The sequence below is a fragment of the Dioscorea cayenensis genome, chromosome 6 (genome assembly GCF_009730915.1).
Source record: "Dioscorea cayenensis subsp. rotundata cultivar TDr96_F1 chromosome 6, TDr96_F1_v2_PseudoChromosome.rev07_lg8_w22 25.fasta, whole genome shotgun sequence".
Lineage (NCBI taxonomy): Eukaryota > Viridiplantae > Streptophyta > Magnoliopsida > Dioscoreales > Dioscoreaceae > Dioscorea > Dioscorea cayenensis.
The window spans coordinates 3,901,081-3,953,426 of record NC_052476.1 but is presented as its reverse complement, the minus strand read 5'-3'; the positions used below and the strand labels follow the sequence as shown (position 1 = coordinate 3,953,426).

At 33.3% G+C, this 52,346-nt stretch overlaps 2 protein-coding genes across 2 annotated transcripts; one reads left to right on the top strand and one right to left on the bottom strand.

Annotated features, from left to right (window-relative positions):
- The first annotated feature begins 28,153 nt into the window (after positions 1-28,153).
- On the top strand, positions 28,154-40,428 carry LOC120263366 (probable importin subunit beta-4). The gene is made up of 20 exons (XM_039271232.1): positions 28,154-28,490; positions 29,745-29,877; positions 30,210-30,346; positions 30,467-30,512; positions 32,247-32,462; positions 32,549-33,052; positions 33,128-33,262; positions 33,372-33,587; positions 33,886-33,975; positions 34,082-34,323; positions 34,401-34,489; positions 36,739-36,779; positions 38,049-38,079; positions 38,156-38,278; positions 38,369-38,580; positions 38,730-38,825; positions 38,923-39,035; positions 39,274-39,514; positions 39,619-39,851; positions 40,140-40,428. The coding sequence occupies exons 1-19, from the start codon at positions 28,216-28,218 to the stop codon at positions 39,817-39,819; spliced, it is 3,141 nt and encodes a 1,046-aa protein (XP_039127166.1). The 5' UTR covers positions 28,154-28,215; the 3' UTR covers positions 39,820-39,851; positions 40,140-40,428.
- A 2,060-nt stretch (positions 40,429-42,488) lies between these two features.
- LOC120262894 (protein FAF-like, chloroplastic) lies at positions 42,489-44,192 on the bottom strand. The gene has a single exon (XM_039270805.1). The coding sequence runs from the start codon at positions 43,862-43,864 to the stop codon at positions 42,809-42,811; it is 1,056 nt and encodes a 351-aa protein (XP_039126739.1). The 5' UTR covers positions 43,865-44,192; the 3' UTR covers positions 42,489-42,808.
- Positions 44,193-52,346: the final 8,154 nt, after the last annotated feature.

Genomic DNA, 52,346 nt, shown 5'->3' with positions numbered 1-52,346 from the left:
GAAGTTACGTATTGCTTTCAAAACATAATAATTAACTCACATAACAAACTCACCTCAATTATCTTATTCTACCAAGATCACAGCTTTCATCTTGCAATACATCATTGCAAGTGATGACCAACACTAATCTATATATGTATATATCGGTAAATAATGAATATTTTAGATTTATATATATATATAAATAATGAATATATATATATATATATATATATATATTATGCTAAAAAGAAATTTTATAGAAGGAAAAACTATTATTAGAAGGATAATAAAAAGGATTTTCATGCTTAAGAAGGGAAATGTTTGAAATATATATAATTACGACATGAGAAACATATCTATTTTTACCTCTCAATTCAACCCCTTAAAGGCGAGAAGAAAGATAAGCATTACGTGGTTTGCGGATATTATTTTAGATTAAAATGAAGATGATTATGCTAATTCCATTCTTATATATATATATATATATAGATACTATGTTAGCTATTAACATATAATAATATTTTCTCCTAATTTATTTTAGTAGTTATTAATAGGTATGTAAATATTGTTTATACATGTGGAATGTATTCCTTTTGAATATTCACAAATATTCACACACTACTCGTCTATATGAATTTTTATGTATACAACTTGCGTGATAGTACCTTTACGCTATATGTATATATATATATATATATATATATATATATATATATATATATATATATATATATATATATATACATAATTTTCTTATTAAATAGCCGATTTGAATAGTAATCGTGTCTCTTTATGCCCGTGTCAAATGTGCATTAGTTATTTAGGAAGAACTTAAGGCCTGAGGGTAAAATTTTCTTAGTTTGATTAATGTCTCTTGATAGAATTGTTTTCTTTATTTAAAATCATTTAAATCATATCTATCTGTTTAGATGCGGACGAAAGCGGTTGAATATATGACTGAGATAATATTATTATAATGGAATATATATATATATATATATATATATATATATATATATATATATATATATATATATATATTATAGTTGTAGGCCAAGGCCTAGAATCCCTAGCTTGATTCGTATCTCTTGATAGGATTTGTTTTTTCTATTTTATATTATTTGAATCATATCTTTTGTTTAAATGCGACATTAATCTTTTAGGGAGAAAGTAGGGCTAGGTTTAGGTTCTCTTTGTTTGATTCATATCTCTTGACAGTGACACCAATAAATGAAGAGAGAGCTAGAAGTAGGATATTATTATAGTGAACTATATTTTTTTATGAGGTTGAAATCAAATGATGAAAGATAAAGTAGACATGGTTTGTATCAAGGTAAAAACAAAAGCAGAGTTGGTGTTTTTTTCTTAGATTTGCAAAAACTCATTTGATTATATTTAATTTTTTAACTGCCTTTTACAGTTGGGAATTTGGTTAAGTTCATTATTTTCTATACTTGACATAGTTGTATGTTACATTTAAGACTCTTTAATAGGGTTTGAAATATTGTCAAAATTGTTTTTGTATATTTTTATATTACTATCTTAAGAACATAAATATTTTTTTCTGGGACATTTTTTTGGTTTTTTGTTTTCAAATTATTATTATTATTATTATTATTATTATTATTATTATTATTATTATTATTATTATTATTATTATCATCATCATCATCATCATCATCATCATCATCATCATCATTATATATATATATATATATATATATATATATATATATATATATATATATTCATTTTCATAACATAATAAATATCTTTAAATTTCTGTATAAGTTTTATATTATTATTATTTATAAAAAACAATTTTGAACATTTTCATTTGTTAATTGTCTTTACATATACAAAATTTTGTTAATATCATTCTTTTATGTATTTAAAGTAGTTTTATGAGTGAAGGGCATAACATATTGGTAATATTGGTATATATTAATGATATTTAAATTATTTACTTTATATATATATATATATATATTATACTATATAATGAATAAGGTGGGAAGAACCACCTATGTTACATTTGAGACTCTTTAATAGAGAGAGATAGTGATGGAGCAATTTTTTATGGCAGCAATCAAAGAAGAAGGTCTAATACCAATTATGAAGGGAAGTATGGTGGTGATTGTAGGTAGAAGAGCCTGTTACATGAGTTATGTTGTTTAGAGATTGTTTGAAAGATTGAAAGCTTATCCAACAATGTATGAAGTTAGTGAAGTGTTTGTAGCGAGGATGACATTAATCTGTAACCTCGGAAGGATTCTTAGTAGAAATGATAAGACTTCAGTTGTAGGGTTGTTTCCAGTGGTATTCATTGGGGAAAATTGGTTAGGGGTTTGGATCGGCTCATAGCTATTTATGTCACTAGCGAGCTTATTCCAATGTTGAAAGCAGCTGGTGCTATTTGGCTCCAAGTGGTTTGGTATAATTATTTTCTTTTCATAAATCAAGTATATAATAAACATAATTTATATAATATATGGTTACATATTAGTGTAAGTTAATTAAATATATTATATTCTAGGCTATCATAATATCAATATATTATTATGCTTCATCTTTTATTGTTTTATATTTTTCCCCTTGATATATAAATTTATTTTATTTATTATTTGAAAAAGATTGGATTATTGTGGTCTTCATACTTCTCTTATATACATACACACACATATATATGTATATATATATGATATGCTTTGATTTGAAAAATGCATGTATATAAACCTAAATGATTATTTATTTCAAGAAATATTATGCATTTTTTTTTTTGATATGTTTTGTAAGGTTGGTATAATGCATAGAGACAGGATGTATAGTGATGGTAGATGAAGAGATGATGAAGATGAAGATGGAGAAAATGACAGAAGAGAGAGAGCATAGTTAATCAATAATGGTGAAAAAATCATTCCATGTTGTCTTAATTGTGCTCTCTGCTCTATATGTCATCATTATCATATCTATTTCCTTCTCTCTCTCTCTCTCTCTCTCTCTCTCTCTCTCTCTCTTTAACACTCTATCTTCTTCTTTTATTAAGGTTTCATTCTCTATATATTTCTATTAAAACTTTAGTATATAGTTCATACAAATATATTCAAAGATAAATTTGTTATACTTATGGTTCAAGTGCTAAGGTAACAATGATGTAATTCTTTTTGTATCTTTTCTCTCTTTTTTAAGGGTGTGTTTTTGTTTCGGAATTATTAACAAAATTATTCATATTTTTATTGCTTGGATTTGTGCAGATATGCACTTGAATTAATGCTTTTCAAATGTCTTTACCCAGAATCTTAGGCACTTCCTTCTTTTCATGGTGTTAGCTACCAAGAGGTAGATTTAGTCAATGCATTTTTGTCTTTATTTGTTTTCCTTTTGCTTTTGTGTAAATGTTTATATGAAGTGTATTGTCTTTTGTGATTGTAATCTCCTTTGTTTGGTATTTTTTTTTTGTTTTAATTTTTCTCTTTTGAGTGTTTTTATTAGCTTATGTTGTACTTTATTTATTAAATAAATTGGTGGTTTATCTACTTTTATAAATATATATCTATATATATGTATTTGTAGCTTTTATTTTTTATTTATTTAAGTACATTAGGTAATTTGGATTGTATTAAGGTGATCTTTTACGAATGGACATGAGAATGTATTTTTAGAAAGTAGTAAGAGTAGGAAGTTTGAATTTCTCCACCAATTATAATGAACAGTGTAAAATGATAACTTATCTATTTTATTAAAAAAATAATAATTAAAATCATTGACTTGTTTATATTTTTTAAGCAAAAATAATTACTTTTCAAAACATCAAAAATATGAGTTAAAGAGAAATTTATCAATAAATTCCATTTTCTAAATATTTAGTCCTCCAAAATTTCACAATTATTTTGGCAGATATTATCAGTATTTATATTTGTAGATTTAAAAAAAAATAATAATATTAATAAAAATAATAATATTTGCACATATATGTATATTGTGAAGGTGCATATGGTTATTATTATTTATTTTCTTTTTCTTTTCTTTTTTTCTAAGTTTGGGTTTTTATAATATTTGCAATATAAAAAATTCAAGATAAAAAATAGGGAAAAAAGATATTGGATTATTATTTGGATTAACGTTTAAGCCATGTAGAAAAGCATTAAATAAACATGAGAATCACTACTTATATAAAATAATAATAATAATAATAATAATAATAATAATAATAATAATAATAATAATAATAAATTATGTCCATTAATTGGGAGATTTGTGGCACAATCACATAAATATTAATTAAATATTTTGACAGTCATAACTCATAAGTTTTGCAAGCCAGATAATCAAACAACATTATTATTTCATGATTTATTTTAAAAAGTATATATATATATATATATATATATATATATATATATATATATATATCATTGCATATTTCAATGATTTTGAACCATGAAATCTAAATTATTGTGTAAAAAATCATGAGAAACTTAGATGTTTGATCTAGTGTAGTGATATTAACCAATAAATCTCTATAGAAAAACAATCAAATGATTAAATAACATATTTTTTATGTGCAATGAATGATATTTTTTTTATATTTTATTTCCTGTATACGTACATAAAATGTCAAAAAAATTCCACTGAATGTCAAAACTGTTTGAAGATTGGCAGGATCACATTTGCAACAAATTATATACATCATATCAACAATTATGGCGATTCAGCATATTCAACAATTATGGCCCATGTTTATCTAAAAGTGGGACCCTATCAAATGGATTCACATGGAAAATGAAATTAAAATCAATTTAATAAATCAAGAAGGACTGGATTTACAAAGATACTTGATTGTCAGTTAAAAATAAATCAAAAAGGATTTTTAAATATTCGGGTATTTTTAAAAGAAAAATATACTGAATATTTTTTTAATTGTTATTTCTATATATCTGGATTATCTAAAAATTAAATAAATTTATCTTAATAATTCCTATCAAAGAACATAATTAATTGATTTAATAAAATATCTTACAAATAAGAAAGTGGGGTTCTTGTGTCCATGACAAACCATAGAGAAGTCATTGTCAATAGGCAAAGAAACATTATTTGTGTTTTTTCTTTGACTTCAATGGATCCCTACACCGTTCGCATGCCTCACGTGTAGAGAGGAAATAGATGTTTTTTGTCTCAAAGTCAAACAAACCCACACATTAATTGATATAACATATATAAATATATATACTACTAATCATCCATGCTGCAATAGTGATTCTAATTATATACAAATAAACAACGAGGGATTTTATCAATGAGGGATAACCTCAATATGGCAAGCTTGAGATTTTGTATATGTGTTATAATGCAGTGATATACAATGCAATAACATCCTCTTATAAAGAATGAAAGATTATTTTTTTTTTTTCTCATGTAGCAATATGTCAAAAGTCAAAAGGGAAAAAATATCTTTGACAACAATACCTAAATTGTAACAATTATATACTATATCAGTTTATAATGTCAGCAATTGGGGCTCAATTATGTTAGTAAATTTGGTAACATCAAATCAATCAAATCCAAAGAGCAAATAGTTAAGAGACCTCTTCTGTCATAGCAAAAAACATTTGCCTCAAGTCTTCGGCCTTCACATCTTGCACCGAACTTTCTTTGTCTTTACACTGAAGCTATAAAGCTACTGCAGGCCTTTGAAAGTTAGATTAATTCAAAAATGGCCAATTTTTCCTTACTTTCGAAGCCTGTTTAAAATATTTTATCAAAAACAAAAATAAAACCTATATAAAATGCATGTTACTTCAAGATAACTATTCTCTAATTATCAACATTCATTTTGCAGCCAAGGCTTATAGAATAAACATAACACAAGTATATTTTCACATACTTCTTACTCACCCATACATATGACTTTGGGTTTAATAAAAAGGAATGAGATATGGAGAAAGATATAATTTCTAGACCCAGTTCTTCATGCCAGAAGGAACTTCATTTAGCTAGGTGCTGAGGCCAGAGAAATGGTGCAAGTAACCAGAGACTATCAATAAATTTTAGAGTATAATCAACGTTTACAACCCATGTTCTATAGAAGCAAAGCGTAAAGATAAAAAATCAATGAAAAATTCCATTATAATCATTTCATCAAAAAGCACTATTGATAAAATAAAGTAGAAGATTTATGACACAAAGGAATACTCCAAAGTGTTATAATCACTGAATGGATAAGTTGCCAATCCTAAAACAAACTCCTGGTTAATTAGATAAACAATATCACAGATCTTCCAATTTGCTACAAAACATGTTCCAATTCCACCGGTAATCACCCGAAAGCAACATATCAACATGTAAGATACTCAGTGTGTCAATGTCGTAATAGATCTGAAACCCGTTTCTGAATTGCTCTATTCTCAATGTTATGGCTTGAAAAGGATTCAAACCTCCACGCTCTTTAGCACCAGATTCTGAGCCTAGCATGTCCACTTGAAAGTTGATTATGATTCACTCTCACATTATTTCATAAATTAAAAAGCATTAATTGTACCAAACTTTGTTTTATCTTAGTTCAAAAATAAAAAATCTATAAGATGATTTCAAACTGAATATATAGAAATCAAACCTCAATAAGGGCACCCTACGTAATAAGATGATGAAAAACCTCAATATAGAAATCAAACTAAATCATGTCTGCATTGATGATGAAGACCTTGAACGTTTCCGTTGAGATCATTCAAGAGGAAAAATACTGATGATGATAATAATAATAATAATAATAATAATAATAATAATAATAATAATAATAATAATAATAATAATAATAATAATAATAATAATACAAAGACTTTACTTGATTGATGAAAGAGAAAGTCCAAATGAAGAACCGAAGGGAAGCACAGGGAGAGAGTGAGAGAGAAGTTTAGGGTTGAAGACGAACCAAACTAAATGAGGGCATTAGCGCCGGCGACGATCTCCAAGATCTCTTCGGTGATCTTGGCCTGCTGTTGATGATTGTAGACTATAGAAAGGGAGTGCCTGAGCTCCACAGTGTTGTCAGAGACATAGCGCATGTCACTCATCCAAGCGGCGAGTTGCTAGCTAGGGAATCTTATAGGGCACGGAAGATCTAGGAGTTGAGGTAGAGAAGGAGGAGAGCATCAAGGATCTGGACGGAGTCTTGCTCGAACTGGAGGATTGGGGAGAAGGCTAGGGTTGGGGTGCGGAGCGTCTTACGCTCCACTATGAACTTTCCTTCTTTGGTGGTGAGACAGAAGAGCTCATCCTCGGCTACATCCAAGCACACGCCATTGATGTCGCAGATCTTTCCCTTGGGGGACAGCGACAGCAACGCGTGGATAATGGGGTCGGATTTCACCAAAGAGCCAAACTTGGTGTAGAGAAGCTCCACCTGCGAGGAAAATCCATTCATCAATCAATTTGAAATGCTCTTGGATTTTATTAGGGATTAGATTGGGATTTATAGAAGAGATGGCAGCAATCAATCAACTTGTTGACTTCCACGCTAATGAACAGGGAGAAGAAGTCATCTGTGATGGGTTGGGCATCCTTGGTGGTGGAAATAGAACCGCCCTCAATGAATCGGTCGATGGGGGTATAAGGGCGGCAGAGGGAGCTAGCGAGGTGGGGGATTTATCAGTGAGGAGCCAATTGGGAGCATCGTCGATGATTCCTCTTCTCAATGGGAACAGAGATTTGGATCTCTTCCGGCTTCGTGGGTGACGGTGAGAGATGGATAGGGAGAAGGAATTAGGTCTTTCTCTGCCGCAAGGGTTCAGAGGAAGAAGGATCAATGAGAGCAAAGGGATGGAAATGAGGAGGGTTGGGATTGTTGAGATCTAGGGTTAGAATTTTGGACATTTAGATCTAGGGTTAGAATTTTAGACATTTAGATCTAGGGTTATAAGGGCAATAATCAACCGATTAAAACACAATTCTTATATACCAACCACAGCAGGCCAAATTTCCACTTAAGGCAAACTTGAATGAATAGTAAAATTGGGGGATAAAATTAATGCTATCCCCAAAAATCACTATTGCTCAAGAGTTTGGCTTTGTTGGACATTTGGCCTGCTATGATTGGAAGATAAAAGTTGTTTGCTAGATTGCTGGTACACATTAACATCTATTGGTGTTTTATGTTTATGCCCCTCTAACCCTAGCTTTTAATATGGAGCTGACACTGGTACATGTTAACATTCTTTGACCACAAGTGAGCAAACCCAACTGATTGATTGTTTTTTTGGTTGTTGCGTCTCTAACCCTAGATATATGTGTGGAGCCGCCGGACGAACTGGATCGGGAGAGATCTCAATAATCGCTGCATCGCCTCTTCGCTCTCTACCATAGTTCATCCTCTGTGATCTCCTCCTCTGCAAGCAAGATCTAGATCAGAACCATGGAATACTACTACTTCTCTACACACACAAAGAGAATAAAAGGAGTTGTTTGACTTGCCGCTCGACGCCAAGGTCCACAACGTCTTGGTCAAGCCCTTCCATTGATATCTCGGCCAAATACCGTTTCTCAGGCATGAATCTCTACCATCATGCACCCCTATCAGTCAGATGGTGTCAAGGCCTTTGCTGATCTCATGTGGCCTCCATCGATTCCCACCAGCACCATCTTCTGGTACTTTTTTTTAAACTTACTGTTCCTCAAGAATTTTCCTTTGATGGACATTTGGTTTGCTATGATTGAAAGATAAAAGTTGTTTGCTGAATTGCTGATACACATTAACATCTATTCATGTTTTTTATTTATGCCCCTCTAACCCCAGCTTTCAATGTGGAGCTGGTGCTGGTACATATTAACATTCTTTGCCCGCGAGTAAGCTTACCCGACTGATTGATTGAGTTGTTTGTTAAATTGCTAGTACACATTAACATCTATTGGTGTTTTTTGTTTATGCCCCTCTAACCCTAGCTTTCAATGTGGAGCCGATGATGGTACATGTTAACATTCTTTGCCCGCTAGTGAGCATACTAGACTGATTGATTGCTTTTTTGGTTGTTGCGCCTCTAACCCTGGATATCTATGTGGAGCAGCCGGACGAAATAGATCGGGAGAGATCTCAACGATCACTGCATCTGCCTCTCCCATCTCTGACGTAGTCCATCCTCCATGATCTCCTCCTCCACAAGCAAGATCTAAATCAAAACTATGGAAGATTTAGATCAGAACTGACAACGCCCTTTTGCATGTGAACCGCAAGTGCACAGGTTTATCGAAGTAATAATACCCTAGTGAGTGGGTAGTCATATCCACAAGGAATAGTGAATAGAAACACAAAGATTGCTATTTAACTAGAATAAAGATGAATGGGTAGTGGTATGAAAAAAATCAATGAAAATAGAAATAAGGAAAGAAGAAGAAGGTGCAAATAAAAGATAGGAGAGGCAATCAACAGAAATTGCGGCACCCGGACATTGTTCACCCTAGGACTATTGTTTAAAGTGCAAGACCAACCATTATGTTTCTCAACCGATACTTGATGAGTCATGAAAATCCTAAAACACACGATCACAAACCTATGGTCAACCGTGACTAACCCTACACTATGCCCCAGCAGAGAAATCACTCAGTCTTGACGCCTCACACTGTGTAAGGTTGCTTAAAGCTCTAGGGACTTCAAGTGATAAATCCTATTCCATAATATAGATCTAACCCTTTGGTGAAGGCGAAAGACCCCTAGTCACAATTAAGCCCAAGATACTAAGGATTACTTCAACGCTTCACTCTATTGCTTGCGCAATTAAGCCCTAGCGGAGTTCGTCTCTTAGCACTTTACTCTATTGTGACCGTAAAGAACTCTTAGAATATGGAGGTAGGATAAATCACACCGGAGGGGAAAGGGGACGTTCCGCTACCTCTCGACTCACCCTCTCAACCCTCACCAATCTAGCATAGTCTAACTCTCATGGTGTGTCACTCATCCACAAAGGTTACCAAGATGGATTCTCAACCCTAGTGTCACTCTAAGGTAGTGTTTGTTTTGAGGGTTTTTGAGTTACATGTAACTTGAGTTACTAGGTTTTCTAAAATCCAGTATTTGGTTCACAGGATTTCAAAAACCAATGTAACTCATATTACATCCAATGAGGGATTTGGTTTTACGGCCAAATTGGGCGTAAAACCAAATCCCTTATCTTTGGGCGTAAAACCAAATCCCTTATCTTTAAATTTCTTCAAATGCATAACTTGTGACCTATATGTGACCGATTAAAGAAAAACAAATATGATTAAATATTTATGAATATTTTTGTGGAGTGAAAAATTATAAAATTTAATAATAATTTTAATAATTACTTTGATAATTAATTTAATAATAAAATTAAGAGTTAAAATGATCAATGCGATAATTAAAATCATTAATAACATGCTAAAAATATATAAAAAGTTCAAAATACTTTTTTTATTGGGCTAAAAATTAAATTTAAAAAATATAAATATAATAAAATAAATAAATAAATATACTAATAAATTTAATAAATAATTTAATATTAAAATTAATAGTTAAATTAATTAATACAGTACTTAAAATCATTAAAATATTTATAATGTAAAAAAATTTCTAATTTCAAATTTATAAATATCTTTTATCAAATACAAAATCCTATAATACAGCATATACAGTATATCTAACCAAACACTAGATTTGACTGCACTGTATTATAAAATCCATGAATTTTCAGTTACATTGTAACTAGAAATCCACTGTATTTACAGTTACACTGAACCAAACGCCCCCTAAGTGAAAATCACTCAACAAACATTTAAGATTGGAACTCAATTAAAACATCAATTAAAGAAAACATAATAAAAGGTCAAATAAACAATATCATCCTAGGGTTTACAAGTCCGAGTAACCACTAGGGGTTTAGCTCTCCATAGAGCAAAATACAATCAATAATGGAATCGAGAGCAAAGATATGCAATCCATGAATAAAACCCCCTTGGTGTCCATATCGATGTCTTGTGGAGTAGCCGCGTCTTCTCCAAAAGTTCCCTCGTCAAGCTTAGGGCACACCTCGCCGAATCGATGCCGACAAAAGCTCCCCCAATGACTATCTTCTAGAGGAATGCGGAGTTGAAGGCCGTAGAACCACTCCAAAAATCTAGCCAAAGCTTCTCCAAACCCTAGCCGCGAGCACCTCCAAAGATGGTGGAGAGATGGGCAAAAGATGGGGAAAAGATTCTCCAAACAGGCTGAAGTCTCTGCTTTAAATAGGATGGAATTAGGCATCCACACGGGTGTGTGGAATTTCCACACGCCTGTATGAATCTCATGGAATTGATTTTTCAACGACCTGTGAACAGAAACTTCTACAGTAATTTGTTCAGTACCTGCTACAATACTCCGCCAAAATACTCCCGAATCCACACTTTCATCGAGGCCACATGAACATGCACACATCCATGTGGTAGATTGCGTTGCATATTCAATAAAATCACATTTGAAGATAATCTTGCTAGCATTGCACAAGTTGGAACACATAAGTGTGACTGTCTTTGTGCCCCTCCAATTTACATGTTCACTCGAGCACAACGGAGGTTGGCACACACTCATATGTCTTTGAGCACAACTTGTGTCTTCAAGTTTGTTCACTCCAAGATTTTATCAACAAAGTGCATTCACAATCTAGTTTGGCTTCTTTCTTCCACACTTGTCTCCACCATCCTACATGTACAAAAGAACACGAATACACATATATAAGTAATAAAATCTGATAAAAGTAATGCTCATTGTAAGAAAAGAATACTTCATATTACTAATACACAAGTACTTATCAAGAATCATGGAATACTACTGCTTCTCTGCACACAAAGAGAGAAGAAAAGGAGCTGTTTGACTTACCGCTCGAGGCCAAGCTCCGCAACGTCTTGGACAAGCCTTTCCATTGATATCTTGGTCAAATCCCATTTCTCAGGCACAAATCTCTAACCATCATGCACCCTTATCAGCCAGATGGCATCAAGGCCTTTGTTGATCTCATATAGCCTCAACTCCCACCACCACCATCTTCTGGTACTTTTTTTTAATCACTATTCCTCAAGAGTTTGCCTTTGTTGGGCAGTTGGCCTACTATGATTGGAAGATAAAATTTGTTTGTTGGATTGCTAGTACACGTTAGCATCTGTTTGTGTTTTTGGTTTATGCCCCTCTAATCCAGCTTTCAATGTCGAGCCGGCGCTGGTACATGTTAACATTCTTTGCCCGTGAGTGAGCATACCTGCCTGATTAATTGAGTTGTTTGTTAGATTGCTGGTACACGTTAACATCTGTTGGTGTTTTTTGTTTATGCCATTCTAACCCTAGCTTTCAATATGGAACCGGTGCTGGTACATGTTCACATTCTTTGGCTGCGAGTGAGCATACTAGACTGATTGATTGCTTTCTTGGTTGTTGTGCCTCTAACCCTAGATATCTATGTGGAGCCGCCGGACGAACTAGATCGGGAGATATCTCAACGATCGCCTCATCTGCCTCTCCACTCTCTGGTGCAATCTATCCTCTGTGATCTCCTCCTTTACAAGCAAGATCTTGATCAGAACCATGGAAGATCTAGATCAGAACCATGGAATACTACTGCTTTTCTGCACACACAGAGAGAGAGAAGAAAAGGAGCTGTTTGACTTGTCACTCGAGGCCAAGCTCAGCAACGTCTTGGACAAGCCTTTCCATTGATATCTCGGTCAAATCCCATTTCTTAGGCATGAATCTCTCACCATCATACACCCTTATTAGCCAGATGGCGTCAAGGCTTTTGCTGATCTTATGTGACCTCAACTGACTCCCACCACTACCATCTTCTGGTACCTTATTACTATTATTATTATTATTATTATTATTATTATTATTATTATTATTATTATTATTATTATTATTATTATTATTATTTGATTACATAAATCATGTTTTTTTCTCATGTTCTTCTTCATGACATTCCAATATATCAGTGAGCAATTGTGAAGGATAGTAGATTGCCCTTATTTACTGCATCTTCCCAATTTTGTCATCTTCTGCACATTTTAAATGGCAAAGATGCAGATGAATGTTTAGTAGGGTCTAAGAGTGAAGGTAGATCAAGACTGAGGTTTATTGATCATTATCTTAGACATTAACATGCACTATTGCAACTCGAAATGATACAACACAATGCTTGGAGACAGCAGAGAGGATTGCTGGAACGCTCTGCTTCGATTCTTCATGCTTGGCTTTTCGAACACTTCCTTCATCCATGAGTCTTACAACTAAAAAGTAATTATTTAATTAGAATTCAGTAGCAAACTCATCTAATGAATTTTTCATCCATGAGTCTTTGTGTTTTTTTTAACAGTTGAGCTTGAGAACGCAAGTGGAAGTCTGGTTTCATAACATTCTTTCCCCGCGAGTGAGCATACCCGACTAATTTATTGCTATTTTGGTTGTTGCGCCTCTAACCCTAGATCTCAGTGCGGAGCCGCCAGACAAACTAGATCAGGAGAGATCTCAATGATCGCCACATCTGCCTCTCCACTGTGAACTTTCCTTCTTCAGTGGTGAGGCAGAAGAGATCATCCTCGACTACTTCCACGGACACGCCATTAATGTTGAAGATCTTTCCCTTGGGGGACAGTGGCAGCTGCTTGCGGATAATGGGGTCGGATTTCACCAAAGAGACGAACTTCGTGTAGAGAAGCTCCACTTGTGAGGAGAATCCATTCATCAATCAATTTGAAATGCTCTTGGATTTTATTAGGGATTAGATTGGAATTTATAGAAGAGATGGCGGCAATCAATCACCATGTTGACCTCCTCGCTGACAAATAGGGAGAAGAAGTCATCTGCAATAGCCTAAGCATCCTTGGTGGTGGGAAAAGAACTGCCCTCAATGAATCGGTCGACGGTGGTGTAAGAGCAGTAGAGGGAGCCGGCGAGGTGGGAGGTTTGTCGGTGAGGAGACAATCGGGAGCATTGTCAATGATTCCTCTTCTCAATGGGGACAAAGATCAGGATCCCTTCCGGCTTCATGGGTGGGGGTGAAAGATGGATAGGGAGAAGGAACTAGGTTTTTCTTTGCCGCGAAAGGGAAGGGATCAGAGGAATTAGGATCAATGAGAGCAAAGGAATGGAGATGAGCAGGGTTGGGATTGTTGAGATCTAGGTTAGAATTTTGGACATTTAGATCTAGTGTTAGAAGGGCCACAATCAACCAATTAAAAACACAATTCTTATATACCAACCACAGCATGCTAGATGTCCACTTAAGGCAAACTTGAATGAATAGTGCAATTGGGGGATAAAATTAAGATGAAGTATATATTTCAGCCAAAATTCACTTTCAGTCTCTGAAAATAAATTTTTTTACAAAAAGGTTCCTAAAAAATCACCAATGGTCCCTGAATCATGAAATAGTATTTCTAAAAGCTCCCTGCAAACTTACCTTTCAGTCCTCGGTATCCGGAAACACTTCAAATCAAATCTTTTTAATATGTGAACCCAAAATCTTTTATAAACTCTCATACTTAGGTCCTTGTTCTTTTCACTTGGGTTTATCAATACAACTGCTCTGCAGGATAATTTTACTCAGTGTTTTCAGATTATTTTTTAAATTCTTATTTTATTTTATTTTATAATATACTAATGTTTGGGGGTTATAGTGTAAAATTATAAAACTAAGGAAGGGAGAGACCAATGGAATATTTTTATATTTCTTATAATGGATTTCTTAGTTATTTATTTCCTCAGCCAATATTTTTATGTTTTTCAGTTATTTTGTACTAGTTTATTTTTATATTAGTTGGTGTATTTTACATTTTTAATGTGGTGTATTTCAATATTTATTTATGTAAAATACTTGCTTAAATTTTTAAAAGTCATGTTTTTATTTTTTATTTTTTTATTTTTTAATATTTGATTTTTTAATTATATATAACTAAATTTTAGATTATTTTTAGTAAAAATTATTGACCCCGATTCAATCCCAATTCAACCCCGTTTAAACCCTTGACCCTTGACCTCTACCCTTCTCCGGGTCGATGCCCAGTTGGAGTCTGAGAACCTTCGTTTCCCTGCAACTGTGATAATACCCTGAATATAATTTCTTATAGGTATCCAAAAGTTCAGGATATTACATTTTACCTGCGACGAAAAGTCCTAAACCTAGTTTTATAATTTGGAGTAGTATTGTAGCTTCTCAAGAGCTATTATGTGAAGGTTTGGTTTGGTGAATCTAGAAGGCTCTCAAGTACATGTTTGGAGAGAACCATAGCTCTGTACAGCAGTTCATCCTTGGGTACGTACTCCACTGGTAATTGGTTTAGAGCATATTGTAGTTGAGAATCTGCTCTTATCTTCGAGGAGAGAGTATGATTTTGATCTTTTAAAGGAGCTAATTGAAGATGAAGATGTTCAAGCTATTATGTAGATCACTCTTTCTCTGCAACCCATACATGATCATATGGGATGGAAATTTAACACCACGGGTGTTTACTCTGTTAAGAGTGGATATCAGGTTGCCATAAGGAAATAGTATTAGTAACATGTGTTGCTGCATATGTGAAGAAAAAAATATAAAAAAAAACCCTCACCTAATCCTTACCTAATCCAAGGATTATGTGTGCTAAGCCTCATCATTTTCACCTATAAATAGAGGGAATGAGGATTGTCGTGCACCATTCAGAGAAGTGAGTGAGAGTGAGAGAAAAAGTGGGAAAATAGTGAGAAGAAAAATTAGAGAATTTGTATTGCTTCTATTACAGGAGAGAAGAAGTTGTTGGTCTTCTTGTTAATAAAAAGCTTGTAACTCCTATTTTTCCTATATTGAAATTCTTATACCTTGCTCATGGTTTTTAGCCTAATTTATTTTGGGATTTTCCACGTAAAATATATGTCCCTTTGTCATTATTTTTAAGTACTTTTGTTGCGGCCCTGCTCTACCCAGTTCCATAATTTCATAACAAATAGTGGCCTATGAGCCCTTCAATTTAGCCAGCTTGGCAATGTCTTTGCCACTTATCTAAACCTGCTAAAGTGTGTACCTTCCTTCAGAGTGCTTGTGGCAATATTCTGCCTACAAGGTCTAATCTTTGCTGAAGGCATATTAATTCAAAGGTCCAATGTCCTATCTGCTTTGAAGGTGAAGTATTGGTTATGCATGTATTGCGTAACTACTCATTTACAAGTAGGATTTGGCCTTCGACAGCTTTGGGCCGTCTCTTTGCTGATACTAATACTTTTGACTTATTAGACTGGTGGACTCATCTCATAAACCAATTATCACATGTGGAACATAACCAAGTCATAGTTATATTGTGGAATATTTGAGATCATCATAATAGTCTTCTTTGGAATAACAAACGCCTTCCACCCTCTCTTATTGCTCAACAAGGTTTGTTACTATTGGACCATTGGCTAGCCATACCTTCCAACTCTTCGGTGCAAAAACTAAAATAGAAGGCTGAAAGTATTATATATTCTCATAATCCAAAGTGATTACAACCATTGATATTTATACAAGCTAGTAATAAACAACAATGATGTGATAAAAAACAAATCCAAAAATAATATAAGCCTAACTATGCTTATCTTTAATGTGAATAGGTTTCTAAATTTATCTTTAATAATCGGATATGTTTAAAATCCCACCTCAAGTTGATAGAGTGTGAGGAACTAGGCGACGATTGGAGAACAGTTGTTGAAATAAACAAACCCCCAAAGGCTTGGTAGAAATATCATCAATTTGATCCTTAGTAGAGAGAAAACCCACCGAGACATTATCCAAATTAACCTGCTCACAGAAAAAATGATAGTCAAGCTCGATATGCTTAGTTCTAGCATGGAACACTGGATTGAATGTCATGTAAATCACCCCAATGTCGTCACACCATAAGATAAGCTTAGTAACAAATGAGATTCCCAACTCCTTCAGTAGAGACTGAATCCATAATAACTTAACCGTTGTGTTGGTGAGCGCTTTATACTCACTTTCGGGGGAGGAGCAAGCAATAGTGGATTGCTTCTTAGCACCCCAGGATATCAAAGAATTTCCAAGATAGATTTGCAAAACCACTAGTGGACCAACGATCATCATGGCAACTGCCCTAATCAATGTCTGAAAGATATTGGAGATATATGTTGCTTGTAGAAAAGAAGAACAATTGATAATAAGCCGTGTCCTTCAAATAACATAAGAGGCATTTAACTATAGCCCAATGGACATTTGTAGGTTTGTGCATATATTTACACAATCGATTGACTGTAAAAGTAATATCAAGCCGGGTAAAAGTAGCATATTGAAGTACGCTAACAATTTGGCGATAAAGAAGAGGATCTGAAAGTGGTTGACCACTATCCTTTGTCAAAGGTGGGGTAGTGGCCATGGGAGTGAGACATCATTTGGCTTCAGATAAACTAGTTTTGGATAACAAATCCAGAATATATTTGTGTTATTTGAGAGTAATGCTAGTAGATTGATGATGTACTTGGATACCAAGAAAGTACTGGAAAGGGCCAATATCTTTAACAGGAAACTCAGATTTCAAGTTGCAGAGAAATTGAGCAATCAACATCGAAGAGGAGCCAGTAATAAGAATATCATCAACGTAAAGCAACATAAGAATAATATCTTGACCTTGCTTGAAAAAAAAGGGAGGAATTGGCTTTAGAGATAGTGAATCCAAGGTGAAACAGGAATGAACTAAGACATCGAAACCAGGCACGAGGTGTCTGCTTCAAGCCAAATGGCAGTGAATCCCTGTGACTGCTCCATAAAAACAGTTTCATCCAAATGGCAGTGAAGAAATGCATTAAAAATATCAATCTATTGAAAATGCCAATTAAAGACAGCATCAAGAGCAAGAATAATGTGAATAGTAGTTGCCTTCACAACCAAACTAAATGTGTCCCCACAATCAATCCTATATTGTTGATTGAAGCCCTTGGCAACAAGACGAGCTTTGTAGTGAGAAATCAAACTATCAAGATTCCATTTAATTCGATAAACCCACTTATTACCAATTACATTGTAATCAGAAGGCCGGGGAACCAAAGACCAAGTATTCTTGGCAAGTAAAGCATCATATTCAGACTTCATCGCATCTTGCCAAATAGGATGTCTAGAAGCTTGGGAATAGGAAGGAGGCTCGGTCTCAAGAGTGTTAGACGGAGGAGACTACTTAAACCCCAAGACAAAAGCTCACAAGATTACCCTAAACTTCTAGGGCTTCCTAAGCATACATCTAAGCATGAACTCAAGGTCAAACTCCATGAAATTCACCTTACCACCAAGAAAAGATGAAGGAGAGGTGAAGAACTCGATGGCTTGAAGAAGAAGGAGTACTTGGAGGGATGAAGCATGGCGCCACAAGGAAGAAGATGAAGAACCGGCCAAAACAAAGAACCAAGCCAAAGCTTAACACTCACTAATCAAGGACTATCTTATCATAACTATAGTAAATAGTTTCAATGAATTGAAATCTCAATTCACATCCACAAGAACGGCTGAATTTTTAGGCGGTCAACACTCTAACAAAACCAGTCAAACCCTCCAACTCGGTCAAAGCTCAGGTTTTGACATGGTCAAACTGGTCAAATTTGTGTTTAACTGGTCAAACATAGTCAAAACTGGTCAAACTTGTCAAACGACATGTTGAATCAATGAAATAAATACCAAACTCATTTTCAAGGAAGATGGAACATTTCCATGCCCAAAAGTTAAAAATTTTCAATTTAGACTGATGTGACAACATGTAAATAGGCCACTAATGCCAAAGGACCATTCTACCACTAATGCATGCATGAATGAGTAACCGGGAGCACATGAGGCAACCTGCCCCAGTGGTCTGACATTGTAGGCCGATTCTAGATCGACCAAAGGGGTAACCCAGACCCAATAGACCTGATTAACCAACCCGTACCCACCTCTAGGTGGAGGTAGGTGGCCATGTTTCGTTGGGGGTGGGGAGGGGTGAGGGGTTGTTTGGGTTGTAATGGATGTTTGGTTGGGGAAGTGAAGGGGGAATGAAAGGGGGTGAGGATGGGGTGCCTTACCTCTCCTCACCCCTCATAATCCACACCCCCAAATTGGGGTATTTTGGGGGAGTGGGTGTTTGTATTTTTTTTTATTAAATGATATAAAATACCAATACTGCCCTTTATTTATTTCAATAATTCCCATTATATCCTTTACTTATTAAACACTGCCCTCTACAAACTGTGATTTTAATTCAAGGTTGTATGTTAGCTATGATTTGGTTATTTGGCATGTGAGTGGATACTTGTGATCATGTGCCCAAGCTATCATCACACTAAGTTAATTGAGATTGTTTGAAGAATTATTGGATGTTCACATTTTAACTAATGTTCATCAATTATAACAAAGATGTTATGACTCCTCATAATTTTTCAAATAAATATTTTCCTTGATTATTATATTATATATGTATATTATTACCTATTTTATTGTAAAAGGGCAAACTAGTCAAATACACATTACACTCCCCCACCCCCTCTCCCCCAACCCTTTGAACCAAACATGGGGTTAGTTCTTCCTCTCTTTTTTTCAGTCCATGTCCCTCAATGTTCCTTTGTTCTTTAGCATAAATGTACTAGAAAATTGGAGGAAAATTGAAATTATCTCAATATAATGGGGAAATTATATCAATTTGACAACCGCTAGATAGCCTAGTGGAAGTCAACATGAGTGGTGAGTGTGTGGTGCAATGTCGAATCCCTTGTGTTACAATACTATGTAATACTGTGTAAAGATATTGTAGATATACTGTAGAAATATTATATTGGTAGTGTTCACCCAATGTTCAATATGTTCCCTTGTGGAAGGAGCCATATTCTCCACCCCTCAAGGGTTACAAGACAGGAAAGATTTACCATTATGGAGTTGTGATAATTGATATATCATTTTGGGCGCAAGTAGTCGGCCCTAATTGCCCGTTTGTTAGCCTGCCCCATATGATAGATCGCTAGGGGGTCGTTAAGCTATCGTAACTAGTGTACCACCATACTTGTCTGTCCCTTTGACACCTCTTGGGTTGGCGGCGCTTGTCACCATTCATTAAATATATATGTAGGGTAAAAATCCTATGAGATCACCAAACTATTGCCAAATATCAAAAGGGATACCCACCTTTAATTCATATCTTTTTTTAGTACCATAATTTGATTTCACTTCAACGAAAGGGTATTCGCTTATTTCTGGTGATAATTTTCTGACGTGACCGCTGGAACGACCACGTGGACCAGCTTATGACAGCTCATTTGCTGATGTGGAAGCACCAGCGAGGATGTTATAATCCGCATCACCCTTTTTAATCCACCTCGCCCCATTTGTGGCCACATCAACATCTCGCCCACTCCTTTTCTTTTTTCCTTGTCTTCTTCGTCTCCTGCCCTCTCTTCTCATTCTCAATCTCTTGGTTTTGTCCTTCTCTTTCTTCTTTTCGCCCTTCTCCTTCTTCTTCTTCGCTTATCAAACCTAAACACAGAATCGCAGTGAAGGAGACACTGTGGCGGTTAGAGGCAAATCCTAGTGCATGCAAGGTCTATACTACAAAACATGGAGGCTGATTGGGCAATTAGGCCTGTAGACCTAGAATAACCTGAATACCATAAGTCTTCTTCCTCCTATGCTTTAAAAAGCTATCTAACAAGTATGGTTATATGTGGATGGGGATATATTGAAGGAATGTAAATTTAGTTTGAAATTTGGATGAAAGATTATTCCCAACGTATTTAGGGCTGACAATTGGCCTTGTGTAAGTGAATATCTTGGAAATATAGCTGATTTAATAGGTTTTGTGCTTGTTTTGCTTTGATTTAAGCCATCCACAATTAGGGTTTTCTAGGGTTTCTATTAATGAAATTAGCATCTCTGTAATGAAGTTTTCTACAAAAAAAGATTTAGCATCTATGTCCTATGTGAGGTTTTCCAAGTTTTCCAGATTCTCAACAAAAAGAATTTAGCACCTATATAATGATGTTTTCCAGATTTAATGAATAGTTTATCATATTTGAAGTTAACATATTTGTTGTGATAATATGTTCTGGTATGCATCCTTATAATATGCATATCTTTCTTATGAGTTTGCCAATTATGATTTGGTATAATACCCTAATTGGTCCCTTTACTTTTCAGGGCGTATTTTTAAAAGTAGAGAGACTAGTTAGGAGCATTTCTGACTAAGTGGGTACATTTTCAAAAGTAGAGGGACTAGTTAGGAGTATTTCTGAGTAGAGGGACCAAAAGGGAAGAGAGAGAAAAGTATAGGGACTATTTTGGTGATTATACCTTATGATTTTAGTCAATTTGAGGTCATCATCTTTGTTGTGATAATCTGGTACCCATTTGAGGTCAGCATCTTTGTTCCACTACCCATTTTGATATGTTAGTTTGTAATAGTATCTGATATATCTATGAGCATGATGAATCTGAGTTACTGCCATTATTCTGCATGATAAATCTGAGTTATGCAATGGTGTTTGGCTCAATTCAGGTATACTTTAGCTATCTCTAATGTAGACATTTAATATGATATATCCTTGAGCATATCTGTTGGCAGAAGATAACATACTCTATTGTCAATTTCAGTTGATTTGGTAGGTGTTTTGCAGTAGTATATGTGTATACTTGGAATTATTTCCCCAGTTTTGTTTCCATCAATTTTGTATGCAGTAGTTTAGGTATAATCATTCACTATGTTGCTAAACATTTTAAAATTTTCTGTTTCAAAACAAAATTCAGATTACTTGACAATTTGTATGTATTACACGTATGGCGATCTACATAGTTAGGCTGACTATAAAATAGTAGGGTATATTGATTATGTCTGTGCTGAAAAAATCTCTTATCTGAAAATTATTAACATGGTGAAGGAGTTGAATCTATAAGTGGATGGTATTACGTTTTCGTGGATGGAGGTGACTGAATTCAAAAAGGCACTAGTAGAAATTAAAAAAGATAAGGATGCTCTTGTAAAGGCAATGATGGTTGATCGTATGAGGCACATGAATTTGTATGCCAAGTTAAGTGATGGAGGATGTACCAATAATTTTGGCCAAGATACAGTTGAAGCTGTTAGGAATTAAGGAATTGCAAGTGATGGATTAGAATTATTGGAAAAGGATGGTGCACCAGAATTAGACACTGTAGTTGGTTGAAAGGACACCGGAAAGGAAATAGATGAAGAAAGTGACTTACAGGTAAGTGACATGCATGATTCAGATTACAGCTTCCACAGTGAAGAGCTTGAAGACCCTCAAGAGGAAGACCCTAAAGATGAAGATCCTGAAGAAGAAGAACCTAATGAGGAAAAAAAATTTAGAAACTACTGATGATGGTGCACCAGAAACAACTAGAAAAGAGGATGGTGCATCACAAGCAGTTGGAAATTAAAGAGGCTGAGATTAATTTTGATGTTTCTGGAATTGATGACTCTGAAGATCTAGGATCATGCTCTAGCACTGATGAGGAATAATTGGATCTTGCAAGGCCCAAGTGTTCCTAAGTTTAGTAAAGAATCTGATATGAAAGATCCAAAATTCTGAATTGGTATGAAATTCAGAAGCTTTAAACAATTCAAAGAAGCTATGAGAAACTATTGGATAAAAATAGGTTTGTCATGAATTTTAGGCCAAACAACAGCTACAAGTGCAAAACTTTTTGCAAGCGAGGATACCCTTGGTATTTGTGGGCTTCTCCCATGTATAAGGACAAAAATACCATTCAGATTAAGTTTGGCAACCTGAAACATGAGTGCACAAAAGATCATAATATCATACATGTAAGTGCACAATGGATAGCTAACACTTATTTGGAATAGTTTAGAGCTGATCCATCTTGGAAGGTTGCGGGAATAATCCAAGCTATTAGGCTTAACCAACAAGCTGAAATAACCAAGCTTAAAGCATGGAGGGCCAAATGCATTGCTCTTAGGTGAGTGAGTGTTTGTAATTTTTTTATTTCTACCGTTATGTTTTTTTTTCAGTCTGTTTATCTATGTTTATATTTGCTTAACTGTGCCATATATTTTTCCTGATGTAAGGATGGTGGATGGTGATGAACAATCACAGATAGCAAGGATTTATGACTATAGTTTGGAATTGTTGAGAACTCATGCCATGTCAATGGTGAAGGTTAAATGTAATGAAGGGGTTTTCTTAGGCATGTCTCTAATTAATTGCAATTTATTAGTATAACATGGAATTGCACTAGAATTTATAAGGGCATTATGACTAATTGCAATTCTTATGAGTTGAACTTGCATTTATGCATTCACTTTGCAGGCATGTATGTTTGTTTAAGTCCACTTAAGACTGGATTCTTGGAGGGTTGCAGGAGCATAATTTCTTTAGATGGGTGCTTCTTGAAGGGCTTATATGGTGGCCAACTACTCTCAGCTGTAGGATAGATGGGAATGACAACATATATCCCTTTGCACGGGCTGTTGTGGCAAAGGAGATTTATGAAAATTGGCAATGGTTCTTAGAATTGCTGGCTACAGACATAGGAATAAATAACAGCCAAGAATGGGCATTTATGACTGATAGACAAAAAGTAAATGCATTTTAACCTAGTATATTAATTTATAAAGTTGCTTATTTTCCTGTACTCATTGATTGTAGCTATGTATCAATCTTTTATGTTTTATTAGTTATAGTTATGAAATGGGGACATATAACTGTTAATTATATTTATAGACCAGGTGTTTTATTAGTTACAGGGTCTATGATTTATATTTGCTTTTGTGTCTATCTTGTTAGGAACTTCTATGTTTGGTGAGTGTCATGTCCTGTTCTACTATGATTTATTAGCTAATCATATTTCTAAACATGGCATGACTGCTAATGTCATTTTATTTTTTATTTGTTTTGGTGAATGCCCTGTCCTGTGTTACTATGATTTATTAGCTAATCTTATTTTATTTTTCTCATTTCATTGATTGAAACCATGTATGATTATTTAAATATGGCTGCTAATTATATTTCTAAACATGGCATAACTGCTAATGTCATTTTATTATTATTATTATTTTTTTTTTTTGGTGAATGCCCTGTCTTGTTCTACTATGATTTTATTGGCTATGGTGTATGAAATGGCGAAATTATATAAGGTCTCATACCTGCCATTCAAACTTATTCCCTGATAGTGAACATAGATTTTGCATAAGGCATATCCACACAAACTTTAAAAAGAACTTTAAAGGTAAGGGCCTTAAGGATCAATTATGGGCATGCGCAAAGTCTAGCTACATTCCAGCTTTTGAGAAGGAAATGGAGAATTTAAAAGCTATGTCTGCAGGTGCATACCAATATATGAAAAAACATAGACCCTAAACATTGGAGTAAGTCTCATTTCCAAACTCAATTCAAATGCGACATGCTTTTGAACAATGTATGTGAGTGTTTAATAGTCAAATATTGGAAGCTAGAACAAAGGGCATAATTCCAATGAATGAAATGATTTGGACAAAACTAATGGTGAAGATCCATAAAAATAGAGATGCAATGCAGAAATACAAAACCATACATTGCCCTAGGATTCTCAAAAAGTTAGAGAAAATGAAGGAAATGAGTAACATGTACTACTCTACATGGTTTTTGGGCCCCTCCCCCCCTTCCCTTACTTTGACCTGAGCCAATAAATAAGAAGAGGGGCAGGAAGCCTATGCTTAGAAGGAGAGATCCAAACGAGCAAAATGTGGGTTCCAACAATGGTAGAGTATGCAAGAAAGGGATTGTAATGAGATGCAATATTTGTAGAAAGCCTGGCCATAACAAGAGATTCCTTGGTGTGTAGTTATGTTCATTTTAAAAAATTTGCAGGCTTCATCTTTGGTTTTTTTTATGATCTAAACATATTTGGCATGGTTCCAGGGGAGAAAGGGGCAAGTAGACAACCAAGCGGACATTAAGTCGGAACAAGCAATGATGATAATGTGGGTCATTTTTATGTTTAATAAATTTAGTTCTTTTGCAATTCTGGATTTTATTTAATTAGAATATTCTAATGCTTTATTAGGTTGAAGGCAATAATCATATGGCAACCATTGATCCCCAAGTTCTTCAGGATCATTTTGTTCAGATTTCTCATTAAGTTTCTTTTGAAATTTTTTTTGTGCCATCCAATTGTATGGCATGAAAGTAATTATCTTTCTCTAAACAATGTAAGGTGGATCTCTTTAGTAGAAACACAGAAATTGGGGAACTCACACAACAGATTGTAGTGGAACCTGTCTCACAGGTTAGTTTAAATTTTACAGTTTAATTTGCATACTTCAACATTGTTGCTATTTTCATTGGGATTTGATATATTAACAAAATTAAATTTGGCCATCATAGGTTATTGACACATCTGAGCAGGCTCCTACTGGGGAAACAATTACAGTTTATACAAGGCCAAATTGGAATAAATTGCATACAAGGGAAGGCAAAAGGGGTGTCGATGCTGAATTGCTGGCAAGGGAATCAAATCAATCTCAAATGAAGAAAACTACATCAACCTCAAGAATTCATGTGCCAAGGCCTCCTGTAAATGATAAAGATGGGGATGCTGCAAAGAAAAGGAAAATATGGGTGCCACCTAGTGCTAGAGGGTCTAGTGTTTCCGGTGGTACCCAATGAGATAAATAAAGACTGGACAAGTTTTATGCTAGCAATTTTTGTGAATGTCATAAACTATCCTAGTGCCATAACTTTTGTAGTGTTTGAAATCACTTTCTCTGGTTTCTTCCTTTTTTTTTTAATGCAAATTTTGTAATTGAACAAAATTAAGGTATTATGTATAAAGCTTATGCAGTTTATAAACATTTATCTGCAAGGCAGAAAGCCTTGCAAATTTTGGAGCATGTCTTCCTTGTTTTAAACAGAACATGTAATTTTTGACAAGATTGACTTCATTATGAATATATTAGACTTTTTTCAAACCAGTTGTGCTGCAAATTATTTATTCTAAATTAGCATGTGTTGCCATATTCATATTGATGTATGTTGTGGACTCTAAATTTATGTCCTATTGTATACAATTGATTTAGTAAATATTGATCTAATGTTCAAAAATTATATTACCAGATGTATGTTGTATGTTGTGGCCTCTAAAATTCATATTAAGAGGTATATGTTGTATGTTGTGGGCTCTAAATTTCTGCCCTTATTACAACATCGAAAACCCTCTACAATTGCAAGCATGACAATTACAAAATGAAACCCTATTTTGAAAGGAAGCTTCATTATATTGATATTCAACAATTATTACAACATTCAACCATCTGTCAAAAATCTTGTTTCAGATTGAGCAAAGGAGATGCCCTTTAGAAGATGTCCTCGCTTCAATTATGTGTTCAAATTTGAGAAGTGAATAAGAAGAAGAAGGAGGAGAAGGACAAAACTAGGAGATTAATAATGAGAAGAGAGGGCAAGAGACGAAGAAGACAATGGAGAAGAAAAGGAGTAGGCGGATATTGATGTGGCCACAAACGGGGTGAGATGGATTAAAAAGGGTGATGAGGATTATAGCATCCTCCCTGGTGCTTCCACATCAGCAAATGAACTGTCATAAGCTAGTCCACGTGGTAGTTCCGCGCGGCTATGTAAGAAAATTATCACTGGAAATAAGCGGGTATCCTCCCGTTGAAGCGAAATCAAATTATGATACTCAAAAAGATACGAATTAAAGGTGGGTATCCCTTTTGATATTTGGCAATAGATTGGTGACCTCACAGAATTTTTACCCTATATATATATATATATATATATATATATATATATATATATATATATATATGTTAGTGACATCATAATTTTTAGTTTTCAATCTCATTGGTTATTGTTATTTTTGGATGCATATTTGGGCATTATTGCTTATTTTCACATGTAGGATTTGCATTACAATCATTTTCTTCTCTACTCTTGTTGTTTGGATGCGAGTAAAAATTTTAGGAGGCCACTGTGTATGACCGTTTTCAACTTTACTCATTGAATTTTACTGTTTCTTTCATCATCTCTCACTGATTCTATTTCATCGGAGGTTACTCATAGCTTCCGATCATACTGGTCGACACTCGGAATTACACGTCATACATTAAACTAAAGTTATTTAATCCACGCTGCATTCTCATGAAATGCTGATGTGTATTTCTAACACACATTGCTGACGTGTCCAAGCTAGCGTGGATTAAATAACTTTAGTTTAATGCATGATGTGTAATTCCGATGGCCAACTCAATAAAAATTGATCAGAATCTTATAGGTGATTTTCTGGTGAAACAGAATCAATGTTGGGTGATTGAAAAAAATAATAATAAATTAAAATTCAATAAGTAAAATGGAAAACAATCATAGAACAATGACCTCCCAAAATATTTACCTGTTTGGATGCATATTATACAACATTTTTGTACTGTAGTATTTTTGGTAGTGAGTGTGCTTGATGTATATATATATAGCTTTGTAAATTATATGACAATACGTAGTGAATGTTTTTTACCACCTCGCAATTAAGAGAAGGGATGTAAAAGATGAGTGAACTTTTGGTAATGAATGTTTTCCATTTTCAATTAAGAGATTGGATTTTTCGGGTGCTAATTTTGATGTATGTATAGTTTTGGAGAAGGAAGAAAGAAAAAGTAAAGTGAAAGAAGAAATGCTGCGAGCTGACATGACATGGCAAGCAACATGTGATGTGATTTGTCATGTTAGTATGCTATTAATGTCGTTAGTAGTGGTGATTTCATTAGAAGATAATTAAAAGGTAAGGTACGAACATAGTGACCCAAAAAGAAATAATCAAATAGTTCAGTAACTATTTGTGTAAGTTACTGTTAAACACTTAAACTAATGACCAAAAAAAATTGCAAGCGAAGAAAATTTATATTAAATACATTTAAAATTAAAATTTATATAGTAAAACCTAATTTACTTTGAAGTACTGAGCTGCCAGCCCTCAGGCCAGAACCAGACCAACAAACTTTACCAGCATATTTACGGTTATACCCTTATAAAAATTCATAATTATTTACATAATAACCTTAAGGCATTTGCGGATATACCCTTCTTAAAATGCATAATTATGTTCACACCCCTGAGATCTTAACCCCTCCCACGTTTTAACGACCCTCCTTGTCATCAAAGCCTAAACCCTACTCCCTCTAACTATGTCTATATATACTCCCAAAGCACAAACAATGGGGGATTAGGGTTAGGGTTTTTCTTAAAGCTCGAGAGCGGCGACGATGGCGCAATCCCTGGAGCTACTACTGATCCAGTTCCTTATGCCTGACAATGACGCCCGTCGCCAGGCCGAGGATCAGATACGGCGCTTGGCCAAAGACCCACAGGTCGTTCCGGCTCTCGTCCACCATCTCCGCACTGCTAAGACCCCCAATGTCCGCCAGCTCGCCGCCGTCCTCCTCCGTAAGAAGATCACAGGCCACTGGGCTAAGCTCCCCACTCATGTCAAGAATTCCGTGAAAGCCGCGCTGATTGAGAGCATCACCATCGAGCATAGGTCTTCCCTGAATTCTTGTCTCTGTTTTATGCTTTTCTGATGTGGAACTTGTCTTTGGTCGTATGAATTGGAAATCATGCTTGTGAATTGGAAATTTAGGAAATCTGATTTTGTAGAAATAGTTTGGTTCAATTGCATTGATTGGAGTAGGTATGCAACTCCTTTCTTTGTGTTTAAGGGTTCTTCATTGGACTTCATTGGTTAGAAATTGAGCTGTTTTTATTTAGAGAATTTTGGAAGTGGAAGATTGACATCAACTTAGTAAGAAAGAAGCCTAGTGAAGCTTTAAGGGGATGTTGATACATTTACTTGCATGCAATTGATGCATCAATATGACCCTGTACCTTGATCTATATGAAATTTTGACGTGATTATTGTATTTCTCTGTACCATGCTTGATTTTGTGCACTAAGAACATTGTGCATGTACTGTATCATTAGACCCAGTTTTGAATCACTTACAGTTACCAAATTAGTTATGAATGCTTGAGTATATATATATATATATTTTTATGCTTTTACTTTAAGCATGATTAGTATTGCCACTGCATCTGTGCTTTAAACACCTAGGCCGTTCGATTTTTTGCTCATTACTGCTTTTTTCCTTCTTATTTTACTCAGTCCCTGTAGATATTGCCAAGAGCTAAATTATCAACTTACTCCTGCCCCTGTCTTGTTTTATGTAAATTCACTAGAATCAGCTGTACTTGAAGGTGATCCCATTGATTTTATCTGATGGCATGATTTTTTCAATTTTTTTTTATGTCTAAAAAGGCTTGCTTCTTTGATTTTGCTCTTGAAACCTTATCTTAAAGTGTGTTGGCAGTATGGCTTTGCTTTATTATAAACACTGAAAATAAACTTCTATCCTTTGGTTTTAATGTACCATGAATACATAAAATTTGGTGTCTCTGCACATTTAACTAATTTGACTAAAGTTTTGAGTGCATATACTAGCATTTGGTTTTTGGATACCATTTTGGACTATTAGATTAGTTGGCTGTGTTCTTGAGTCTATAGCTTTTGCAGATGTCTTTTCTTTCTAGCTATACTTATTACCAGAGCCTGTTGACTTGGTTTGTTGACTTTGCCATTCCATTTAATTTCCTTAAGTTTAGTGCTAATGAACTCTTCTCGACATTGGCTTTACACTTTATTTATATTGTTTGACTTTTTTCCATACGTTGTCTTGTTGACCATAGATGAGTTCTACCGTTAACTTTGCTATTCTTAAACTATATATGTTGGTTTTCAGTCCTCCAGTGCGCCGTGCCAGTGCAAATGTTGTCAGCATCATTGCAAAATATGCTGTTCCTGCTGGAGAGTGGCCCGATTTATTGCCTTTTCTTTTCCAATGTGGTCAAAGTTCACAAGAGGATCATAGAGAGGTATTGTTTGATCATTCACTTTGTAGAAATCTTTGTTTAATATTTGTGCAAAATTTTCGTAAAGATGTTTTCATGATTGAGTTCAAAATTCTGGATGGAATAGGATCTAGAGAATGACTAGTGAAGTTAGATGTGCACTTTGTTTTGATTATTTTGCAGTAGAAATAGCACTGTAGGAAGGTGAATGGTGCATTAACTGTATTCATTTTATATCTTTTGTTAAAGATATGTATATTTATGCTCTCATTTCTTCTTCATTTTCATGTGTTTATCCTTTTCTTTGCACTGAGAGGATTTTGACTTATTCTGCTTTTCTTTCTCTTTTCTTTTAGGTGGCTTTGATTCTTTTCAGTTCTCTGACAGAAACAATTGGGTCCGTGTTCCAGTCCCATTTGACAAATCTACAACCTTTACTTTTGAAATGTTTGCGAGATGAGAGCAGCACACGTGTTAGAGTTGCTGCTCTGAAGTATGTAGTTTCTGCATTCTTTTCTATACATATTATTTGCTTTGATGCTGCATTTAGGCATTTTCTCATTTTATATTTTGTACTTCTTTTGTTTGTTCACTAAAAAAAACTCCATTACAGGGCTGTTGGATCTTTTATAGAGTTCATCAATGAAGGCAATGATGTGGTGAGTATCTTCTCTTGCTGTTTTATATACATTCTTTTCGTTTTTTCTTTGATCCTTCGCCTCAAAAGCTAGTATTTTGAAACAATCTTGGTGATGGATGTTTGCGGTATTCTATCTTTACAATTCGGTATGGAGGCCATATCATTCTTTGATAAATTAAAATATGTGGTATGTGAAGAGTAATTTCTGTCACAGTAGTTCTCTGATTGATTGCTTTACACATGACAGATTTTCAATGAAATTCTTGGTTCTGATAGAGAAGTTCTATGATGCTTGCTTTGCACTAGACAAATTTTACATGATGTCCTGATCCTAGAACTATCACCTAAGAAAAGAAAGTAGTATGGCCTCTGGAGCTGGGGGCTGATGGCTGTCATAATTGATGGGTTGCCTTCATGGCTGTGGATGACGATGACTTGTCAATTCCCAATCTGATCACTTGACAGAAAGTGATACACCCAATCAATCTTTTGCCATTAGATGAACGATTATATCCAATACTATGAATTGTTAAGGAGCTGATCAGACTGTTCTTTTCTTCCTACTCGCATTTTTCCCATTGCCTCAATTGTTTCTTTTCCCTCATTCGCCTCAATACAAATTAAAGGTTGAATATTTATAACACATATTGTTAAAATGTCAATCTAAATAAGAAATATCTTGAGTAAAGGTTTTAAGCAAGCTTGTTGAAGTGGTGATGAAAATAGGGAACGTTTTCTGTATGTGACCATACCAAAATATTTCTTTATCAAAGAGTTAAAAATTTAAGGTAAACTCTGTAGATAATCTGTTATGACTTATGACTGAAAACATCTTGAGAATAAAATGATCAGCCTGGTAGAGAATGCTGGATTGCATGCTTGTTGTTGTCCAACAAATTTATAGTAACAATGAGTACATATGTTATGCTTATAAAATCTTTCCATTTTTGTGGAAGATGAACATTGTGTTAAGTTGTCACCTTGAGGAAAGTTTTTGTGGATTTTGCTTTTAGCTGGGGCAGTTTGATGGAAGGATCACATGTATTAGATTTTTTTTGGATTCTGGGAATCAAACAGTGGAATCATCCCTTTTCACTAAAAGGAATGGGTTGATCGTTTCATCGTATTTATTGCTCGTAGGCCACATGATTCTATATTTTCACTTTAGGATTCCCTTGAGGCAGAAGCTTCCCATCATGTTTCTTTTTAGGTTGTATCTTGAAACATGAACATTTTGAACACATAACATGATGTTTGTATTTAGAGCCTTCAGTGGTGCTTTGCAAACCTTAATAATTTTTTGATTTAGCAGCTAAACCACTTTGCATAGATAAGCAAACTTGAATTTGGTTTACCTTTTGTATCTCTGATGAGAGTACTTGGCATTTGATTTTTCATGTAATCCTAGTTCCAATGGAGATCTATTAAATCCATCCAACCAGTTTTAATTACCATCATGCCTGTTGCTTTGTTTTAGTTGATTGGTTGATGTATGGTTGTGCACGAATTTTGTTATTATTGTGTTTTTTTCATGTAAATATCTGTATCTGCTAATATAATTGAATAATATAGATTCAATCAACCCAATCATTTTGAAGAATAATCTCTTTTATTGGGTTGTTTTAGTTGATTTGGTGATGTATGGTTGTTCCTTTTTTTTCTGCTTATTATATTTTTTGTCCTGCAAACACATTTGTATCTACCAAATCACCAAAGGGCTTGTCTTTGACATTCCTTTTGCATCATTTGATAGGTGAAGTTATTTCGAGATTTTATACCTAGCATTTTAAGTGTATCACGGCAATGCCTTGCTAATGGTGAGGAGGATGTTGCATCTATTGCTTTTGAGATATTTGATGAACTCATTGAGTCACCGGCCCCTCTTCTTGGAGATTCTGTAAAATCCATTGTGCAATTTTCCCTTGAAGTTTGCTCGAGTCAGAGTTTGGAATTGAACATAAGACACCAGGTTTTCCAAAGCACATAAACTTTGCATCTCTCTGTTCTAGTATTGATACCATAAAAGGGTTGCTAATTTTTATTTTTCTATTTCAGGCCATTCAGATAATTTCATGGCTTGCAAACTATAAGGCTATGTTTTTGAAAAAGCACAAATTAGTCACTCCTATTTTGCAAGTTATGTGCCCTTTACTTACTGAAACTGCTAGTGGAGATGAAGATACTGATCTTGCTGTTGATCGGGCTGCCGCAGAAGTTATTGATATGATGGCCATTAAACTGCCTAAGCATGTTTTTCCACAAGTGTTTGAGTTTGCTTCTTTAAGTTTTAATCAAATTAATCCAAAATATAGAGAAGCTTCAGTCACAGCTTTAGGAGTTATTTCTGAGGGTTGTTCTGAGTTACTAAAAGATAGACTTGAGCATGCTTTACATATTGTCTTGGGAGCTTTGAAGGATCAAGAGCATATGGTTAGAGGAGCTGCCTCATTTGCACTGGGTCAATTTGCAGAGCATCTGCAGCCTGAGATAATATCCCATTATCAAAGCATTCTCCCTTGCATTCTCAATGCACTTGAGGATTCATCTGATGATGTGAAGGTAAAGGTTGTGGGGATGCTTAGTTGAGTTTCTGTCATTTTGGTGTATACTTTATTATGATTTTCCTTTTACCAGGAAAAATCATACTATGCACTGGCTGCATTGTGCGAGGAAATGGGTGAAGAGATTCTTCCTTATCTTGATCCTCTAATGGGAAGATTAGTTGCTTCTCTCCAAAGCAGTCCTCGTAATCTGCAAGAAACATGCATGGTAATTAGATTTTCAAATTTCTCTCAAGGCGCTTGATAACTTTTTCTGGGATTGCCTCTTGTTGGTTGTTCTTTTTTCCATTTTCTAATGTTGCAGTATGTTTGTGCAGTCTGCGATTGGTTCAATAGCTGTTGCAGCGGAGGAAGCATTTATTCCATATGCTGAGAAGGTTCTGGAATTGATGAAAAGTTTTATGGTTCTTACTAATGATGAGGATTTGAGATCACGAGCCAGGGCTACTGAATTAGTTGGTATAATTGCCATGGATGTGGGGCGAATGCGAATGGAACCAATATTACCTCCTTTTATTGAAGCAGCTCTTTCTGTGAGTTCCTGTTTCATATTTTGGAAAGTTAAAAAAATTGATGCTATGTTCAGTTGAGGAAAAATGAAGCAAAAGAAAATAAAAATAAAATAAAGAGAATGAAAATATTGGAAAGGAAAAGAAAAGAAAAAAAATTATTATGCATTTATTTCCATCATTTGCATGTGAACTTCATTTCTTCATTTAATGAACCACCTGCATTCATCTTTCTCTTTCCTTCTCGCTTTGTTCTGCCATTTTCTTCAATCCAAACACCTAAATGAATTTGCAGGTTAACTAATAGCCAATTTCTTGTTAGGGATTTGCATTGGAATTTACCGAGCTTCGAGAATACACACATGGGTTCTTCAGCAATATTGCTGAAATATTAGGCGATGGTTTCTCACAGGTACTATATTTTCCGTCAGATGCCTATATCTCTATTTATGCGTTCTGCATTTTAGTCTATATATTTCTCATGATAATACTGCTGATTGTTACACATGGCATGGCAGTACCTTCCCCATGTGGTACCTCTTGCTTTTTCCTCATGCAATCTTGATGATGGATCAGCAGTGGACATAGATGATTCTGACAGTATTGAAAATGGATTTGGTGGTGTATCCTCTGATGATGATACAAATGATGAACCTAGAGTCCGCAATATCAGCATAAGAACAGGTGTCTTGGATGAAAAGGCTGCTGCAACCCAAGCTATTGGCATGTTTGCACTTCATACAAAGGCTTCCTATGCACCGTATCCTTTTCTTCTGTCAAGTTGGGTGTGATTAATGTAAATTGATCAAGCTCTCATTTCCTTAATTCTTTTTCTAGCTATTTGGAGGAGTCGATTAAGATCTTAGTTAGGCATTCCGGATATTTTCATGAGGATGTTCGGCTTCAAGCTATTATATCTTTGAAACGTAAGTATCAAATTATAACAAATTAGTTGATAGTGAATTTTCCATAATACATTTCAGTGTGGAAGAATATGATGCCAACATTTGTCTATTTCACTACTTAAGATCTTAACTTCTTTTGGTTAATATGATATTTTGTGAACTAGGAGATACACATTGATTTGCTTTGCCTATGAGAAATAATATGCTATTCCACAATGTTTGGAAGATGCGGCCCATGCCCTCATAGCTGTGTGGCCCATGTGACCTGCACTAATCTCGTGCCCATGTTCATGTACTGCAAGTGTAGCTTGGATCAGTGTTGTCCTGTGCAGTTATGTATGATTCATCCCCTATGGAGCACAATGGCTTTTAGTGTCATGCCTAAAACAAATAGTGGTCTTATTTTCTCTAGTTCTGATGTTAGCTAGCACACTATTGAACAAGGTGTTTAGGCCGAAGAACCAGTTTCATGTATAACATTCTCTGACCTTTATATTTCTCGATTACTTTAGATTGATACATTCATGTCAAGAGAGCTATAACTAAATTATAGGTTTTATTGGAAACCATGAGCTTGTTGGAATTGATAATTAGATTTCATACAATCATTTAAAACTGCAATTTGTTGGTGAAGACAAACATTGGCTGGCCATATCTCAATTATGCATTCTAAGGCTCACAAGTGGGAGAAAGTGGGATGCTGTACTTTCTGAATTTATTGCAAGTTATTTGTTGTGCGAAGTCAGTAGCTACAGATTAATAACATGTAGGGCGATTGCTGATGGTCAGAGGAAATCTTTTCATGCTACAGTGTAAACTTGCTGACAAATCATCACTTTTCATCATTTAATAATTTTAATTGTTTTTCATATCAAAGTAAACCCATTTGATGATCATTAAACCCTCAATCATGTTCTTAAGTCCTAAGATCACACTTCCAGCTAAAATATGAGTGCTTAGATCAATCAGACTAGACCGCAATATGCCTCTTTACGCATTGATATTTTTTGTATAAGCGTCACGAGAAACAGTTTGATCTGATAAATTCTCTGGTTCATCATTGGTTCCTTCAAATCTAATGCTCTAAACAGTAAGTATTGGGATTTTGCAGAATTACTATGGGCATCAATCATACCTGATTTACTATTAGCATGTGAATCTCTGTTAAATTTCCCATTCTGTGTGCCGATTACTTGCACTTCATTTGCACAAAGGTGGTTGTTCTTTGCGTTGGTATAGTTTTTTCTTGCCTTGATTGTGTTCATAAATCTTAACATGGTGAAATATTATGATGATGATTATCTGGGTAGTACTTTACCTTGTTAGCATGTGATCAGACCAGAAATCTTCTCAAGTATCTTATCCATGCCCCAGACAATGCATTCTAGGTTTGATTTGTGGTTTTTTCTTCACTTGCACTTTATAGTTTTAGGGAGGATCTTCAGTTTTTGACATCTCTTTCCTTTAGTACTTAGGCAAGAATTACATTTACTTAGCCGTTTCTTTCAGGGATGTTGTATTTCATTAGGGCATATAATTTGTATGCACAATCTGGTTTATTGGCAGAAAATCATCTTTGTTTTAAGCTAATTGTTTATCTGGCTGCTGCTTTGGTCAAGCCTATTGTGCCTCATTGCCTGACTTGAGATTTTAATCTTTTACCAGTTATCGCCAAATATGACTCTTTTACTTGTATTTTATCTGCACATTTTTTAATCTCATGTATGGAAGCATGTGAGAACCTAGATAGTAAGGAATGCATGGAAGATCATATTTTGATGTGACAGTATTTGTACCTGTGAAGCAATATTTTTTTAAACAAAGTTGTAATAATGTCTTTAAACTTTACCTTATTTCTTAGCAATACATTTTCATGGTAGCTAGACACATGCTTAAAACAATAGCTGTTGATCGGAAGATAGGTCCAGCTTGGCAAGAGTTGTCTGACTAAACTTGTTCTAACATGCAAACATCCTTCACTTTTATGTCTCTATCTTTTCTCATTTGTTTGGACCTATTTCTAGAACTTTATGATATGGATCAGACCTCTTTTTTTATGCTTGTTTGACTAGTTGTTAGTTGTTACAATTTTACTTGTTTATATGAGCCATTAGGTGTCTAAAATATATTGGAATTTAATATTGTATTCTATTGGGCATCATAATTTCTTGTGTTCTATATTTACCAATTTTTAGGTGATGAGCTTGCTTGCGCTTTTAGTTTTCTTCTGTGTAGTTTTCTGTTGATTGCAGTTCAATTCTTTTTTGCAGATATTTTGACAGCACTGCAATCTATTCCTCCAGGCTATGCGGTGAGTTCTGAGAATAGCCTAGTATATGTTGATTTTCTACTCTACACTTATCTATTGTATACCTCTTTAAGTCAATCTCCTGCACATCCGAAATTCAAGGTTCTTGTAAATGCGCAAACCAGAAAACTGGGATTTAAGAAATTCTCTGCTTTCCTGGCTTTTGTATGTCTCCATCTTGTGACATAATCTGACCCTAAATTTCTTAACTTATTTTTCGTAGATGTGGATTGCTTGCTTCATCTGATGCATTTATCTCTTAAGTCATAACCTTAAACACCATTCATTAGCAAGACATGTCCAAGATTCAATATCTTTAAATGCATGAACTATAAAAACGAAAGGATTTGAAATGATTTTCAAGTTAGAGATCCCACTGATGTAGTCATTCACTGTTTTTGTGCATCAATGCACAATAGCGCATTGCAAATGTAAATGATATTACGTTTTCTGTCTGTGTCTGTCTGAATCAGAGTGGGAGAGACCTTAATTGCATGTAGCTACTGGGGAGAGTTCCTTTAAAATTGTTTGTGGCAAGTGATTTATTTTCAGTTAGAGATTGCGCTTGGTCTTATTCTGCATGTGTATCTCACTCTAAATAGTAATCTAATGCGAATAGAATTTAAACTGCTGATGCCCTGGCCCTGGCACATCTAAATTATTGGTGTTGCCTTCCGTTTTCTGTGTGTGTGTTTAAACTTTAAATCAATCATTCACATCTTGACATACCTAGTGCAGTATTGTGATTTGCTTTTTGTGGCTGTGTGTGATGATTTTCTCAGAGATCTTGTTCGTGCAACCGCTCTCATCGACAATCTGATTATGTCATGGTGCATATTGATTTTTTTTTTATATAAAAGCTTGAAGTCAAAAATTTTCTTGTTAGGGAGCTATCATATTCTGTTGTGTGCTCTGTCTGATTTCGTTTTAGCCTTTCTTTTGAGAGAGAAATCTACTTTACTGGTTAACCTTTTGTGAAGGATTAAGGGTTTGACTCCTCTTTGAGAAGTCAATTAACTTGTCAAGTAATACTTGGTGCCTTAGGTACACCTGAAGGTCTAACTGATAATTCCTCCTGGTGCTTCTAGATCATAAACCATTCAACATTGTCTTTTTTTTCATTAGAAAGTTACTCGTTTTATCTTATGCAAGTTTTCAAGTTAATATAACAATTACCTCATCATGTCCTATCTAAACCATCTCTGACTTTTTTTTCGTCTTCGATCTTATCTCATTATGGGAGTCTGATTTATCATATTACTTTCTTGACAGGATGTGTCAGAAAAGCAGAAGGAAGTTTTTGGTAAACCCTTATCTTTGAACATGCAGCCTTCTGATACTTTGTGGATTGAAAAATCTAATTTCCCTTTTTTATGTAGACACTGTGATGAATATTTATATTAAAACCATGACCGAGGATGATGACAAGCAAGTTGTTGCTCAAGCATGCATAAGTGTGGCAGATATTGTAAAAGAGTGTGGTTACACTGCGATAGAGTCTTGTAAGTTTTACTTTTATTTTATTTTATCTTAACCATCCTTAATAGAGTAATATGAGTTTATGATCTAATTATGTTTGACTCAACTTACAGACATGCTTCAACTTGCTGATGCCACTTTGAAACTGTTGTGTGGGGAGTCATCTTGTCAGCAGTTAGAGTCTGACTCTGATGAAGGTGAAATAGATCATGATGAGGACCTCATGGATGCTGTGTCAGATCTCCTTCCTGCTTTTGCGAAGGCTATGGGTCCTCATTTTGAAACAATTTTTGCCAGATTATTTGATCCATTAATGAAATTTGCGGTGTGTTCTCTTTTATCCTGTTTGATTCTTGTGTATCAGTGCACCTTTTGTTATATATAATGGGATTCATACTATTTTCATCTCTTTATACCATAATATTTTCAATTTTCTCTTTCCTTTTTCACTCATTTTATGGAAGACATTCGCAGAAAGTTCCACACCCTCCTCAAGATCGTACCATGGTGGTTGCTTGTCTAGCTGAAGTTGCTCAGGAAATGGGATCTCCAATCTCAGCTTATGTGGATGTATGGATTGATATTTGTTAAATCCTTGCTTGAGCATTGAGGGGTATTAAGTGGCATCTTTATTTACTTCTCTTGGTCTGGAACTTGCAATTTTCAGAGAATTATGCCCTTGGCACTGAAAGAACTAGCTTCATCGGATGCAACTAATAGGAGAAATGCTGCATTCTGTGTTGGAGAATTGTGTAAAAATGGAGTCACCACTGCCTTAAAGTATCCTTTGGAATAATGTCGATATGATTTTTTGGTTTGGTTACTGTTTGTTTTGTGCTATTTAATTCCAAATGAATGTTAGATATGCTGATATATGTTTTGTCCTATTCTGAGTTTTCGGATAAAGTGCCAAATTTGTTACAGGCTTTCTTTTTGAACTTTGTAGCTCTTTGTTACCATTTATTTTTCTCATTTATGCTGTTATCTTGTCAAAAGTGTTTCCTTACATATTTTGTAGATATTATGGAGATGTGCTCCGTGCTCTCTACCCATTATTCAGTGATTCTGAACCTGATAATGCTGTAAGAGACAATGCTGCTGGTGCAGTTGCAAGGATGATAATGGTGCAACCCCAATCTGTTCCTCTCAACCAGGTGTTACCTGTATTTCTGAAAGCTTTGCCCTTGAAAGAAGATCGAGAGGAATCCATGACTGTCTACAATTGCATCTATAACTTGATATTGTCATCTAGTCCTCAGGTATGCAGTCATTGATAAACATCATCTTGGTTGGTGGAAAGTTGGATGTCAGAAAATTTCTTTAGGCTAGTTTCAACTTAAAGTCTTCTGTTTCTTTGAAACAGGTACTTCCTTTAGTGCCAGAGATGGTTCATATTTTCGCTCAAGTAGTAGTATCTCCTGAGGAAACCAATGAAGTCAAGACACAAATTGGACTAGCCTTTTCTCATCTGATGTCACTCTATGGTCAGCAAATGCAGCCCATTTTAAGCTCTCTCTCCCCTGTACATGCTAATGCCTTGGCTTCTTTTGCAAGTAAAAGTTGACAGCTTAAGCAATGTGCATCTGCTTAGTTGAGGTACCTTCACAGAGTTTCTTTTACATCTTTTATTCGATCTTAGTAGTATGTCAAATTTAAAATTTTCGACTAATACACATTTCTAGTAGGATTAGGAAATTTGAGATGCTTGAGTTAACTAATATGCTAACTTAATCATTATCTTTAGATGAAAGTTGGGCATCCATAGATGGCTATTTAGTCTGATGAATAGGTGCCATGTTAGAGAGATTGCATTTCCTCTTTGTTGAACCAAATTGGCATTTTTTATATACTAATTTACTTTTTTTATCTCTTGGTGTCTTGCAGTCTCCTGGTGTTTGGCTATTTGAAATGAATGTGAGCTTCTTTTGCGGTAATTCTTTGTCGGATTATACTTATACCCTTCTGTTAATCTTGTGTCATAGTTTGTTCAACAGCAACAAACATTATGATTTTTTGTGATTTTTTTATTATTTGTGAGTGGTTTTGTCCTTTCCCACATAAAATGATTCTTTGTCATCCGAGTGAGTGCCATTTATTTTGTACATAGAATTTTGTAGAGCACAGCTATATTTGGTGGAATGAACTTTGGATGTTGGTTTGCTGTTTATATTTCTTTATTTAAACTTTGTGATGATGGCATTCTTCTACATATGTGCACATCCTAATTGTAACTTTAAAATGTGTCAAATATTATTTGTTTTATCTGAATGACCCTTGCTCAAATTAGTGTGCTTAATTCTTGCGTAGACTGTATCCGATGGATTAAGCATATGGATAAGCACCATTTGACAATAAAATTAAAGATCAATAGTTTATATGAATCGTCTATTTGATCTGGTATAGATAGGAATTGCTCAAGCATTCCTTGAGATTCTGAAAGATATCTTGTGATTAATGTGAGCTAAAGGTAGATTCTACCAGTGTTTTATATTACCAACAGATTTTCAGTTTCTTGTTAGAATTTTCAAACAATATGAGCCATTGAATACTCCTCACTGAGATTCATGGCCCTGAATCCATTTGTGTGGCATATGCACAGTCTAGTGGTGTTTAGATCAAGCATATAGAGAGGAAAATAAAAGAATGAAACACTAGTGGAAGAGAATGGAGAAAGTGTTACAATTTCTTTCTTAAGTTTGTTTGTGTGTGTCATAGTTTTCCTGATCTAGCCAAACACAAGTGTTATTTTTAGATTGTTTTTGGTCTTTCCCTTTTCCTTTATTTGTAACCCAGTTTTCTTTCTGTCTTGTAAACAAATGAATTCTTCAGCTTGTATGTGTCATAGTTTTCCTGATCTAGCCAATCACAAAAGTATTTGTAACCCAGTTCTTTCTTTCTTGGAAATAAATGAATTATTACTCCATGTTGCTGGTACAATTTGGTGATATGTCAATTTAAGGTGGTTAATGTCATTTCATTAACAAACTGATAGGATATGTTTTTACTAGGTTTCAGTAAGTTCGTTAAATACAACACAATTGAGCTTTGGCTGGTTTATGGGAGGAAAAAGAACCAATCAAAGTGAAAATCAATTATTTTTATATAAATAATCTTAAGGCTTGCTTTATATTATATTTTATTTTATTTCTTTTAAATGGCATTTTAAATTTCTATCCTTTGGAAAAAAATTTTACTTGGATCAGGTACAATTGGTGGATGGCTGTAATGATTAAGCTTGTATGTACTCTGAATCACTTTTCAAATAGATCATTGATGAAATATGGACTACCAAACCCAGTACAGGAAAAATTATTATGAACACTCAATATATTTAGAACATTAGGCAAAAATCTCATTAGTTAGTACAAAAAAGAAAAAGGGATTTAGCTGATATTTTGTTGATATTTTAATAGAGCTGGACAAGACGGCATATCATTAATGAATATATGTAATGAAAACCTTTATTTGTTTATTAAACAGTTAGATCTAAACATGAACTGATTGATTTCCTTTAAAACGTGATCCGACTTAAACCTGATCTACTTAAACTTTATATGATGGCTCCTGATATTTTAGGCATTTAGCTAACTTAGTCTCACACGTGCACAACACATCCAATGAAATCATTGATGATAAATAAAGCAGGCATTTATATAATCTCTCTCTATGAATTATTAATCATTGACCCTTTGCCAATAATTTCTATCTTAGTCAAACAATCAGTTAAGTAGGCAATTCTTGGCCATAAGTGCTTGATTGGTTTCTTAGTCATGCCTCACAATTTCAAGGAACATTCTTTTCCACAAGTTTAATTCCCAGTTATATTGTCATGTATGAAATGACTAAATAGTTTCATCTCAAATAGGGAACAAAAATTTATACATATATACCTTGTGTTTATATGTGTAATTCATTTTTCACTTGTTTGATTTAGAATAACTGAGTTACAACTTATATATATATATATATATATAAACATTTTTCTGCAACTGTTTAACCTATTCCTTGCTATATTTAGTATACCAAAAGCATGACATCATGGTCAATCATGTAGGAAATAAAGTAAAGGCAACACTACAGTATTTCTTATTTGAAGACATGGTTCCAAGTTTTTAATATTAAACTTTGGAGTTGGGACCTAACTAAGAGCAAGAAAATCAAGTTCCCAAAGTCCAAAATCCATGTGACATGACCTGTCTGCCAGAGACCTTTCTTACACACTTAGAAAGCACATTAAGAGTTCTTAACACTCCTGTGGGCCTCTGTGGTTTCCACTAATCCAAACACAATCCCAAATCCTGGTACACCCTTCCACCCAACTCACTTTCATATTTGATTACATTAATCATAAATAAACCTTACTTAATAATAATATCTCTCAATAAAACTTTGGTAAAACAAAACAAAACAAAACAAAAAAAATTGGCATTCAGATGAAAGATTAAACTGAAAATGATGATAAGATAAGGTTGATAGTGAATTGCACGGATTTAAATAGATAGATAGATAGATAGATTGCTAGCTAGATAGATAGAGATCTCTGTGGTTAGGATTCAGGAAGAGGTTGCAATGCAGTAAGGTTCCCAGATCAATAGAGGCCTCCAAAGGTGGCTACACCGGTGTAGTAGTTCTCCCCTGTTCCGGCCTTTCAACATGAATAACATCTTGTTTTCTGGTGTTTGTCTGATCTTCAGTGAATTTTCACAAGAATTATCATCATCATCATCATACTCATATGCATAGTTTATCTTCATATTTGTCGACAGCGGCGACAGTAATGGTTCTTGAGGTTCCGGCAGACCACCAACAAACTTATTGATCACAAAGGAAGAACGGTGCGGTTGTGTGCTCATCTTCAATTCTACAACTGTTCCTCTATCAACAACTTCCACTTCTTCTTGTTGTTCTTCCTCTTCTTGCTCAGCACAGGTTTTGTTTTCTTCCTCCACAATCTTTGCCACTTCTTGTTCTTCTTCTTCTTCCATTGTCAGTTGTGTTTCTTGTGTTTGTTTCATTGTTGTTGTTGTGGTGGTGGTGGTGGTGGTGGTGGAGGAAGAGGAATGGACAAAAGAGAGAAGAAGGCGGCCATCATGGCGTTCAGCATGGAGATAGTTTTGGGAAGGGACCTGAACAGCTTCCATAACAAGTCTGCCGTCACGGCGATGTGGCCGCATGCTCAGACAGGGTCCATCACGGCGGGAGATTGAAGGCAGAGGAGGAGGGAATGACCTCACCGGAGATTTTTTACTTATAGAACAGTGATAATTTACCGTTAGTAGCTTTTCAGCATCATCATCATCATCATCATCATCATCATCATGTCTTGGTTGTAATTGTTTTTCAGGTTCCTTTTCCTCTTCGCCGACGTCAGAGACGTCGGAGAATGAGGAAAATGATTCTATGTCAGAGTCAGAGTAGAATACATCAGAACCGGTTTCGGAACCGAGGCTTTCAGTGCATGTCTCAAGGCTGAACTGGCCCAGTGAACGGTGGAATAGATTTGTTGTAGCCACGGCGATGACTTTGGCCGTGTTTTGAGCTTGTATTGCAGTCCAAACATCAGTGAAAGAAGGAAAACCCGGAGCACTGTGAATTGCTGCTACCGGCATGGTGTTAGAGGTTGTTACTTGTTATCAAAACAAGAATGAAGGGGCCGCACAAAGAACTAAGAGAGTAAGTGAGTGAGACAGAGGGGTTTTGAGGTGTTATGTGTTTTGGCTTGCTGATAAGAAAAGATGGGAAGGGAAGGGGGGCTATTTGTAGTAGTGGAGTTCTAGTGAGAGAAGGAGTAGGAGAAAAAAAAATATATTAAAAATAAAAAAGATTTAGAGAATTGAGTGAGTGAGAATATGGGGTCCACCAAGAAGGTATGTGATAAATGTAGCACCACAATCACCTTGGCTTTCTTTTAAGCTTTCTAACTTTATTTGCTAATTGATTTTTAGCTTCCCTTCACTCACCCTCCTTTTCCCTTGCCTCCCTCATCCTTGGATTTGTTTTTTGGTGTATGCACTCCCTTTCTAAGATCTTCTTGATTGCTTTGCTTAATAATTAAGAGTGGGTGTGGTCTTGTTTACAATGTATATTTCCTTAATTTTATACCTTCATTTTATTTTAATTCATTAGTAGTAATCTCATCCTTGGATTTTTATCCTCTCTCTTTCTAAAATCTGTTTAATTCTTTTGCTTAAGAATTAAGCTTGTGCTCTTGTAATAAATTAGTTATTTTGATTTATATATATATATATATATATAAAGTTTTATCTCAAAATGACAGTTTGGGATAAACATATTTGTATTAATTAGAATTAAATAGTTAATGTATTTGTGTAGCTCAAAAACTTAGTTATGGATTGTCACCATTATGTTTATTTTATTTGGTAGATAGGGAAAAATGTCTTTGTTCTATTTGTAGAATTGTATTTTATAAACCCTATAGGAACTTAACAAGTGTGCCTTCTTTAAATATTGTCATACTTTTAGGTCACTCATAGTTTATTTGGTAAGTTCGTAATTTTTAAGATTTAAAAGCGTTCAAGATACTATTATTTATTTCGATCTTACTTGAATATGTTATTTGTTTTTTTTTATTTGATTTAAATTTTAATAAACAAACACCAATATCCTCTTAGCTTATTGATATTAAATCTCCTATATAAAATATTATATCGATAAGATGGGTTTGAATTTTAGCTTACACAACAAGTTAAATGTATAGATGTATTGAGGTGGTGACTCCACGTCTGTGCACACCACACCTCTAGCGTATTCTGTTCATTTTGTCCAAATAAATAAATAAATAAAAACAAAAATATCACCCTATATATATACACAAATAACATATTCACTAATATTATGATAAATTATTTTATTTTATTTTATTTTATTCCGTTATTTATCTTGTACTCCCACATCCACAATTTATTAATTAAATCAATTTATAAAAATAAAAAATAAAATTGTCCAACACTCAGACTTTTTATTTTAAAGACAAAAATTTCCCTTTCTTAATTAAAAAGACATAAAATTCTAAAAATAAACAAATTTTATATTAAAAAAAAACTCCAATTATATCTACTATACTTTCATTTTATGTATATAAATAAAGATAATTATTATGTTTGTATGGATTATGTATGTAAGGTTATAATTTGTGAGTGGGGGTTGATGGGGGACAAAATAATGAGTTGAGGGCTGCGCCACTTAGACTTATTTGAGACCATGAAAGATTTTTGGGTGTGACCAAATCCATTCATGTCTAAATCATTCTCCCTCTTCCATGTATCACAATGCTTCCTTGTCTATCAACCTTTCTTTCTTTAATGACAATTTTACCCCCCCAACCCTTTCTATTTTTATCCTCTTCATATTTTACTATTCTTATGACCATTTTACCCCCACCCCTCTCTTATTTTATCCTCATCTATACTACTATTTTTATTGTTTTTTTTTTATTTCAAGGAATGAAAATTTCTTATTTTTATTAAAAATAATATCACCATGTTTTTATTTAATTAAAACTAATCACTTTCAGAAACAAGAGAATAATAGTTTATTTTCCTTCTAAGTGGAAGATCGAGTATTTTATTTTATTCTTGTCCTCTTCCACTATTCTACTATTCTTGTGCTCTAAGATTTCTACTTTATTTTTTAATAAAAAGTTTGTAGAACTTTGTTATTTTTTTATTCATACTTTTTTTTTTGTTAAAACAATATATTATTATCTCATGATATAATATTTCCATCATAATGAAAACTTGGTAGTTTATAGTAATAATAATGATTTTATGTTCTATTTACTTAATTTTATTAGCACAAATGTTAAAAAAATATGCACTAGACTAATGTTACTCCCTCCGTTCCTCTTTATTTGCCACAAATCCATGTTCCTTTTTATTTGTCAATTTTCTAACATCAAGAAGCATTTATTATTTTTTCTAAAATTACCCTTAATACTCTATTCAATTTTTCTTCTTAGAATTAATATGAGAAAGAAATATAAAAATATAAATTAGGGGTAATTTTAGAAAGATATTTTTTTATAAAATTTTGTGAAATAAGTAAGTTTCTTGGTACATGAGATTCGGTTAACTACGACAAATAAACAGGAACAGAAGGACTATTAAAGAACATGACATTGAATGTATATGTATAGGGAAAAGGTGTATCAAAAGGTGCTTAGCCTGTGTTAAATACAAATTATATATAATAAGTTTTTTTCTAACAAAATACAGATAAATCACTTATCAGGGGAGTGTACAGACGTGGAGTTAACATCCCAATATATCTATACCTTTGCATGAATTGAGGCTTGAACCTGGCTCTTTGGCAAGACACGAACACCCTTTGCAAGGAACTCGATGTTAATAGACAAAAAAGTTGTTGGCCTATATATATATATATATATATATATATATATATATATATATATATCATTATAATGTTTTAATATTATTTAAAAATAAATCAGATTGTTTCCTATTTTAATCCAAACACTATTACTATTCTTTATTTTTGTTCTCAAACTATTTATAGTTGAATAATAAGTTCGGTGCGAAGCGCATTATATCAATAATAAAAATAAAAAAACAAAGTTTCATTGAATTTGATTCAATTTATAACCGAACAATCCCCAAAACAATGAATCAAACATGTTGAGAATTTCAAATGAATCCTTATCATTTTAAACATACTAAAATTGCTTGGCTGTAATTAGTAGATTTCAATAAATAATAAAAATAAAAAGCAGCCATGAAAGACATGACACACACCAAACCAAATATGTTTATGGTTGCTTGATAGATGCATTGGATCAATCTTTCATAAAGTTTGGATTCTATCTTTTATAGAATCTTAATTTCCAACAATAATTTTATTTTATTTTATTAATAATCTTTTAATATAGACTAAAAAAATATTCATTAATAGAATTTTTTTTCCTTTTTTCTTTTTGTTACTATTAGCTAAGCATGGGACATGAAATGATTTATTTATTTATTTATTTTTATTTAATCAATACCAAATTTAGATGCCAAAAGAAAAAGAAAAAAGAATGTGTTTTTCAGAAGGCATGAGATCTTGTTAGATTGATAAAATAAAATAGTATCTTAATTTGTTGGATTTTTATTAATCAACCAATAAATTTAAGACAAATACGTACCTTCCATCCAAAGTTCCAAACCAATGACATGGATGCACATGCAAAAGAACAAAAATTAATATAAAATTCCTAAAATATTAAGCACTTCAGTAGCGAAGATCAACTTTATTAACTCCTCTTTCTTAATAATAATAATAATGTGATACAAGTTTGTATTAGTCATAAATTTTAGATATTTTATTTTGAAATTCAATATTTTTTAATGTTATTTTTAGTTAAAATTTTAAATGTTTTATTTCAAAATTTATATTTATATTTTTATCTTTGTATTTATGTATATACTTAGAATTGTATCAACTTTATTGTAATTACTAACTAGATAATAATTAATCGAATACATGCATATTCTTTTTTATGGGGGTTTTGACACATCATATTTATAATGACCGTGGCCACACTAAGAAATTACTTTCACACGTTACTTTCCAATAAAAGATTAAAGATTCGAATGTCCTCTTTTTCAAAATCATTATTAAATATTTATATCAAAAAGAGAAAATAATAAAATGTAAGAACAAAACAAAAGTGAAAAACAAGTTAAATTTTGTCTCTAAAATGAGGGGAATGCAGGCATAAGGTACCATGCCCAAGATTCTCTTGTCCATCTTATGTTTCTTATTACCCCCTCCATCTTCCTTTCTAACATTCTCTCTATGTCCTTTCAAAATGCTAACAACTCTTTCAACAATTCCATTTATTAGGGTTTTGGTAGGTGGGATTTCAGTCTATCTATTTTTTTATTTAGAGATATTTGTTTATTTTCTTTATCTTCGATTTATTTTTTGTTTTTTCAAGGTGTTCTTGATTTCTATGTTTTACTCAGATTTTTTTTTTAATAAAATTTTCTAATTAAGCACTACCAAGAAATATAAGTTAATTTTCTACCAAAACAAGCTTAGCTCAAGACAATATTTAAGTTCATAAATAAATGAGTTGAGCTCGAATCTATATGAACTTGATGAGTTGAGTTCAAATTTATATGAACTTGATAAGTTATGTTCGAATATATATGAACTTGTTTGATTAATAAGTCATGATATTATAAAAAAAATAAGTTTTATCCAGAGTATATAAGTTTTGACTTTTTAATATTGACTAATAATTATAATTCAAAATTTTGGATCCTTAAATTTTAATTTAATTGAACCCTCAATTTTTATTTTTATTTTTTTAAAACAAAATTAATTTTAACTCCCTCAACTTATATTTTCTATTTATTTAGATCATAACACAATAACACCTCGTTCACAAGCTTTTCTATGTGATGCCACGTAATCAACTTAGTTAGTATGTGCTAATTAATATTAAACTTGATTACAAGATAATGCACTTATTTAAAATACCAAAGCCATATGGACCATATAAATATGTAATTTCTTCACCTCAAAAATAAAGATGTTCTCTAAAACACAATTATAGATATAGATAGCGATCATTATCATAAGAAAACATGAAAAGGAGCAAATAAATATCTTTACCGAAGTTAATTTGGTCCTCAATTAATAATGAAAAAAAAAAAGAAAAGAAAAGGAATGATAAAAAGGCATGTAGATGAGTGGCAAGTTTGTAGTCCTACATCTGAAGCAAAGATGATTAGCTAAAAGAGGTATGGTCCTAAAATCTAGCAATAATGTTGGCTCTTTTGTGACTACGTCCTTTTATCATCTCTTTTTATTTTAAATTGCAATTGGGCATGTGTCATCAAATTTTTTATTTTACATTTTTTGCATATTCTCACAATATTTAAACAAAATATATGGTGTTTACAAGATAACAAGTCTATTATCTTAAAATAAATACTCTATAATACACTCTAGAGAAATAATAATAATAATAATAATAATAATAATAATAATAATAATAATAATAATAATAATTCCCATATTTTAGTTTAAAAGGAGTTATAAAGGAAAAAAATATTTATATCAATTAAATTTTTATAATCATCGTAAAGTCAGTTATGTTAATTTAATTTATTCAAAAAAGTATATTCGTTACTATCATCATAAGATTAATTATTAAACAAATATGTAATAAACAAGTCATAAAAAATTTATCAAAACAAAATTATTGAAATAAAACTATATCATACAATTAGAGTTAGTGCAAAAGTTAACCATTCCCTAGCATATAATAACCATTAAAAACACTTTTAAAAAACAAAGTTGCAAGAATCGAGATTACTTTTTCAGGAGAGACACATCTAATTTGAATTCCAAGATGAATAAATACAAGATTGTAACCTTTTGAGTGCAATAATTAATAATAAAGAAAGAAAGAACGAAAGAAACCCTCCACAACACATGTAAGCAAGTTTAGCTTTGCTTTGCCAAATGTGGAAGATGATAGGCATTGGGTTCTTCTCACTTTGTCATTGTGAGTGTTTCCTTCCTTTATTTTCCTTTGGTTTTGCTTTGCTTTGTTTGCCTTTGTTATTGCAAGCTAATGCTCTATACTTATGATTCCCACTTCCATTTAATTCTAGAGTCTCAATCAAATGCCCTACCATCTTTGTAACTATATGCAAGCCAAGCAAAAGAAAGAAGTCCTTCTAGTCCACGCAATCTTCTCATTTGCCATTAAATCTTCTCTTTTCATTATATTAATTAATGTGTGTTTATAATGAGTGATTAATTTTGGTTATGTTCTTATTGATGCAATAAGAGTACAACTTTGATTTGTTTATATATATATGCATGAAGGTTTTGACCATATGTGTGACAAAACATGGACATCATATATATATATGGACATAACATGGCAGTGTGTGACCACTGTGAATACATTGTTGTGGCACTAACCATGTCCATCCAATTGTTTTTGCTGTATGTGCTCACGCATGACAGATAGTGTGGCCGCACACACTGGCCATCTTAGGGTTAGAACTTTCTTTATCATTCTCTTCATAATCAACATTTATAATGTGCTAAGTACATGGGGTAGTGGGGTAATTAAACCTCAAATTAGTCAAACCATCTAAATTTAAAAAAAATATATATATATAGAGAAATCATGTTCTTCATAATCAACATTTATAATGTGGCAGGTACATATGGTAGAGGTATATAATTAAACCTCAAATTAATCAAACCACTAAAGTTAAAAATAATAATAATAAAAGATAAATCTTGTTAATTAAAATAATGAGTAACACAGCATAACGGAGATGAGAGATTTACAAAGGAAAAAGAAAAAGAGAATTATAAAGAATGTCAAGAGCGAGAAAAAAGTAAAGAAATTAAAGTAGTACAAATATAAAAAGTCAACTAATGGTGGAAGAGGAAATCAATTAAAATTATCCTATTAAATATATTAAATAATTAATTTTTACAAAATTAACATTAATAAATGACTATTATTAATTTTTAAAAAATAAAAGTTTTAGTTTTGAAAATATTTATTTTAATTAGTATTGATTATATGAATCTTTGGTCAAAAGTACTCTCATTCGAACTATTTCAAATTTTTAATCCTTACTTGTAGTACTTCACCCCACTTACTCAATGTTATGAAACACAGTTGTTAGGGTTGCACTTTCTCTTAAAATATTAAATATTTTTTTAAAAAAAATATTGTGTTTTCTTAGCAGTAAGATTTTAAAAAATAAAATAAAATTATACTTTGGTTTCATACCTTGTCAAAATATGCCTTTGCAGTTTTCCATTAAGTTAGTTTCTCTCTTATAATCAATTTACATAAATGCAAAAGTTTAGATTTGATAATCTCATATTCTTTACAGATACACAAGATGTACAAGCCATTTTAATATATGGTTATCTAAATACTTAATAGTTTCATATTCATCAATTTAGTAATATAAGAATTGATCACGAAAATGAATTTTCATGATAAACTTTCAAATTGAATTGTAACCAATTATGGTATGTTTGATTTTATTAGATTGATCTATGATAAATGCAAGCTCATAATTATTAAATTATTAAAAAATTAATTTGAATAAAAATAGAATATAGTTTTAGTATAATTATGCATTCCAAATTTATGTAAGATTAGCTAATTTGGATTTTAGCAGGACGAGATTAATATAATTTGATATTCTAAATAATACACCTTGTAAGATAACTTTGGATGTGGTAATCTGATGTATTTCGTACGCGTGTGTGTGGTGTTATTAGAGTGTAGGAAATTTGTCTCAATAAATGCTTAACCCTTTATCAACATATTAGTATATAATCAATAAAATTTTTAATTTTTCTCCCTATTTATTTTTACTTCTAATAAATTTCACATTTAACAAATTAATTATTCCATATACAATTGGGTTATAATTATTATTAACAATAATTAAATGTAAAAATAAATAAATTATTTTTAAACCGTACAACTTATCTTCGATGATCATTTATCTCATGAAATTATCAATTAAACTTTATATTTAAAAAAATGACAAATCAAATACAATACTGAAAGCTAATTAAATTGATATATATATATATATATATATATATATATATAGTTTTTCTAGTTTTAGTATAGAAAATATCTATTTTAAGATTAGTTTTAAGAATCTATATTTTTCAATAAAATTAATAAATCATAATTTATTAGTTAAAATAATTAAGTGCAAAAAATAAAGTAACATGAACAACATATATATTTAAGAGCACAAATAAAATGAAACCATGTGCTGTTGGCTGCAAAAATAAATAATAATTAAAAAAAACTCGTTCTTTTGTCAAGTCATTGTCTCTATACATCAAGCAATACTACATTAGTTTAGAATTGAAAAAGATAAAACTATTGGGTTTTATTTAAATGTTTTTCAATAATTATTCACATGAATTATATCTAACCATTGTTATTATTATTATTTTAATGAAATCAGACTACTTTGTCCTCTTTATTTCCCAATCTCTTTAATACAAACACATACATTCACAATCCTCTCGCATAGCAATACATGCTTGAAA

Coding starts and splice junctions, on each gene's coding strand:
- LOC120262894 (XM_039270805.1), bottom strand. CDS start 43,864: ATGCCGGTAGCAGCAATTCACAGTGCTCCGGGTTTTCCTTCTTTCACT.
- LOC120263366 (XM_039271232.1), top strand. CDS start 28,216: ATGGCGCAATCCCTGGAGCTACTACTGATCCAGTTCCTTATGCCTGAC. Junction 33,976..34,081: donor TAGGCGATGGTTTCTCACAG/GTACTATATTTT, acceptor ATGGCATGGCAG/TACCTTCCCCATGTGGTACC. Junction 34,324..34,400: donor ACAAAGGCTTCCTATGCACC/GTATCCTTTTCT, acceptor TTCTTTTTCTAG/CTATTTGGAGGAGTCGATTA.